Consider the following 65,781-nt stretch of genomic DNA (forward strand, 5'->3'; position numbering starts at 1 on the left):
ACACTGGCCATCTGGGGGAGCTGAGTTTGTCCTAACAACCTGGACAGGTAGCACCAGGACTTCCCCACACACCTTGCTTCCTCCTGATGAGCCAGGAATGGTGTTGATGGGCAAAAGAAAATAAGAACATAAGAATGGCCATACTGGGTCAGACCAAAGGTCCATCCAGCCCAGTATCCTGTCTGCTGACAGTGGCCAATGGCAGATGCTCCAGAGGGAGTGAACCTAACAGGTAATGATCTAGTGATCTCTCTCCTGCCATCCATCTCCACCCTCTGACAAACAGAGGCTAGGGACACCATTCCTTACCCATCCTGGCCAATAGCCATTAATGGACTTAACCTCCATGAATTTATCCAGTTCTCTTTTAAACTCTGTTATAGTCCTAGCCTTCACAACCTCCTCAGGCAAGGAGTTCCACAGGTTGACTGTGTGCTGAGTGAAGAACTTCCTTTTATTTGTTTTAAACCTGCTGCCCATTCATTTCATTTGGTGGCCCCTAGTTCCTATGTTATGGGAACAAGTAAATAACTTTTCCTGGCCATTATCTTTGAAAACTCGTGGCGAACGGGGGAAGTCCCGGATGACTGGAAAAAGGCTAATGTAGTGCCAATCTTTAAAAAAGGGAAGAAGGAGGATCCTGGGAACTACAGGCCAGTCAGCCTCACCTCAGTCCCTGGAAAAATCATGGAGCAGGTCCTCAAAGAATCAATCCTGAAGCACTTGCATGAGAGGAAAGTGATCAGGAACAGCCAGCATGGATTCACCAAGGGAAGGTCATGCCTGACTAATCTAATCGCCTTTTATGATGAGATTACTGGTTCTGTGGATGAAGGGAAAGCAGTGGATGTATTGTTTCTTGACTTTAGCAAAGCTTTTGACACAGTCTCCCACAGTATTCTTGTCAGCAAGTTAAGGAAGTATGGGCTGGATGAATGCACTATAAGGTGGGTAGAAAGCTGGCTAGATTGTCGGGCTCAACGGGTAGTGATCAATGGCTCCATGTCTAGTTGGCAGCCGGTGTCAAGTGGAGTGCCCCAGGGGTCGGTCCTGGGGCCGGTTTTGTTCAATATCTTCATAAATGATCTGGAGGATGGTGTGGATTGCACTCTCAGCAAATTTGTGGATGATACTAAACTGGGAGGAGTGTAGATACGCTGGAGGGGAGGGATAGGATACAGAAGGACCTAGACAAATTGGAGGATTGGGCCAAAAGAAATCTGATGAGGTTCAATAAGGATAAGTGCAGGACCCTGCACTTAGGACGGAAGAATCCAATGCACCGCTACAGACTAGGGGCCGAATGGCTAGGCAGCAGTTCTGCGGAAAAGGACCTAGGGGTGACAGTGGATGAGAAGGTGGATATGAGTCAGCAGTGTGCCCTTGTTGCCAAGAAGGCCAATGGCATTTTGGGATGTATAAGTAGGGGCATAGCGAGCAGATCGAGGGACGTGATCGTTCCCCTCTATTCGACATTGGTGAGGCCTCATCTGGAGTACTGTGTCCAGTTTTGGGCCCCACACTACAAGAAGGATGTGGATAAATTGGAGAGAGTCCAGCGAAGGGCAACAAAAATGATTAGGGGTCTAGAACACATGACTTATGAGGAGAGGCTGAGGGAGCTGGGATTGTTTAGTCTGCAGAAGAGAAGAATGAGGGGGGATTTGATAGCTGCTTTCAACTACCTGAAAGGGGGTTCCAAAGAGGATGGCTCTAGACTGTTCTCAATGGTAGCAGATGACAGAACGAGGAGTAATGGTCTCAAGTTGCAGTGGGGGAGGTTTAGATTGGATATTAGGAAAAACTTTTTCACTATGAGGGTGGTGAAACACTGGAATGCGTTACCTAGGGAGGTGGTAGAATCTCCTTCCTTAGAGGTTTTTAAGGTCAGGCTTGACAAAGCCCTGGCTGGGATGATTTAACTGGGAATTGGTCCTGCTTCGAGCAGGGGGTTGGACTAGATGACCTTCTGGGGTCCCTTCCAACCCTGATATTCTATGATTCTATGATTCTCTGATTCCTTATTCGCTTTCTCCACACCACTCATGATTTTATATACCGCTATCATATCCCCCCTTAGTCTCCTCTTTTCCAAGCTGAAAAGTCCTAGCCTCTTTAATCTCTCCTCATATGGGACCCATTCCAAACCCCTAATCATTTTAATTGCCCTTCTCTGAACCTTTTCTAATGCCAGTATATCTTTTTTGAGATAAGGAGTCCATATCTGTACGCAGTATTCAAGATGTGGGCGTACCATGGATTTATATAAGGACAATAAGATATTCTCCGTCTTATTCTCTATCCCTTTTTTAATTATTCCAAACATCCTGTTTGTTTTTTTGACTGCCGCCACACAATGCGTGGATGTCTTTAGAGAACTATCCACGATGAGCCCAAGGTCTCTTTCCTGATTAGTTGTAGCTAAATTAGCCCCCATCATATTGTATGTATAATTGGGGTTATTTTTTCCAATGTGCATTAATTTACATTTATCCACATTAAATTTCATTTGCCATTTTATTGCCCAATCACTTAGTTTTGTGAGATCTTTCTGAAGTTCTTTACAGTCTGCTTTGGTCTTAACTATCTTGAGCAGTTTAGTATCATCTGCAAACTTTGCCACCTCACTGTTTACCCCTTTCTCCAGATCATTTATGAATAAGTTGAACAGGATTAGTCCTCGGACTGACCCTTGGGGAACACCACTAGTTACCCCTCTCCATTCTGAAAATTTACCATTTATTCCTACCCTTTGTTCCCTGTCTTTTAAGCTGTTCTCAATCCATGAAAGGTTCTTCCCTCTTATCCCATGACACTTAATTTACGTAAGAGCCTTTGGTGAGGGACAGCAGCATCTACCCTGGCTTGAGTAGTGCAAGTCCTGTCCACCCTGAACTTACAAATCTAGCAGCTGACAGTCACTAGACTTTTCCCCATTGTCTTTAGTGAAGTCTTGTTAAATCTCATTGTATGTCTGGGCAGTCAGTTCACTGGGATCCCCAAGCCTCAACATCCCTTGGGCAAACGTAGACCAAAAAGAGCATTGGGTTTTCACATGGATTCTATGGGGTATCCTGCCCACAATCATCCAACTCAGGCCTAGTCTACATCTAAAACTTAGGTCAACCTAGCTATGAGAGACGTAGTTAAGCCAGCCTCAGCCCTGCTATAGACATGGCTAGGACAATGGAAGAATTTTTCTGTTGAGCTAGGTACCACCTCTCAAGGGGGTGGATTTCTAAAAGCAATGGAAAAAAACCCTTCGGTGGCTGTAGCAAGAGTCCACAGCAGGTAACTGCAGTGCTTGTAGTGTAGACATAGCCTCAGCAAATTGGCTAATGTGCGAAAATAGGATTCTAGGTCACCACAGAACTGTATCATGTTTGTGGGGGTGGAGGGGCAGAAGGAGAGGCCCCAAGATAGGACAGATTCTTCTGCTGGGCTAAGAGTATAGTTGGATAGATTAACAATATTGCTGGGTGGGTTGAGGGAACCATTGCTGTGGCCCCTTGTGGCATGGAGTAGTTTAGAAAGTTTAGCGTCCTTTTTCTTTTGTAGAGAAGCAAAGTATGTGTTGTAAATGGCTTGTCTAGTTTTAGTAAACTCCAGCCACGAGGAAGTTTGTGTGGAAGGTTGTTTTTTTATGAGAGTATCCATTTTTGAGAGCTCATTCTTAATCTTTCCCTGTTTGCTGTAGAGAATGTTGATCAGGTGGTTCCGCAGTTTCTTTGAGAGCGTGTGGCACAAGCTGTCAGCATATTCTGTGTGATATGTAGATTGTAATGGATTTTTTACCTTCAGTCCTTTTGGTACGATGTCCATCTGTTTGCATTTGGAAAGGAAGATGATGTCTGTCTGTATCTGTACAAGTTTTTTCATGCAGTTGATAGATCTCCACTCCATACGGCTAAATGCAGTGTCTTGCGTAATGACAGGTTTCAGAGTAACAGCCGTGTTAGTCTGTATTCGCAAAAAGAAAAGGAGTACTTGTGGCACCTTAGAGACTAACCAATTTACCTGAGCATAAGCATAAGCTTTCAGCCACACTATCAGAGGCTCGTTCACCTGCACATCCACCAATATGATATATGCCATCATGTGCCAGCAGTGCCCCTCTGCCATGTACATTGGTCAAACTGGACAGACTCTACATAAAAGAATAAATAGACACAAATCAGATGTCAAGAATTATAACATTCATAAACCAGTCGGAGAACACTTCAATCTCTCTGGTCACGCGATTACAGACATGAAAGTTGCGATATTACAACAAAAAAACTTCAAAACCAGACTCCAGCAAGAGACTGTTGAATTGGAATTCATTTGCAAATTGGATACAATTATCTTACACTTGAATAGAGACTGGGAGTGGCTAAGTCATTATGCAAAGTAACCTATTTCCCCTTGTTTTTTCCTACCCCCTCCCCCCCGACGTTCTTGTTAAACCCTGGATTTGTGCTGGAAATGTCACACCTTGATTATTATACACATTGTAAGGAGAGTGATCACTTTAGATAAGCTATTACCAACAGGAGAGTGGGTTTGTGTGTGGGGGAGGAGGGGAGAAAACCTAGATTTGTGCTGGAAATCGCCCAATTATTGTGCTGGAAATCGCCCAATTGATTATCATACACATTGTAAGGAGAGTGATCACTTTAGATAAGCTATTACCAGCAGGAGAGTGGGGTGGGGGGAGGTATTTTTTATGCTTTGTGTATATAAAAAGATCTTCTACACTTTCCACAGTATGCATCCGATGAAGTGAGCTGTAGCTCACAAAAGCTTATGCTCAAGTAAATTGGTTAGTCTCTAAGGTGCCACAAGTACTCCTTTTCTTTTAGAGTGAAAATGCTGGCTCCTGAGACAAGTCCTTAGTAAGAACATTATAAGGAACTAGATGGTTTTTAAAGTTAATTTGATTTCAAACAGTACATGTGGGAGGAGGTTCTGGCCTCTGAAATTCCCAAATCCTGTATTATGGGCTCAGCCTTTGGCCTGTGGGCAGGGCTGGCTCCAGGCACCAGCGTTCCAAGCAGGTGCTTGGGGCGGCAGTTAGCAAGGGGCGGCAGTGTTTCCGTGGCAGCAGTTCAGTGGCAGCTTCTCTGTTTCGCCAGCCGCAGCAGCAAATCAGCAGCAGCTTCTCCCCTTTGCCATCCGTGGCGGCAGTTTTTTCACTGCTTGGGGCGGCAAAAACTGTAGAGCCGGCCCTGCCTGTGGGCTTGGGCTGTGACTTTGGCCTTCATGGATTTTCAGGCTGTGGGTAACAATGTACTGCAAGAAGGCTGAGCTCTGAGTAGCCAGCTGCAACCTCCTTAGTTGGCAACCTCTAAACTTCCAGGGTTTAGAGATTTCAAGGCCAGAAGGGGCCATTGGGATCATCTAGTCTGACCCCCTCTATAACACAGGCCATAGAACTTCCCACAAAATAATTCCCAGAGCAGAGCTTTTAGAAAAATATCTGATCTTGATTTAAAAATTGTCAGGGATGGAGAATCCACCACGACCCTGGTAAATTGTTCCAATGTTTAATTACTCTCACTGTTAAAAATGTATGTCTTATTTCCAGCCTGAATTTGTCTAGCTTCAACTTCCAGCCATTGGATCATGTTAGACCTTTCTCTGCCAGAATGAAGAGCCCATTATTAAATATTTGTTCCCCATGTAGGTACTTATAGACTGTAATCAAATCACCCCTTAACCTTCTCTTTGTTAAGCTAAATAGATTGAGTTCCTTGAGTCTATCATTACTGGGCAGGTTTTCTAATCTTTTAATCAGTCTCGTGGCTCTTCTCTGAACCCTCTCCAATTTATCAACATCTTTGTATGGTGGACACCAGAACTGGACCCAGGATTCCAGCAGTGGTCACACCAGTGCCAAATACAAAAGTAAAATAACCTCTCTACTCCTACCTGAGACTCCCCTGTTTATGCATCTAACGATTTCTCTGGCCCTTTTGGCCACAGCATCGCACCAGGAGCTCATATTCAGCTGATTATCCACATGACCCCCAACCCCACCCCAGTCCTTTTCAGAGTCATGGCTTCCCCGAATAGAATTCCCCACGCTGTCAGTATGGACGACATTCTTTGCTCCTACACGTATACATTTACACTGAGCCATATTAAAATGCATAGTGTTTGTTTGCAGCCAACCTACCAAGTGAGCTGCAGGTACCATCCATCCCCAGCTCACCCCTACTTCTGAAGATCCAGCACCCCTTTACCACAAATACTAAAATGCCCCCATTTAGTTGAATGGGGGGGGGGAAATCCTGCTACTGGGCAGCAACCCCCATTCCATCATGGAGGACAACGCAGCCGCACCACACTACTTTCTTTTGTCTCCAGTACACATGGTCAGTGAGAAATCCCCTCAGCCCAGCACTACTGTTGTACCAGCCCATGTGCCTGGGTCACAGATTCCTTTTAAAAAGAACAGGAGGACTTGTGGCACCTTAGAGACTAACAAATGTATTGCTCAAATAAAGGTGTTAGTCTGTAAAGTGCCACAAGTCTTCCTGTTCTTTTTGCGGATACAGACTAACACGGCTGCTACTCCAAAACCTGTCAAAAGATTCCTTTTAGTGGCTGAGTTCCGGCAATGCTCAGCCTCCAGTTTATTTGTGTAAACAGCTGCTGCCATCTAGCGCACAAGAACATGTACAGCAGTGTCTCCTCATAACCAGAGTTATCACAGCCCGTGCATTGCACACGTATGCTGTTGGGTTTGTTCCTGTGGCCAGATGACAGGATCAGGTGGAAGTTGGGGTGGGGCTTGGGGTGCATCCTGGAGCTTGTGATGAGCAAACTGCCACCCCGCTAGTCTGAGAATCAGCCTTCCCAAATGTGACCCTGAGCCAGCTCTTCCCAGCCCAAGGGCGGTTTTTTGTCCTTATCCCATCATGTGTCGGTGTGTCACAACACAGTTCATCATGTCTGTCTTGCTGAGAGCTCGGCAGCCATTGTTACTCTGACCTTCCCTTTAGCAGGGTTTTGAGTGAGGTCATTTACCATTTTTTAGATAATCTGTGTACTGATTTGATTCTGTAGACCAGGGGTAGGCAACCTATGGCACGCATGCCAAAGGCAGCATGTGAGCTGATTTTCAGTGGCACTCACACTGCCCAGGTCCTGGTCACTGGTCCTGGGGGCTCCGCTGCTGGCCTGGGGTCCCAGCCACCGCCCCCTGCCAGTCGGGGTTCCATCCGCCGGCCCCGCTTAGCCTGCTGCCAGCCCCGGGTCCTGGCCACCAGTCCAGGGGACTCTGCTGCTGGCCTGGGGTCCCAGCCACCCGCCCGGGGCTCTGCAGCTGCCTCCAGCTGTGGCCCACTGACCCCATCCTGAGGCAGTGAGGGGTGCAGACAGGGGCAAGAGGAGGCACAGCTCAGCACCCCCATCTTAAAAATGGTTCCAGCGCCACTGTGCTGCGATATTTTAAGTCCTGATTTGCTGCTTACATCACTATCGTGTCATGTGGAACAGCACATTGCATTTGACACTGAGATTAGAATGTACATGCAAGAACTGGAATCAGAATTTTCTGACAGATGTCAAGATTTCCAGCAATTTGGCCCAATGCTTTCTTTTCTAATTAAACCTCAAAAGTTCAACAAAAGCAACTTTCTTTCAGTGGATGGGTGTTGAAGATTTCTAAATGCCTCTCATTCACTTAAAAAGCTCAGAATTTTGAGCATCAAAGTTTGGAGATCTGCGGAGTGCACTTGAAGCTACCAAGAGAGATCATGGGGCCTCTATTCTGACCTGCTGGACGTCACTGCCAATGAAATTTAACTGTTTGAAGAAAATTGCGTTTGCAATGCTTTCAGCATTTGGATCCACATACCTGTGTGAACAGGTATTTTCACACATGAAATCTGTCCTCTGTCCCTCTCGCAGCCGGTTAATAACTGATCACTCAGAAGCCCGTGTGCAGCTTAAAGTATCCAAATACGTGCCAGACATTGGAAAACTCAGCAAGCAAAAGCAAGGGCAAGGATCACACTAAACTGATAAATTCTGCATTTTAATTTAATTTTAAATGAAGCTTCTGAAACATTTTAAAAACTTTATTTACTTGACATACAACAGTTTAGTTATATATTATAGACTTATAGAAAGAGACCTTCTAAAAACGTTAAAATGTATTACTGGCACGTGAAACCTTAAATTAGAATGCAGTGATTAAAGTGCATCTGGAGAGAGCGGCATGTAGTTTGGGGACCAGGTAGTGGCAGAGGAGAATTTATTGCATGAACTGACATTCTGTCCAGAAGCCTGAGCAGAAACCAGAAACAGTCCTCATGCCCCAGTGCATTCCAGAACCCCCTGGACGGATCCCAAACTTTGCTGCAGGCCAGAAATCCCCAAACACAGCCTGGGACCTCCCTGAGTCCAGAAACACCCCTGCACAGTCCAGGTTATCACTGTGCAGTCCAAGCGCACATGCTGGTCACATTCCAGACTCCCTGTGTTGTGCCCACACAAGGACCATGCTGCCCCTTCATTCCTTGTTCTTTAGGCAAAGTGATTTCTGCACATCAGTGGGGAAACTCTCAGTGTTATCCAAGTGCAAGAAGAACCCTTAAAAATCCAACCTGGGGAGCTTGTTCTCCAGTCCAAATGGGGTTAGTTTGTTTAAATGAGGCTGGGGTTTTTTCATAGATTTTAAGGCCAGAACAGACCACTGTGATCGTTTAGTTGGACCACCTGTATAATACAGGCCATAGAACTTACCTGAGTTAATTCCTCTTTAAACTAGTGCAGATCTTTTAGGAAAACCTCCAATCTCGATTTTAAAATTGCCAGTGATGGAGAATCCACCATGACCCTTGGTATATTGTTCCAGTGGTTAATTACCCTCACTGTTAAAAACTGGTACCTTATTTAGAGTCTGAATTTGTCTAGATTCAACTTCCAACCACTAGATCTTGTTATATCTTTGCATGCTCAATTGAAGAGGCCTCTATTATCACATTTCTCTTCCCCGTGTAGGCATTTATAGATTGTGATCAAGTAACCCCTTAACCGTTTCTTCGTTAAGCTACATGGATTTAGCACCTTGAGTCTGTCGCTATAAGGCAAGTTTTCCAATTGTTTAATTGTTCTCATGGCTCTCCTCTGTTTTTCAACATCCTTCTTGAATTGTGGACACCAGAAATGGACAGAGTATTTTTAATCCCAACATACAGAAACTTCTGAGAAACTCCAAACTGGAGGCAACTTTTGCAACTGAGCTCCAAGCCGTGAAAAGGATGAAGGAGTGGGGCTGGGAGAGAGGCAAGGCTGGCTCTAGGCACCAGCGAAGGAAGCAGGTGCCTGGGGTGGCCAATAGAAAGGGGCGGCAATCTGTCCGTGATTGGGGCAGCATGACCACGTCTTCAGCGGCAATTCAGCAGCGAGTCCTTCACTCCCTCTCTCCCTCTTCGGCGGCAATTCGGCAGCAGGTCCTGCTTTTTTTTTTTCTTTGCCACTTGGGGTGGCAAAAAAGCTGGAGCTGGCCCTGAAGAGAGGGGAGTGTTTGCATAGTGATGGGGAAGAAGTATTATGGGAGGTTGATGAGGGAAGTGCAACAGAAGCTTAACTGTACGGTGGCAAGGGCCTCTCCTCATCTGCAGCTTGGCACAGACAGGCCCAGCCATGGGGCTGGTCTCCTGTCCTTGATCTGGTTTCCCAGCTTTACTCTAATTGCTTATGCATTGGCAAGAGGAGCCTGGGGCAGCTGCCTGAAGTTGTGCTTTGGCTGAGAGCCCTCCCAAAGACCTACTATCAAATCAAAGCAGTTGCTTGGGTGGCAGGGATCACACGGGCACAGCTCACTGCTGGGGACTGAAAAGGGCACTTGACAAGGGCAGTCAAGCCTTCAGGCTTCTCCCAAACACTGGGATGGAAATCTCCATGTCCAACCACAGCCCAAGTAAGACACGGCAGCAGGCAGGAGTCGGAACAGGAACTCACACACAGTGACAGGGATAGATGAACCCCCATAATGGACCTGGAGATGCTTACCATGCTTCCTCAGGTTCAGCCTAACAGTCATGCAAGCCACCGTAAACTAGGTCTTGGAAAAGGGAACTTTGATTGATTTAAAGGAGGCAGGCAGTTTCAGGGTGTTTGACCACTTTCTAGTGCTAATAGCTAATAGCCCTAGTAATCACTGACTCTGAACCCTGGGCCCCAGTCTGGCAGATCTACCAAGGCGTGTGTCCAAGCGGTCCTCTTCTGGGAATGATCCTCCATGCTAATGTATTAGACAGCTCTATGCTGGAGCCCCCGGGATTATGTGTTGGAGACATGAGGGTGTGAGATGACTCTACTCTGCAAGCCAGGTGTGGGGCGAATTAGGAGAAAAAATGCACCACTTTCCTGAAAAGCCTCCCCTGACTCACAGCAGGCCCTAACTCACCTTAAATGGAATGTCCTGCTCAGCTTGGCTGAGCATTTGTTCAAGGTATCCTCATCTCAGCTACTCTCCCCTGACCCTGTTTGCACTGCAGTAGCATTGGGTAACAGCAGAGCCCATAAAATATCTGCTAACTTTACTGTTTTTCTGTCAGGACTATATATATGCTGCCTGGGCCAGCAGGGATGCAAAAGAGTCCATTGGCCAAACCCAAGCTGAATTTGGTTGCTTAGGAATTTCAATTACTTGCTCAAAGGACTCCCAGAACAGCCTATGCATATGTGCGTGCTGACCAGAATCAAACATAACGAGCATTAAACATAGAGTAGGTCAGACACCAGCCAGGACTAAAATTACACCAGATGGCTCATGCCACCAGGCTCCGGTATTATTGGCTATTGTCCCAAAGCCAGAAATCCACACTGCTCTGACTGTAGGGCATATTCCTGCTGCTCCCTCCCCAGCTCTTGAGCCACGAGATCCAGCAGGTCCTTCCTGGATACCCAGAACGCTTTTACAGAAATCCTTTTTTAACATTCCCTTGGAAGCGCCAAACATCCCCATTTCCCCAAGATCCAGCAGAACAGAGTCTACCATCCAAGGGGCAGGGGATAAATGACACGAGGTCTCATGGACGCTGTGACCGGAATAGCCAGGGTGAGATCACAAGAGAACAGCAACACCTTGCTCCAGACTCCTGTCCAATGTCTGTAAAGGGTACATGGCAGACTATTGCACAGGCTCTGCTCCAACAAGGGCTCTCAGTCCTCATGCTGGAGGTCTTAAGTTGATGGCTGGCTAGGGCCAGGTAGGAATTCCCCTTCCCCTTCCCCCTCATTGGCCCTGGGCTTTTACAGCTGTTTCCAAAGCATGACATCCCTGCTGAAGGCAGCGAAGGAGGCTAGACTGGGTCATTGGTCTGGTCTGAATTGGCTAGTTATGGTCCTCTATGTCCATTGAGGCAGACTAGTGAAAAACTGGCCAGGCACAAGTATCTGGAGCTCCAGCCCTAGGTACTATTCATTCATACATAAAAACAGGATCACAAACCAAACAAGGACTCTTCCTAAACAGTTTGCAGGCTGCAGAGTCAATGGTGTGCTAATGGGAGGTGGAGGAAAGGGGGGTCCTGGAAGGGGACCCAGGATAGGGGGAACAGTGCTGGGGAGCAGCATGTGCAGTTTGTTGGCAATATTGTTTAACTCTGTTTCAGAATTCAAGTTTCAGAGAGGTAGCCATGTTAGTCTGTATCAGCAAGAAGAGAAACACTGATGTTTTTTCTCAGAGTTCACTATACCAGGGAGGCAAATTTTTAAACAGCTTAGATAAACAATTGGGTATGGCAAATGTAGGCCTAATTTCCATGCACAGTCACTGTAATTATTTATATCTGTAAATTAGGCAAGCAATTTCATCTCTCATGTGTTTAACAAACTGGTTCAGGATTTAGAAAGCAATGACTGGGTCCCAACTGTCCCTCCATCAACCCAGTGTGGTCACTTCCCCCATCCAATCCAATCCCCCCTACAGGGTGGGACACACGTATGCAAGGAAGGAGGAGCCCTGGTGGTTGGAAAGACCCACAGCAGGCTCCAGAAATGATGGGTCAAACCCCAAGTGCTTTGGGAAAGGTTCTGTTGAATCCAGAGCCTCCTTCCTGGTGAATGTTATCTCCTGGGGCATTGGAGCAGCCTGGGTATACCCAGGCACCCTCCTTCTCTAACCACCTGCATGTGGCTGTAATGGGAGGGCATATAGAGTTAATGCTGTTGGCACTACCCAGTGCCCCACCCCAACCCCGCAGGTTAGCCTAGCCTGATCCCCTCCCTGTGTTGCTCAATGTGGTTATCTTGCCAGATGTGCAGGAGATCATGAAGCCATTCAGCGGTCCTTTTTTCAGCTGCTATTGCCCCAAAGTGACCCAGTGCAGAGGGAAAAGAACTAACTCTGCCCTAGCAATGCTGGATTTACCTCGTTGGCACCAAGTCCGCCCACATCTCAGATTCTTGGACAATTGAGATACCTCACTGCACCTGCAAGGCTGCTCTGGGGCCCCATGTTGCATAAGGCAGCCTCTGACCAGCCTCCAGGAGATGTCTGGGTGCATTTAAAGCCCTCCTGAGTTGTACGTCTCTTGCCCTGGACTCAGGGAGCCATAGCTGTCAGGACCATCAGTCTCTCTAGCTGCTCTTTGCTCAATAACCACAGAGAGCAGCAGTGAGCAAACATTGGTGGTAGCAGGCCGGCTGGGGCTCTGTGCACAGAGGATCCCAGCCCAGCCAGCCTCAGCCTACTTGCTTTCATTCACACTGGTACTTTCCTAGGACCTGGGGGCGCCTCATTTCTGTCTGCCTGGCAGCAATGGGCTGCCTGGACTAGGAGCCCTCACTAACAGCCATGAGTATACTCCAACTATCCCATTAACCCCAAAGCAGGCCTGTGTTCCTGGACAGAGAAAATCACCTCTCACTTTGTATCCATCCCTACTGCCCTCTGATGGCTGCTGAGCTGAAGAAACCCCATGGGGCAGCCGGAACAGGCTAGTGAGTCCACTCGGTGTCAATTGGCTACTGTTTGCTGCCAAATTCCTCCGTTTACCAGACTGTTCAATGCCACTGAAATTGGCTGAAGTTCTCTCTCTGTCATGTCACATACCCTGCCTTAGCCACCTCAATTATACCCTCAGCTTAGGTCAAGTGAGCTTGTAGGAGATTTCCTGCACAAGCAGACAGCATGTGGGATGAAACAACCACAGAGAAGTGAATCAGGACTTGCTTGTAATGGTAGGCCCTGCTCCTTTAAGGGCTGGAGGCCTGGAGCCAACCAACCCCATCCAATTAGCTCCCAGCCATACCATTAGTAGAACAAGCTGCCCATGGATGAGCTGGTTCCCCTATAAAGAGCAGCAGGAAGGGGGAAGACTATAGGGACTGCTGGGAGTGAGGCAGCTCCAGCAGGGACCCTGAGTCTTTGGGGAGAGGGCTTCAGGCAGACTCCTAGCAAGGCAGACTGGGTGTATGGGGATTTTGAGAACTTAATTTTGTGATTGATTGTGTTATTTTAATAAATACAGCACCAAAGAGTGGTGTGGCTGAGCCACAAAAGAGTTTGTTTGGGCAATTTGATTTTTGGGGCACTGAGCTAAAGAAGAGGGAAATTGAGGCAGGGAGCCTGCAGAGCCACCTCAAGCCATAAATAGGCACTCAGGAGGTGGCTGGTCCATTTACATTGCTACATAACTGTGCCCTAAAGGTATGATTAGCCAGTGAGAGTCTCCTGTGATGATGTAACGCTTCTGGCTTGCGTTTCATTGGTGGAGTGTGTTGTCACGCTAGCCCTTTGTTCTATTTGCAGCACTGAGGCAAGTAGGTCTAGACCTCTCCAAAACTAAATTTAGGGGGAGGAACCACTAAGCCCAGGCTACAATTGATTAGTGGGACAACAAATGAAAAAACAGGAAAGAGAATGAGGTTAAGGGTTGAAAATGAGGGATCCAGAGGGGGGACAGTAATCAGAGAACCCCCGACAGTGCCCAATGCTCCTCAAAGGCATCTGGGGAGTCAATGGACACTGCCCAGAGGAACTCTGCCTGGAGACATGAGGGGATAAGGGACCAGAAATAGGCTCCACGCTCACAGAACACCATCCTCACCAGCACCCCAGCTTCCTCCTCCTTGACAAGGTGGTCTTGTGACTTTGTGGGGCCATGGATGGGGTGTGCATAAAGGAGGAGGTGAAGGAAGAAGTGGATCCAGAACCTCCATAGGAGGAGCTAGAAGAGGGGCTGCAGTCTGACACACTTACATAGAGGTGGGCCAGGGTCTCCCTCTCACCACAAAAGGAACCGCTGTCAGGGGAGTTTGTGAGCTGCTCCAGGTATGTGGCTATGCTCACGGCCCCATAGAAGAGCGGCCAACTAATTTTCCCCATGGGCCATAGAACCAAAGTGGAGTACAGGCTGGCCCCCCCAGGGTTCCTCACCCTGCTTAGGCGGCAACAGGTCTCACCACTTGGTGTTGGGGCAGATGTAAGAAAGTGTATGGCGTGAAGCGTGAGCCTGTACAGATGTTCTCTGTGTGCGGTTCAGAGGCAGACCAGCTGGGTATTGTAGCATGTTGGGGGCAGCTGGGGAGGCTCACAGGACAGGGGCCCAATAATAAGTTCCAGAGGGACAGCCGGGTGCATAGTGGGCAGGGAGCACCCTCCTGCAGGACCTGCTTGAGGCAATTAAGAGAAGCAGGAGGCAAGGCTGCCCTCATCTCCTGAAGCACCTGCCTGGGGACGTGCAGCTCCGTGCACTGGCTGGGCGCCATGGTGTCCACCCAGTCCTGATCATAATCTAGGAAGTCTCTGAGTCTGGTAATACCAGCCAGGCACTATCCTCCACGTGCTAAGGTGAGGATTGTGTAGCAGGGGTTCTGCTAGGAGGTGCTCTGCCTCACGGCCACTGCAGACCTGGTCATTCATGCTAGTCTGTTGTGTGGTTGGAGTTCTGGACTAGAACGAATGCTCCGTCTTCCCCACTTGTGGTGGAATATGTCGCTCTCTCAATAAAAGTCTCCATTTTCCTAACTGGGCTTGGACTTAACACACTTGCTCCAAAAACAGTCAGCGATCATAGCCCTGATCCTGCACTATTAAAATCAACCGCAGCTTTCCCTGCATCAAGCTCCAAATGCACAACATCCAGAAAAGCAGTATGATTACTAACCCTGTTGGTGTCCAAGCTGACACCTAGCAAAGACTTTATGGTGGTTCCCTTTTGAGGGGACTGCCTTTCCAAATCTGCTCTTTTCCCACCTCCACCTTGACTTGCTGTGTGAGCTTGTGAGAGTCACTTCCGCTCTTCGTGCTTCCGTGTCCCCATCTGTAAAATGAGGATAATGACACTGACCCATCTTTGTTACATGTTTTGGGATCTGTGGCTGATAAATGGGACTGAGTATTGATTGCGGCAAGTGCCCAGATACGAGGGTGATGACATTGTTACTAAACCCTTAGGGAGAAATGGAATCTAATTTGGTGCTATTAAAATACAGATGGCCATAAACATCCAGTACTTAGCCCATTTTCCCACTCTGGAGTCTGGATAAGGGGCAGCCAGCCAGCCCTTCATTAGATTTCATGAAGCCAAGTGGTATTTGCAATTTTTAATAGTGAGAACAAAGACCAGGGTAAATTAAAACTATAAAAAAAGCCACCAACACATTCCAGTGGCTTAAAATAAAATACTAGAACCCCTTCAATCCTCCGTCCCTGCTTCTCTGATTGCCTCTCTGGTAGTGCTGCTCACGCAAAGGTTTGAATGTTAGGGAAACTTCCCTAACTGTGGTGTCATATCCATGAGCTTGTGACCTCACCAGATGAATCAGCCAGGAGGAAGCATGGTGGAAGAAAGGGAAGTATCTGGGGGTTTTTACACACAAAACATCCTCATGGTCAACTGCAATAAGGAAGGAAAGCCAGAGGGGCAGGGAAGCCGAGTGTTCTTAACACTGCACAGCCTGCAGGAAGCTGGGTTCAATTTCAAAAACACAGGGCTTGTCTACACTTATAGCTTCGTGAAGACACTACCTACAACATTGGGAGAGCTTCTCTCCTCAGCATAGGTAGTCCACCTCCCCGAGAGGTGGTAGCTATGTCGACCAGAGAAGCCCTCCCATCAACACAGCACTGTTTACACTCGGAATTTGGTCAGTATAACCACATTGCGCTGGGGAGTGGATTTTCCACACCCATGAGCGACATAATTATACCAACATAAGTTTTGTAATGTACACCAGGGCAAAGTCTGAACAAACAAAACTCTTCTCCTCTCCAGAGGAACTAACACCACTTTAAAGCAAAAGCTGTACACTACACATATACACTGGCTCACGTGAACACACACACAGAGCCTTGTGTAAATTGTATCTGATCCAAACCACTTAAGAAGTTAAAATAAGCCACGTTAGAAAGTGCACAGTCCAGCTGGATGAACATGAAGTGGTGAGACCTATGAAACAACTGCCTCAGAATAGTGTTAGCCAAGGTAAACAAGACAGGGTTTGGGCTAACTGGTCCCCACCCCAAATCCTTGCTCCCACGGGAGGTGGGATTATAAACCCAACAGTTGAGGGAATAAATTAGCCTTGATTGCGTCTTGTTTAACTTGACCAATTAAACAGCGAACCCTTCTGTAATGTGGCTTCCTTGCCACATGACCTGGTTCGGACAGAGTTATTTATTCCGCTTCCAAGACAAATGCCTGAGTCCCATTTTGGGGTTTATTCCAGGTTTTGAAGAGGTGCTTTGAGATAACAGCTTCCTGGTGAATTTGCCCTATTGTGTCATCATGGAGAACAGAAAAAGTCTTTGTAGCAGTTCAACAGGGTGGGGGAAGGAGGAGTTCTGATTCCAGCCATAGAAAAGGTGGTAGCAGCCTCTACTATTGTTAAAGAAATATTGAGAGATCTCAGGATTCAAAAAGGCTGAGTCTGTCCAACAGGAGGACACGCATATATTTGTCTGTTGTGCGAGTGTCCTGGGGCAGGAGAACACAGCTATGTTATATGTGTTGTTAAACAATCACAATTCATTCTCTAGCACCTGCCATCCAAGGATTTCAAAGCACTTTACAAGCATCTGTACATTAACCCTCACAAGAGCCCTGTGAGGCAGGCATTATTCCCATTTACCAGATTAGGAGACTGAGGCATAGAGCCCCAAAGAGACAGTAGATCATCACAGAACTGCCCCAGGAATAGAACCCAGGACTCCTGATTGCTAGCTGTCTTGTGCTAGCCCATACACTACACTCCTTCTCAATGATCAGAACAGAACCCAGGAGTCTTGACTCCTATCCCTGTCCCCCCTCCCATCCCTAATACACACACACACACACCTCACAGAGCCAAGAAGAGAACCCAAGAGTCCTGACTCCCCACCCTCCCTACTTTAACTAACTCCTTCCCCTCCCCCATCTGTGATTAGAGAGAAGAAAGGGAACATCTGAAATCACCAGGATGCACACAGACAAGTGCAGTATGGGCTTGATTTTCAGAGAAGCTGAATGTCGCCAATTCCCGTGGTGTTTTGGGTGCCTAGCTGGGGCCTTGTCACTCCGCGAATCAGCGTGAGTCTGTGGCATTTAGCAATTCTGGGCACTTCAGGGCATGGCTGACAGGGAAATTGATAAGAAACCCCCTAGACTCTGACATCTGGGCAGAGTTCAATCAAATGCAAATATGTGAGTTTGGCCCTGGGGGCATTAGGCCAGGAGCAGAGTACATGGCTGTAAGATCCTGGGGTACACAGTCAGCAGAGCATACCGTAGGTCAGGCTCAGCACCAAGCTCCTGTCAGTTCCTTTTCAGAGCCCATGTCCTGTTTCCTGTTGTGCATGTTTTACACATTGGCTCTTGGGGGCCTGTTCTGGTCCAGCTCTAGCCTCTGAGCCCTTCAGAAATGGGTCCCTGAGGAGGAGGGCTCCCTCCTGGCCCTGGCTAACAAGAACCCGGTGTGGATGGGAAAGGAATCAGATGCTTGGCTTGCTCGGGGGAACCAGCTCCAGGAAGAGAGGTGCTAAAGGCAGCTCCTTTTCCTAGAAATTGCCCTTTCTGGTGCTTCACTCACTGGGGATTTCTTTGTGTTGAAGTCACTGCAGCGGCACAAGCCCCAGTGAGAGAAAAGGAGAAACGGTCAGGAAACAAATGATCTTTCGGGCAGAACCAGCCCAGAAAGGGACATAGGCCAGGTTTGGCCAGGGCCAGAGACACACCAAAGGGGTTAATGGAGTCACTGGGGAGCGAGGGCTTTGGTGACAATAATTGTGAGTCGGGGTCAGTTCTCCCTGCAGAGGGGCAGCGCCAAGCACCCCCATTCAGCAGCATGCAAACTAGAACCTGCCCTGCGAGAATCCAGGGCAAACCTGGCTTTGGAGCAGGGTTAGAGGAGAGCAGGACAAACAAACAGGGCTGCTGGCACTCCCTGGCCTGAGCAGTTGGCCTTCTCCTACCATGGCTGGAGTAAGGCGGCAGCATATCCCACTGCACGAGCCCCCACTGCCCAAGGGTCTCCATAGCTTTCAGTCCTGTGTTTCCTCCCAAACATAGACAGAGACTCCCCACCTAGCTCAGAATCTGTGCCATCATTTTTGAGCCGCTCCTGTCTGGTGTGTCATGTGACTCCAGCTGATGCTGGGCCGGTTCCTATTAAACTAATTGGCAATTGTCTTCCATTTAATGCAGCTAAAACTCAAGTGTCCTGGCTCCCGCTTCTCTCACCCGCCTGGTGCCTTGTGCATGAGCAGCTCACACCTCAAGCCCTCAGAGTAGCACAAGAGCCTTCCTTCCTCTCATGCTGGATGCTAGCAGCATCTTTCAGGACACAGCAAATGACCATGCATCCGCCAGCAACACCCTAGGCCAGATGCTCCTATGAAATCATAGGGAACAAACAAGCATTCTGAACAGACAGCATCGAGCATCCCACCTTCCTTCGGGGTGCCGGTACCCAGTGCTGGCACAACAGGGAGCAGTGACGTTCCCCAGCCCTGGGGCAGGATTATGCCCCAGCCTGGAGCTGTAGGTGTTACAGATACCACATGTGCCATTGTCCCCAGAGAGCTTTAAGGGCCTCCATATTCAGTGAGGGGTAAGTGGAGAGGTTGTGAATTCCAATCATGTCAACAGCCACCATGCAAAATGCTAATGACTTCATATGGATGTAAATCAGGAATGACACTGCAAAGTTGGTGGAGTTACACTGGGGTAAAACGGGTCTAAGTCAGAAACAAGATAAAAATCTTAAACCAAATGGGATCATCAGCTTTCTTGTTTAAAGGAGACCTGCTCTGTTGTCTGAGACGCCCGGATGGACAGACCAACTGGTGGGAAAACACGCCAAGGGGCCCATTTGCACTTCACCCAGTGCAGCAGTGAGTGCAGAATACAGAATGATGCTGGCAGCCAGAGAATGCTCCAGGGGAGAAACAAAGCGCTGCGGGATGGCAGAGGGTGATGCACTCATTTTTATAAATGCACCTTCGGTGTTAGGGCTAGGCCCTGGGGCCTGCAGAGCAGATCTGCAGAACAGGTCAGGTTTCCGAATGGCAGCTCCCACAGATGAACTTGAGGCCATTTTCAAAGGTGCATGAAATCAGGCACCGAACTCTTTTATATACATTTTCAAAGGTGCCTATACATCAGGCACCGAACTCTTTTGAAAGCCTGGCCCAAAACACTACTCCTGGCACAGGCCTAAGGAGTGAGTCAGAACATTACATCATAGAGGCCCCCGCTGTCCTTGGCCAAACTTTCTCCTGCTGCTGCACGGGCTGCCGGTGGCTGCTCCCTCCCACCCAGGGGTGAGGCATGTCTCTAGTTAGGTCAGCTGGGAGGAAAGGAAAGCTCCTTGTGTCCTTCCTGCTTTCTGGAGCTAATGCTCCTGCACACAGAGGCAAGTGCCCTGCCCAGGACTGCAGCCCCTGGCTCCCAAAGGGAGATTAGCCTGGGTGGTATGTGGCAGGGAGAAGAGGTTAGATCTATTAGGTGTCAGGTTATTTTCCAAGGGTAGCATGTGGGAGCCAGTCGGGAGCAGAATCAGAAATGTAATCAGCTGACCTTGGAGAGAAAATCCTGATCTGGTTGCAGCTGGACCCCACAGCCTACACCTTCCTTGTCCCTCACAACCACAGCTCCTACAGTCATCATTCTCAATGGACAGTCCCTAGTGCTCTTTACTGCACCCCCCTGAGCTCACCTCTTCCCTTAGCTCCCTGGGAACTGACTAGCTAGTACATAGACCACCCTTTGCACAGGGCTGCCAGGAGCTACCTGCCTGAATGGTAGTGAACAGAGTGGGTTCTGTAGATATACACTGAGCTCTGTGGAGGGGAGCTGAAAGCATTCAGCAGGGAGCGGCCAGAGGCTCCCATCCGTGATACGAGCCACCCCAGGGGCAGTAGAAAAGGTGCTTGATTAAACCAGCTCCAGTTAACTGGATTAACAAAAAGAATAGACACCCAGGAGCAGGAAGGCATTTGATCTTCCTGCCTCACCTGCTGCAGAAATGGGAATTTGGCCACAGGACAAAGGCTGCAGACAGCTGGGGAGGGACTGAAGGGCGAGGAACTCATCCCAACAGGCCGATGCCAGAGCAGCTGATGCAGCTTCCAGTGCAGATGGATGCAAACTCACGCCACGTCCCAGCCCTGAAGCAGCAGTTACAGGCCCTCACTGAGCTACTTGGTTGGGAGGCTGCTGGTCAGAAGCCAAGGCCCCCACGTCTCAACTGAACACTGACAAACACATAGCTGGAACCAGTCTGGCTCACTTGTGCGGTAGTGTTGTTAAAATAGGTCTCAGTGTTATAAAAATGTGCTTAGTGTTTAGACTTTATTGAATGCTTGTAAATTGCCACTTATAGCATCTGTATCCCATCTCAGAAGGTTTCAGAGTAGCAGCTGTGTTAGTCTGTATTCGCAAAAAGAAAAGGAGTACTTGAGACACCTTAGAGACTAACCAATTTATTTGAGCATAGCTGTAGCGCACGAAAGCTTATGCTCAAATAAATTGGTTAGTCTCTAAGGTGCCACAAGTATCTTCTGAGATGGCAAAAAGAAAAGGAGTAACATTTAAGTGTTTGCATTGTAAACCTCTGTAACTGTAAATCAGCAGGCAAGAGAGAAGCATTAACTACTGTGAAATACTAATCTCCAACAGAAGGGGTTATCTCCTGCCTGACAAAGAAGGGCCATCAACACCAGACAAACTATTGTGGAACATAAGATGACAAAAGACTTTGTTGATTGCTCCTCCCAACCTACCCTCACCCCCAGTTGGGGACATACAAGTGAATTCCTCCCGGCAGCTGAGCTGGCAGCTCACAGAAGAGGAAAGGGAATAAAAATCCCTGACAAGGAGACACAGGGCTATGCTGCTCGGACTCTCGAGGCAAGATTTCCTAAGCATAAGCAAGAGATCTCTGGTGTTTAGCCTGGTTAGCCCTAGGGGACATATAGAGCTTGCTTATTATAGATGCTTCCATTACCTTTCGAATGTGAGACTGTAACTCTTTTGCATGTGCATGTTTACCTGCTTTAACCTTGTAATTAACTCTATTTCATTCATAAATCTTTAGCTAGTTTATTATAGGATTGGTTACAAGTGTTGGCTTTGGTGTGAGAGCTAAACTGCAATTGCCCTAGGGTAACTGAGTGCTCCTTTTGGGAATATTGGGACCTTTTAATAGTGTTGTGATGTTTGGTGTAAGGGACCTTCTATCACAAAGGCAAGCTTGCCAAGGTGACAAGATAGAAGAGTTCCCTCTGACTCCATGGTCAGGCTGTTATAGTGCCCAAGGAGTTCACACTTGATAGGTGAAATCTAAACGTGGAACTCACCGCCCATTTGGGGTTTGTGCCCTGCCTCTTTAACAGTCTGCCCTGAGGCTGGTACTCACGCTCTTGAGCCACTGCAGGGCAGCTGGACTGATATGGCCATGTTTTTCTGGGTCCTTTTGCACCAGCAGCTTCCTGTGCAGAGTGGGCTGGTACTAGGGTGGCCAACGCTGTATTTCAAAAATAAGGAACCATTTTCTTAGCACCCCGCCATCCCTCCTCCCAATATTGTATTATTATCATCATCATTAATAATAATAATAAATAAGCAGTGCTCTCCTACATTCGCCAGGGATATTTCTTGCTGCTTTTTGCAGCACTCAGGAACTCCCGATCTTGTTGTAGGGAGCTCAAAAGTAAGGGACGTCCCTTGTAATAAGGGACTGTTGGCAACCCGAGGTGGTATCTGGCTGGAACTGAGGCAGGCTGCATCTCCTGCTGTTAGCTCAGCCAGAAGTAGGGCTCACCCAACAGCAGGCTGCAGTGCAGCACCTGTCCAATAGAGGGTGCACATACACACACAGTGCAGAATGCGAAAGTCAGACCCATATCCAATAAAAGGGGTTGAAAGGAACAGGTAATAAATACAGCTAATCCCTTAAGTGACCACTCCAGGGACTGACAAAAGGGTGCAGCCGAATTGTAGCCAAGGGGCCAAGTGGTGTAAATAAGTGTTATAGTTTCTGACTTTGACACAACTCCCTACAGTGTCTTACACCAGCTGAGGATCTCGTCCCCTCTCTAGGGACTCTCTGGGGCACTCTGAAGATGATAGGCAGCCTTATAAAGGTGATGGGGGGAGAGAGGGAGTGCCCCGGGTGTGGGTTTTCTGCATGCCCTGACGTTTCCCTGCAACACAATATTCAGGGTCAAAGAAGTGATTTTTTCCCCCTTGATTAGCTATAAAAGTGCTGCTCTTGCCCAAGGGGTTCCATTCACCACTCACTATAACCTATGGATACAACTAACCCTGCAGCAGTAGCCCATGCAGCAGCCATCCACTCGCCCCACACTCAGCCATCCACCCTGCACTCCATCACACCCCCGATCCCTGGCAGGAATTCCTTGGCCCCCCCATTCCAGCTCTGCCAGAAGGAAGCCAGCACTCGGCAGTGGGTTTAAAAGGCCCTTTGTTATCCTGTGTAATTTTACCTGAGTGATAGAATAGAAATGTGCTGAAAACTCACTGCAGACTTTCAAAAGGAGTAACACAGTTCAAACAAACAGTGAGCCCATTGTTCCCAGCAGCGCCAGGCTGTTGGGGGCTCATGCTCCCCACTCCCCATTTCATATGTTAGCCTGGGATAATCAGTCAGTGATAAAACGGGCCTTTCACTTAGCTAAAGTCAATATTGGGCAGCGAGCACCTTGAAAGTTTCTCCTTCATCCAGCAGCATTTACGCTCCTGGGAGCCAGACCCACTGGGGAATGGCTAGCCCAGCAAGGTGGAATGTAACAGCGGGTTATAACCTGTGGGAAGATGGAGATTGAACCAAGTTTGGGAATGAGGAAGAATTTTGGCCCTAAGGCTCGTGAACTGGGCTCTTAGCTCAGCCACTGCCCATAAACAGCCTATGGGGAATATCCACCATGGTCATTGATTATGCACAGTGCTCAGATACAAACAATCCTGCCCATGATGAGCTCCCCATCCCATGCCTGACGCTCCTGCCACACCACTGAACAGCCCTGTGCACACAGATGGGGAGGGAGCAGGGAGATGATTGGTTCATTCCCTGTGGATCTGGGTCTAAACATTCGATCCTAAGAGACTTTTTGACGCTGGCCTCGATTTTCCGGAGAGAAAATCTCCCACTTGGGTAGCAAAGCATGTGGCCAGGTTTTCAGGAGGTGTCTATGGTGGGCGCTGAGCTCTGTTGGAACTCTGGCCCCATGAAGATTTGAACTCGTGTTCATAAATATCTAGCCTGTCCGTCTCAACCCCATTGATCTGTAGGCGGGAGAGATCCAAATAGCATGGAACACAGCACCAGCCAACTAATGGTGAGGCTACTATAGCATATTTAGCTATATATAATCAAACCAATAGGCCAGCCTAGGGCTATGTCAATCCCAAAGAACCCAGCTCAAGGCGAATCATAGTCATATAGGCTCTTCTGCTAGGTCACGTGCAGAGGAATTGGACCCTGCTGTGTTTTTCAGAGGGAATGACTTCCTCTGTCACTCTGCCATGTGTTTCAGTGACGGTAAACACTGGGCAAATGGCTCCCAGAGCCCAGGATCAATGGCAGACCTGGGACTTTCTGCAAACTATACGGCCGGTTGGTTCCTAGGTATGAACTGGTGTTTGCCAGCATGAATATCTGGCCATGCAGCCTTTTGCTCACTGCTGGCCTCTCTCTGGTTCATTTACTGCTGCTGACCAAACCCATCCCCCAAATGTAGTGAGTCTTAACACATACTCTAATGAGGGGTGTGGGGGGCATTAAAGCAATTCCCTGAGCAAACCTGGCTGTGTCTCTGCAGGAGGTCTTCGCCTCCAAATGGAGCCAGTCACCACTGTGTAAATGCAGCAGATTCTGCTGCATTGTAAAGTAAAATCAGCCCCTCCAGCTAGCATGTCCCTCTGCAAAGCACTTTGTAAACACACATCCCTGAGGCAGGGAACCTCCCAGAGATCTAGCCACTGGTGCTCTGTTTTCACACCGTGCTCCCCCTGTGGTGTCTGATACAAGGAGCAGCAGTCTTGCATTTCTCAGTGAGGAAATGACACGGTGCTGGGGGAAGATTTAAGACAGAGCAGGATTAGGCCTCAGTGCCCTGGGAGCCCAGTTCATGCAAAACAATTGCTTTTCCCTGTTGCCGGGCTGGATTTCTGGATTTCCCCAGCTTCTGAGAACTGCTAGGTTTTCCCGAAGCCTCGCAAGAGCCAGAATCTCTTTGGTGCAGAGGCAGCACATGTTGAGCCCCACAAATCCACAGATGTCCGCAGACCAATTTTGCAGATTGCGGATCGGATGCAGATACAAATTCTGTATCCGTGCAGGGTTCAAAGCACATGGACAAATCTCGCCTGACCCTCTTTTCTTTCTTTCTTAGCTCTTTGGCACCTCAATCAAAGTATAACCACGAAGCAGTCATTGCAAGCTAGTATTTATGAGACTGCCACATTTCTGAGCAGGAACTCCGTTCCCTCCTCCGTCTAGTTCCCTCCGCTGCTGTCTAGACCCAAAACCTCAGCGAGGTTTGCAGGGTAAACATTTCAAGCAGCTTTCAAAGAGCGCTGATCAGTGACAGGAGCATCAGAGAGAGGGAGAGGTGCCAGAAGCAATAGTGAAAGCACGAATGAGGGGCACAGAACAATAGGGAGGGCATGGTCAAGATGAAAGGTGGAGAGAGGGAGGCATGCATGTACATACACATCTTCTCCCATGGCAGGGATCTGGGCAGACTCTTCCAATCTGCCCCAAGGACTGTGGAGATCTAGGAGCCGCCAGTACGGAATTCCACTCACTATCAGGCAGGAGGAACGCCCCTTGGAAACTGGAAATATGGGAAGGAGGTGGGACCTGTGTTCTGGGCAGCCTACAGTCAAAATCCTCCCCACAGTGCTCCAAAATTTTATTTCCTTTCCATGGACTGACCAGCTGTAATGACACCCTATTTCAGAAGAGTACATCCACAGGAAGGCTGAGTTTTGGGAAGTACCAGGAGCAATCTGCCCATCAGTAGCCACAAGGCAGCTCTCTGAAGGTCCCCATCAGGTTTTGGCCCCAGAGTCACATCAGTTAAAAACTGTGGTCTACTGAGGACCGTGGTGGAATTGCAAGCTATCACTTTAAGAGTGGAGGGTATTCTGGCAGGCTAGGAGTCTCAGTATGGAAGTATGTTAGTGGCAGCCAGCCAGCCTACAATAAGATGGAGTGAGTTGTGTGTCTCTGTTTTAGGGAGCAGCCTGTTTTTTCTCTCTCTGTTTTGGGGTTTGTGAGTGTTCTGAATTCTAAGTATTGTTATATTGCAACCTCCCAGCCAGTGTATTTAAGTTTTAATCCAGTTTCTTTGTATGTATGCCATGAAACATAACTAGAACAAGCTTGTGTCCAGTCAAATCAAGGCTAGAACCAAGGGTGATGATGTCACGTCAGCTGAGGCAGGATAGGGAGAAGGGCAGGGGAGCTGCTGCAGCACACTGTGGCTGTGGGTTTTGTTAACATCAGTATCCACACTGACCAGGACTCTGGACTCTGGCTGGCCCATTGCCAGGCATCTTTGCTGCTGAGCACTGGAACAGGCTGCCCGGAGGGCTCAGAGAAGCTGCTACAGAAAGGACCGGAAAAGACTTGGTTCAGGATTCTTCAGTTCAGGCTCCTCTTCCCACAGGGGAAGGCGAGTAGCTGCTGCCAGGGGTTGGGTTTAGGGGAGTTTGCCAGGACAAAGGTGGCTCAGTTACCACCAATATTTAGGTAGCACCAGGGTGGCACAGGGCACTTAATGAAATGGACCAGACTGTGTTGTGTTAATACAGAGTCCTTACCCCAGAGATCCCTCTGTTGACCTTGGGCCCAAAGAGGCAGTCGTGATAGAACAGGATGAGGCTTTCTTAGACTGCTTTAAAAATCTGCTCTGGTCCATAAAACACCCTCCCACCCCCGCCCCCAGGCTCACCATACACAGCCCTGGATCCTGTCACTGTTTAGTGTAGCCCCGACATACCCCTGCTGCTGTGTTTACCTGTTAGGGTGCAGGTCTGTGCTCCTGTCGCATCCGATTGATTAAGTTGTGTACAAGGGAGCTCTGTAAGAAGGGCTGGCGGCAGGCCGGCTGACTGCTGCAGGGAGTGTAGAAGGGCCTGAGAGAGAGGGGAAGAGGAAAAGCAAATGCCTGTCCTTGAGTGGACAGAGATGGGCCCTGCTGGCTCAGCTGGACGAAGGGGCAGGAGGCTAGAGAGACCAGTCCTATTTGTGTGGGGACGGGTCCCTCCCAATTTGGCAGAAGGTGAAAAGGGGCCAGCTTGAGAGTGCCGTAGGCTAAAAAGCCCAGTTTAATCAACAGAGCAGGGACAACACAGAGAATGGCAGACCAGCCTCTGCCAGATTGCTCAGCCCCGCCTGCCAAGGGCAAGGCCCATTCAATCCTTCCCCCAGCAGAACCCGCCAGCAATGGGTCCACTTGGTTCCGGTTGTGGTGGTAAGTTGTTTTTGAGACGTGTCCACCTGGAACTGGACTGAGACCCACCAGCTCATCCCACATATGGAGACTAATTGTCACTGAGCCAATCTCCTGAGCAAAGGGGCTTTCTGGGTCCCTCTGGACAAGAGAGACGCTCTCATTGATTTAAACAGAGGTTCTCATGCCCTCTCCAAAGGCGGTACTCAGTCCTTCTGGATCAGACAAAGGCCTACAGTGGGGTGGAGGGAGAACACCAGGATCCTCCAGAGCCAATGAACAATGGTGCCAGCAGGGATCTGGAGTCAGATTCGTGACACGTGCGATTCAGGTATCTCAACTGAAAGGTGGGCTAGATGAAAGTGAGCAAGGAAATGTTCTCCTTGTTTGAATAAGGAGCCCAGGAACTAGCTGGACCTACTAGCCTTAGTATAAGACAAGTGCTCTGGTTTCCTAGGTAAACCCTCTGGAGGCTTCCGGAGAGCCGGCTGGTGCTAAAAGAGCCACATCACCACAGGCAGAAAATCCACAGATTGGAGGCCCTACAAGGGCCTGGTGGAGGCGGAAAGGCCCAAACTAGTCCCAGGCGCCTGTTTCCAGAATCTGGGCTGCCCTTTATACGCGACTGGAGCCATCTTTGTATGTAGTGTAGTTGTAGCCATGTTGGTCCCAGGATATTAGAGAGATAAAGTGGGCGAGGTAACATCTTTTATTGGATCAATTTCTGTTGGTGAGAGAGACAAGCTTTTGAGCCACACAGAACTCTCCTTCAAGGCTGGGAAAGGTGCTCCCAGTATCACAGGAAAATGCGAGGGGGAACAGCCTTCTTTAGCAAACAAACACTTTTCTCCAGTTCACACCACTGAGCCCAGGAGAAGCCCTGCAATAAACTGCCTCCAAGAGCGTGGGATCTTCAGGGCAGGGTCTGGCTTTGTTCGTGTCTCCTACTGCACCAAGAACATCCTCAGTGCTTGTCATCAGTAACAAGCCAGAGCATGCACATAGCACAGAGCTCACAAATGGCTCCACGCTTGAGAGCAACCCTTTAATAAGAAAGCAGGGTGCAGCTCCAGTACTCAGGATTGATCTTCAGTGACAAACCAGTGTGTGTCGCCCAGGGCTCAGCAGTAACCCTACAATAACAAATTAGGGAATGTATGCACAGTCTCGGGAAGTCTATTGCTTAACAAAGTCACATTGCAGTACCACGCTCTTATAAAGAGTGAATTGTTTTTTGGAAGTTTTTTGAAACTTTTTTTATTTGATCATCATTAATATGCATGGACTTTCCATACGAGTAGTAACAAATCTTTTTCATAACCTGTACTTTTATCTGTAAAAGATACATTTGTCTGTGGTCATTCACTTCTCATTATTTGTGCACTGATTTTGGTAACCATATATTATAAAACCGACCTTCTTCCTGGTATAAGTCTGTCATCTTTGCCCATTTGAAACACTTCCCGTACTCTATTTCTTCATGTCACTAATGTCTAACTCTCCCAGTTAATATTTCAGTGCACAAAACATCAAATCATAGAAATGTAGGGCTGGAATGGACTTCAAGAGGTCCTCCGGTCCATCCCCTGTGCAGAGGCAGAAGCATGCTAACCTTCAAATGCTCTATCATTTCAAGAGCTGCTCAGCAGCAGCAGATCCTCACGGAAGGTCTTTTCAAAGTGATTTCTCGATGCACAAAGTGACTTTTATAAAATGTTGATTACTTTTTTTTTTTTCAACTCACACTCAGTCGCCCAATCAGATACAGTTTAACTTCTTTCAGGCATGGGCCTAACTGGCATCAGCCAATTAGATGCTTCCTTTGATAAGACCTCCGTAATGCCTTTTGCAAACACATGGCACCTCACAGAACTATTGTGCCACATTTGGTTCCATAGCAACGGTTGGAATGCTCCATTTTGAAAGGGACGCTGTGAGGACAAATCATGTGGTTTTAAAATGCAGTTTCCTCCCCCGAGGAAACCGCCACCAGAGGTTACTAGAACCGAGAGATTTTTGAAAATCGAATGTGGGCTTCTTTCTGCTTCTGCTGTTTGTTTTTCTTTTTGCCTTTCACTCAGCCAGGGAGGAGGAAAAAGACCAGGCCATGCCCCTTTGTGGTCTCAGATATTAGCACAACATTGGAAGGTGTGGTTGCACTCAGGGCTGGATATGTTTGAATTCAGGCAAAATACACCTCGATCAGTAGGCATCTACTTAGGTTGAATGATTCCTAAACTCCCTGGCATTGACCTCTAAGGTCAAACTGGGAGGGAACAGCCCTTTCCATTTCAATTTCTCCATCATCTCATTCACGCGTGAGACTGTAAGCTCTTCAGGGCACGGCCCTTGGAAATGCTGTAAAAGTCATAAGATCATAATTTGGGAGCGATGTAAGTGGGGAAGGAGCTGTGAGGGGGGTGGGGGCAAGGTGGTGATGGCTTGGAGCAGGTGTGGGAGGCGCAGAGGGAGTGGGAAAGGGGCCAGAGGTGACATGTGGGGTGGTCACATGCCCCATCACCCCCAAACCTTGAAATTGCGGCCCCCCACTATCACCATCAAGAATTATGGGTCGTCTCTGTACCACTGTGCTGTTGCATCTAAGTATTGAGGCTCTTTAAAATTCCATTTGCCAGCTGGTCATTGATTATTGGCACTATGTACCTGCAAAATAGTTAGACTGCCAAGTCTTGGTAACACCACGACTTCCACTGCTCTCTGCTGATGCAAGTGGAAGCCACATTATCACCAGCGGCTGGTACTCAGGGCTTTACTGAGAATATACACTAGACGGAATAACGTGCTCTGTGACATATAATGCCGCTAATCCCAAGAATGGCCCTGCCCCTAAGTGGCCATGTCTGGGACAGTCTCCAGCACCCATCCTTGTTCAGGCAAGGTGATGTGGCCTAGCATGATCTGTGCAGACAAAAGCTTGCCAAGACTGGGCATTTGCTCTGACTCCCACCATCAGAACAGCTGCACCCATGTAAACCCACAGTGTAGCCAGGCAAAGCCCCTCATTTGCATTGGCAGAGCTTACCCTGGTTTCAAAGATGGCCACCAATGGCTGCAATGAGGGCAAATCCTTTGCCTAGACAAGGCCACTGGTTCCCTTACAGCACTGCAGATTTTGATGAAGAGGTGGTAGCAGAAGCAATTAGGGGGTGTCCTGGGCTCAGCACATGAACAGCTGGGATCAAGTAAAACAGTGAGACGGGGAGGAGAGGGGAGAATCAGAGTGGCTGGGGAGGGATTGAGGTGGGTGTCTGTTTAGCAGCTGATTCTATTGCCATCCTGAGAACTGGTCACTGTCTAGAGGAATAGCCCCTTTGCCAAGGCGAGCTGATGGACTGCAGGTGTGTCCGTGTGGAAACTATTCCCTTTCCGCCTGCCCTTTTCACCCCGGGTGGAAAATCAGCACCATTGACTTGCAAAGCATGCAGAAGAGAGTGATCTGAATGTGGCGGCAGGCGTAGGCTGCACACCGAGTGCTTATCTCGCCCCATCACGCACGCTCCAGGGTCAAACGAGTGTGCCCGAGTCCACACTTGGAAAAAGCTCCCTGCTGATTTCCTTTTCACTGTGACATCATGGACACAGAACGAAACCGTTTCCAGAGCAGCTTGGGGCACTCGGTGGTTTGAGGGCCCAGGGCGCAGGGAGAGGGTTAGCCCAGCAGATGGCAGTAGACTACAAAACGAGTGGGGAGTTATTTATGTACTGGGGATTTTAAATATTATCCTTGGTTCAGGGGTTTAGCTAGGTGCATGCAGCAATTCATCGTCCACATTTTACTGACATTTCACTGGTGTTAACGTGCTTGCAACTGGAGCCGTGGCTTGTCCCTCCTTCAGGAGACTGGCCAGTCCCTCTGCCCTCTTTTCCACTCCGGATTTGTAAACTCATTACATTCCCAGCTTTTCTTCTGACTGGGTCTCTTCATCTTTCCTCCTAGGTCCCCTCTTATAAGGGAACTATAGACAGGCCCAAGCTGGAAAACCAGATCCAAATCCCAGACTTTAGGATCCAGGTCCAAACTTCATGGCTCAGGCCCAGCTTTATCAAGAACAGAAACATCACGGCTTTCAAATGTTCATCTAATGTCAGACAGGGACCTGTACAGAGATTTAAACCTCCATAATGCACTTATTTGTGTAACACTCACATGGCATGGGGGAAGGGGGTATTCTTACCAACACCCCACCCCCACTGCTGATCAACTACTGACCTAAAGCAGGAAACTAGAGCCCTTATGCCAGTGAGTCACTGCAGATGTGATTTAGACATAATAAAAGCTGCTCCCTAAATCCTATTCATCTATGTGTTTAAATATGATATTTTATCATGCAACAGTGAGTTCTGCAGGTTAATTATGGTTCTACTAACAGCACTATCTTTCTCTTGGTGTCATGGACTCTGTTTTAAATTTGGTGCAATTAATAGCCCTGTAGGGCAATGTGTCTATAAAGGTCCCAAACCTTCTCTCTTTTTGGTCCCTCTTCTTTGAATGCTCCGGTTTGTCTCTGGCTTTTTATTTTCAACGTGCGGCCCCAAACAGCGCAATGACTGACACCACCCCTGTGCCAAGTAGAGCAGAATAACTACCTGGTGTGGTGTACACATGATGCTCCTATTAATACGGCTCGATAGAGCATTTGCCCTTTTGGCAACAGCCTCCTGTTGATTCACATTCAATTCACCATCTGCAAGAAGGCAGCAGGTGTCCAGGGAGGTTCAGAGAGGTGCAACTCAGAAGGACGGGTTCCAAATGGGCAGAGGAAAGTTTTTAGACTGGACTCCAGGAAAAAAATGTTCTGACAAGAAGGGCCACATGCACCCTGGGATGACAGAGAACACCAAGAACAAAGGCATTTAATTGATGGTTGCCTCATGCCCAAAGGCAACCTGCCTGATTTCCTCCCTTGGACTCTCCTAATCCCCATCATTACAGATGACCAAGGCTCAGACTAGTCACCAGCTAACAGGGATAATGAAGCCAGCCCTGCTGTGATACTGGGGAGTGGACTGTGTGGCCTAGGGCAGGCTCCCGCTGACCCAAAGCATTCTGTGGTGAATGTTCCAGATATAAACAGGCTGGCCTAATCTCCAGTTCCACTTCCTGTTAGCCAAGCTGCCCACATTCATGTTCCTGTGCCTCTCCAAGTACCCAGTCCCTTCTTACGATCTACCCTGAATGTGTTGACATCTCTCTTATACTGGGAGGGCCCAAAATTGCATGCAAGGTTCCTGGCATGGTCTGAGCAGGACTGCTGCTGCTCATCCCAGAGCTCAGCACATTGGTTATCATTTGTATTATGGTAGCACCGAGAGGCCCCAGCAGAGCTCAAGGTCCCATTGTGCTAGGTGTTTGGTACAAACACCGTGAGAGATGGTCCTTGTCCCAAGGAGCTTACCATCCAAATAGGTAAGACAAAGCAAAGGTGAGAAGAGAAAGGGGCACAGAGAGAAGCAAGTGACTTGCTCAAGGTTACCCAGCAGGCCAGTGACACAGCCAGGTATCCTGAGTCCCAGGCCAGTGCCTTACCATATTGCTCTCTTCCCTTTAGGTGACTGTGGAGGTAGGGAGAGGATGCGTGAGCACCCACGGGGCATGGCCAAGGGGTCTTGATTCCCTTTGCTTGCTGCTTCCCTTAAAACTTCCCAGCTCTGCCTGCAATTGGAAAGCTAGACACGTGAGCCTCCCCTCCTGCCACCCACCTCAGGGATGGGCCCTCTGCTGTTTGTGTGGGAAGTGCTGACAGGAAATACATTGTTTCTCAATTCAGGAAAATACCATTCCCTCCAGCTGACTGTGGGGCTGCAGGACTGATGCAGTGCCCCCACAAGGCCCTATTCTGCTCCTCTCATGTCCCTGTGCCTCTCCCCACTGAGATGCTATGGCCAGAGTGTAGCCAAAAGTCCTGAGACTGTGGAGGCCATTCCGCTCACACTCTATCCCCAAAGCTAGGCAACTGTTGGTGTTTGGGGGAGGCAGGGGGACTCTTTTCTGCTATAGAATTACAGGCTGATAGGGAAGAGATCAGTAGCTCAGTGCTTTAGCTGGCCAGGGTGGAGGCTTGTTTCTGTGCTGGGGAGGAGAGGAGGATGTGTATCGGTTCGGCTGGTGTGACCTTAGTTTGCAAAGCCCTGGGCTGGCACTTGAGGTTAAGCACATGGGACCTGTGTTGGCAGCGGTAGCAGTCAGAGATCCCCAGCAGGAGCATTCAGCACAGGCCCTTCAGCTGCATAGCCAGTGCCATGGTGATGTCTACACTAAAGCCCTGGAAGGTTAGAGCCCCTCTGGCCCAGGGGCTGTTCAGAGGTCACATATTTAGCCTCCAGCACCTCCTTCCTCTTTGCCATCTCTGAGTCCATCTACACTTACTGCAGCATGTACAGACACTGTATGCCCAGCCAACATGGATATAAACAGCAGTGTCGATAGTGAGGCATGGCTTAGGTGAGTATATATACTCCACAGGGCTCTCTGCATGCTTAAGCAGTGCCTCCCACATCTATGCTGTTCTCTTTAGAAGTGCAGTGGCCTGCTCCCTCCCCGCTGCAAGGAGCCTGTACCCACTACAGTGAAAGGCTCCAGCAGTGGGAAAGACTCTGGCAGCAGGAAAACAACACTCTGCCATCTCCCTGCTGTAGGAGCTTTTCCCCATGGCCGAAGCTTTCTTATGCAAGGTATAGCTACACATCAAAGTGCCAAGTGTAGACACAGCCGACCCGTCCCTGCAGCGTTTAGCTATGCACGTAGTACCTAAGTGTAGACATAGCTCCTACCTTCCTTCTCTGGAGGGGAAAGCCCAGCCTGGGTTCTCTTTGGGCCCAGGGCTAACTCACTGCTCCTCTCTTGCTTGAGATCTCTGTTCCCAGGCAGCAAAGTCCTGGTAAGTCTTCTGCCTGGAGCTGAAATTCTCTCTGCTGTGATCAGCAGCACATCCCGAGAGTCTCTGCCAGGTTTTCTTTTGACCCGTAGGGGCTTTTTGTTTTCACTTGAACTTTGTTACAAAAAGTCTCCTAGCTACCCTTTGGGTCTGGTCAAGCAATCTGTCTCCTCCCTCTGTGGAATGTCCCTGCAGCTCCCTGAGGGAGCGGCTCCCTCCCAGGGCCAGAGCTCACTCCCTTAAGGTAGAATGGCAGCCAGTTTCATCTGTCTCCAAGGGATGGTACTGGCTTCCCACCCCAACCTTTCCAGATTTCATCCCAATAATACTGGCTTTTGAAAACCTGCTCAGCCCAAGAGAAGGGACTGGCAGAGTGCAGTGACTGTACTGCAGCTCATTCGCTCGTGGAAGCAGAAATTGGGAGCAAAAAGAACAGTTCTGCCGGGGGTCTCTCATAACTCTGCCAATATCCATCCACCTAGTGCTGTCTACGCAGGGACTTAGGTCTGGTTAGCTACGCTGCTGAGGAATGTGGATTTTTCACATCGATGAAGTTAAACTGACCTAATTTTCTAGCACGGATCAGGCCTCAAGTAGGGGCAGGTGTGCGTGTGTCCCACCTCCCATTAGCTTACACAGAGCCGAGCCAACCCCACATGGTCAAAAATCATGAGTGACACCCAACTCCCCCCCGCATCATGATTAGCATAAAAATGAGATTTTAAACAAATTTTTGGTGCCCCCCCCTTTTTTGGGGGGGCCTTGAAGTGGCCCATGGGCATAGCCAGTCCTGCTGCAAGCAATGCAGGCCTTGCATACACCAACACCATACCACTGGGAGTTAGGTGCCTACTTTTTATTTATTTATTTTTAAGTGGGCCTTACCCTCTCAGTTTCCCCTGCTTTAGCAGTCAAGCACAATTCACCAGCAGTGTTGCAAGGACGAAAATAGCTACAATACATGTTAATGGAAGCTCAAAAAGTACTAAGACAGTCAAAATAGAATATTGATTTACCTGAAGTTACATTGGCACAACTGGTGTGTAGACAAGCCCTTAGATGCCAAAATAGAAACATTTTTGAAAAATGGGACAACCCCTCCCCATGAGATATACAGTCATTTCACTTGTGTATATTTAGGGTCATCTGGGGAAGCACACTAACAGATTTTTCTTTTTGATTAAAAGAAGTTACCTTCAGCTCAGAATACAAGAGAGCTCATTAAGAGGATAAAAATAGTTATACTGATTCCAATTGGTGGGGCAGATGGGCATGCCTCTGAACTTTGTCCTCCTTGCAGCTTTGTTTTTATAACAGGTTTCAGAGTAACAGCCGTGTTAGTCTGTGTTTGCAAAAAGAAAAGGAGTACTTATGGCACCTTAGAGACTAACCAATTTATTTGAGCATAAGCTTTCGTGAGCTACAGCTCACTTCATCGGATGCATACTGTGGAAAGTGTAGAAGATCTTTTTATACACACAAAGCATGAAAAAATACCTCCCTCCACCCCACTCTCCCACTCACCCCAAATTCAGGTTTTGTGCTGGAAATGGCCCAACTTGATTATCATACACATTGTAAGGCGAGTGATCGCTTTAGATAAGCTATTACCAGCAGGAGAGTGGGGTGGGGGGAGGTATTTTTTCATGCTTTGTGTGTATAAAAAGATCTTCTACACTTTCCACAGTATGCATCCGATGAAATGAGCTGTAGCTCACGAAAGCTTATGCTCAAATAAATTGGTTAGTCTCTAAGGTGCCACAAGTACTCCTTTTCTTTGTTTTTATGTAAGTCAGAGCTGCCCGAAGCCATGTGACTTGGCTGGACTAGAATCTGGGAGGGTTTGGGGTTAGTAGTAGCTGAGTGAAGTGGGACTTTAAGATTTATTTTTAAGTGTACCGTATTTATACCACCTCATGTGCCAGCAGGTGAAATGACAAACTTACATCTCATAGGTCAGAGCTGTAGTATAATCAGCCTTTTTTCTAAAGTCTGTTATGCACAGAGTCCCTGTGCTGTAAACTCGGGAGGGCAGTGAATGCTGGAAATGAACAGTTGAGTCCGAAGAGTTCTGCTACTCTGCTCAACAAGATGTTGCAAATTCAACTCAGGGGCTCAGAAAGCCCTTTCCCCAGAAACTGGGGAAACTGAGCAGAGCTCAGGTTCCTGATGTGGGCAAAAGCCACCAAGCTCCCTTAAATAAAGAATGCAAAAGTTTGGTGTTTTGCAGTTTCATTTGTGGGAATATTGTGGTAGAAACTTTGGAAAGCTCAGGCAATTTCCTCAGCTCAGAAGAGGAAGTCTGGGCAGAAGAGCTTACTCAGAAAAGTAAATCCACCCACCCCTCATGACTGTAGCAAGAGGCAAATGAACACTGAGAACCTAGGAATAAATCAGCCTCAGTTCCCTCTGCAAACAGCAAGTCCCAGAGGAGTAAAGGTCAGACATGATTCAGAGAAGTTGGCTGATATATTGGCCTTATAGAAGAAGCAAATTGCTCAAGAGCCCAGTAGACAGGACATGAAACATTAGCAAACAATAAGGAATGAAGTAAACATTTCTGCTATAACCATGTAGGAGTCTGAATGTTTGAGCCCCATCCCATTTCCCTAGACATCTGCTAATTCTGCCCACTAAGCACCTGGAGCAGGTGTTCTGCTTCTAACACCAGTTACAAGGGAATAAGACTCTCACATGGGCTCTAATCCAGAGAAATACAGCACCTCGTAGAAGGCTCAGCACTTTTCATAGAGAGCAGTCTTGCTGTACCCCCTGTGCCAGGCAGTTTTGCAGCTTTCCCTTACCATATGGTCATGGAGTAGCTGTGTTTAAGCAGCCTCACACTATTAGAAAGCAGGCAATGAAGTTCTGAGAGGCTGACTAGGTGCACTGGATCCTGAAGGCAACAGTAGCTCTGAGGTTCGGGTGTATACCTGGAGTTGCACCAGTTGAATTTCTATGTGTAGACAAGCACTTAGTGTGAATCTAAAGTGAACTCATTCGGATTAAGCTAATTTAGACTAAAGTGCTCATTCTGGAATAAGAGCATCCACACATGGAGTTATTCCAGAATAGCTGCTCCTGATTAACTCCTCATGTAGACAAGCTCTAAAAGTGTGGTTTTAAACCTATTCAGTTAGCTTGTCAGTAGACTTGCATGCATTAAACCCACATAAACAGTTTTAAACCAGTGTGCATCTCCACACAACACTTTGCATGGATTTAAACTAGCTTACTCACAAATTTGAATCAGGTAAGGCCTAAGTGCCATGCGTCATTTATGTAAAAAAAACCCCAAAAGAACGTTTTTAGAAAGTACCAGTTTATTTGATAAAGTACCAGTGGGGGAAAACCCAAACAAAAAAACAAACAAACAAAAAAAAAAGCACAATTACATGAGAGAATCTCTTCCAAACATCAAAAGAAAGACAATTCATGTTTCACAGGTGGCACGGTCTGTAGACAACAGTTGCAAATGGGTTATTTCCATAACAGCAGAATTAAAAAAATATTAAGTTTCCACATATTAATTCATTCCAGAGCTAGGCCCTGGGACGGGCTGGTCTTTGAATTGAAAGGTACCCATTTAAAAAAAAAAAAGGAGGGGGGAGGGAGAGACAGGATTCCTGCTAGAGACTTCATTGCAGGGGTTCCTAAGCTACAGGATCAAGCCTCAGCATGGAGTCCACAGAGAGGAGACCCCTTGCCCACAGCTATAGAACACAGAAGAGATCCTCTTCCTTACACCAGTCTAGAATCAGGAGTAACTGCACTGATTTCAGTTAAGTTATAACAGGTGCATAACTACAAATGGAAAGAGAATCAGGTCTAAAGTCTATGAAAAGATTCTCCAGGGCCTTCAGAACCAGTATGATTTTTATGAGCTACACTGTATGCAGTTGCCCCCACTCTCCACACACAAAAAGCCACCCCACAGTCAGCTATTCTGTAATCTTCATTGTATCTGGAAAGGTAGAGACTCAGATCTAGCAAGTAAGACTGATGCAACAGGACCAAGATAAGTGGGTGTTTTATATACCAATTCTGGAACTAGCCAAAGACTGCCAGAAAACCCTGTAGGACAGGAATGCATCTTCTATTCACTCAATGAATGTTTTGTGGAACTGGACCAATTCTGACAGAGGTAGGATCTGCTTAAATGATGCATTAAAACCCCTTAAAAAAAAGTTAATAGCAAGTGGCTTGAGGAAGTCAGTGTTCCCATAGAGCCACCCTTAGCAAGAAACATGATCAAACAATATTCTAAATACTGAAAGCCATCCTACTGAAGGCAAAAGGGACTAAAGGAGACTAGTTCAAAATCTCTTAAATAGCTTAGCCTATAAACTGAACAACAATTTTGCAAGAGAAAAGGTAAAGGTTACTTCCTTTGAACAGTGAGCTTCCAACTTTTGTTTGCAGCTCTACTGCAAATTAGAAGTGTCACTTTGAAATAAGGGGACGGGATCTCAGCTCCACCTCCTGAACATGAAGGAGCAAGGCTGGCATTTTCAACACAGCAACTGTTTCTAATTCATGGAAGTTAATCTGATGGCTGCTGCATTCAGGGGGCACACAGAGCGTTAGTGACCTGGCTAGTTCAGCAACCATTAGCCTGACCCCCAGCTGTGATGAACAAAACAAGGAAAATATTACTGCATTCAACATAAACAAGACATTGCACAAAGAGCAGCATATAAACAGACCAATACGCCCTTCCCTTACACACAGTAAGGCTGCACAAGCCCCAAAACCTCTAGCCTTTGTATTCTTAATATTTGTACACTTTGCTGGAAAATATATATATATATATATAAAATATATAGCTCTATAGGACTGATTACAATATATTACAGGATAAAAATTCCCATCTTTCCCTATAATATACTTTAATCATGTTTTAAGAATCCAATTTTGTATACAGAGTAATTCTAGCAGAAGTTATTGCCTTCAGTTTATAATTAAAAATTCACAGAATAAAGCTTAAATAGTTTTCACAATCATAAGAGATTCATTATATTAGTGTTTTATATATAAAAATGAAAAAATAACCAAAAAACCAAAACATGAGAAGGAACCATAAATAATCCTATAAAAATCAAATCAAAAAATTATGGAAAATCCCCATAAATATATCAATTGCATACAGTAGCTGCTATATAGAAAGGGAAACCTGTAACATACTGTAGCCAATCCTGCTTCAGTTCAGAATATGAATTGTATAAAACACAATATATACATCTAGAGAAATGCCCAGCTAAAGGAAACAAAGGATTTAAAAATTAAAAAAAAAAAAGTCTTAGGAATTTTTTAAAAAGTATGTTTTTTTTTATTTCAGTACTATTTCTACAAACATAACACATTAGGCTATTTTTCCTACTTAAAAAATTATAAAATCCTACATTAAAAGGTAATTCTCCAACTTGTAAGAGGCTAGGTGCAGGGAAAGGTTAGTCTCAGAGTCAAGCAAGCCAAGAGGCTTTCCTGATTTTGCAGATTGTGACCTACCAAGGGCCAAAAAGGAAGAGGAAACTTCTCCCTAAGAGCCATTTAGGCCACATAGTTATTTCTCCCATGGGCCCTTTATGGCATATGGGCATCCTGAGCCAAGGGCACAGCTACTCCCTGATAAGGCAATGGTACACTGTAGTGTAAGAGATTCATAGATAATTCTCTATAAAATGCTTTATATGATTGGCCTGCTGCAGGACAGGCACAATACTACAGGGGAAACAGAATAAAAAACCTTCTACAAAACAAGGCAAATTGGAGAGTTGCACACCAGATGCAAACACACATATATACACCCTCCCCTAAACCAAAAATAAGGAATTTGACAATCATTTGCATGCCCCCTCCCCCCAATATAGCCATGACAATGTTCTCCTCCCAGACGCTTTACATTTGTTGTGCCCTTGTTAGTTTAGCAGGATGGAAGGGTTGCACAGAAAGATTTTTTTTTTTTTAAATCGCTTTGAAATTAGATCCAAGAGAGCATTTGTTGGGAGCATCTTAGCTTAGGTCCAAATGCTTTAACAATCAGTTTTTGTCCCTAGAGGGGCACAAGGTGCTGGTGGCTTTAAGCGTAGAATTCATTTGTAGGCGCTTTCTTGTAGATTGGTTTTTTGCCAAGATCATAACTGCCCTCATCCTTTTTCTTCATGCGATAGACCAACAGGAGGATCAGGAAGACAGCAAACAGCAGCCCAACTGCCCCACCTGCAATAAGAGCTGGAAGAGAATATGGAATGAATATAGCATTTAGGAGGAAACGGCTACCCTCACCAGTCATAAACCTATGAAATCTATCCCAGAGTTCCAGCATTTCAGGGCTTTCTACTGGCAGCTTCCATGTTGCTGAAAGTGACATTTTCAGTCCAAACAGCATCTGGAGACCAGAACTCACTTTCCACGCAGTTTATCCATAATTAAAAAAAACAGCATTTAATAAAAAAGTTTCTTTTGATTAACACAGGAAAGAAGCTTCCCTAATACTCTGTGCCTCCCAGCTTACCTGAACAAAGCCAGTTGGCTCAGTTTCAAGTGACCTGTGGGTTGTGTGTTTTTGGTCACCGTTCTTGCCCTCTAAAGTATGGGAACAATCATACGACCCCATTTTTGGCATCCCCATTTCCCCTTCCTCCCACATTTACAGCGTGGCTGATGAGTCACTAGACTTTGGGGACAGTGAAGTTACCTGCAAGGACTTCTGTTCTTTCAAAGAGGCTGCCGTTGGCTGTGCTGGCCATGGAAATCTTGTTGGACGGATCCATTTTCTCAGCGGGCAAGACTTTACGTGGAGTTATTTCATTGTCTACCACCAGGTTTTCATCCACATCCTTTGTCCCCTTACCAGTATCTTCAGGGATATAGTTGTCACTCGAGAACTGAATAAAGCAGAGACAAACCACACCCTGTCATGAGCAGCTACAAAACACTTCAAAACAGGAGAGACAGGACAGACACCATTTAATGGCAGGACAGTTGAGGTCATTCAAGAGTTCGGTGCATCGTGAGCACCTTATTCCAATGGACTGGATATGGAAGCCAGCTATGGGGGTGTGGGGAGTGGGTTAAGGCAACAAGAGCCTTCACAGGCAGGCAGGCCGGGCCGGCCCGGCCAGATACCACACAGAGAAGGGCTGTTGTGCTAGGTTTTTCTGAGAGTGCTCAAACACCACCTACCATAGGACTCTCTTCAGTGGTTGAAGCAATGTCATCTTCAGCATCTAGATAACATGCAAACATACAATACAGAATTAGTTTCCCTTTGCTTTCAGAGTGTTTTCCCAAAGCCCAGGCACACTCTATAGCAGCACTAGCTGCTATTGTCTAACTAGGGCTCTGCTTTGATTAAAGTGCCCTCTTATCTGTAAGTACTTTCACCAGTTAAATATAGTTTTGATTACACAAAGCCACATGATGCAAGCTCCAGATTACCTCATTCAGAGAAGAAATCTTCAGCTCCATCAAGTGGCTCTTGCTGCAGGGTACCAGGATTTGCTCAGAAAGCTAATATGCTCTTGTGTGCTATGCTGGCTTCAGGAGAGCACTCTTTTGAACACCCATCCCTAGAGGATAATTTGCTACGATACTAACCACCAGATCTGCCTGAACATGCCACATACTAATTTCAGAGCTTGTTCTTTACCTTTTGAGAACACAATGTGAACATAAAAAGGGAACAAGGAGCTGTTTAAACTAGTTTATGCTGGGAGTTTTGAAAGCCAAAAAGAGTTCTCTGAAAACACTGAATTAACTAGCTTTCATTACTACACTGGTTTTAGGGACAAAGCTGGAAGATTCAGAAATGTTGGGGCTGGAGGAAGATGAGATTTAACAAAACTAGTTAAACTTTACAGCCCCATGGTATTAGGGTGTGGGGGGGTAATGACTTGAGTAATGCATTGTCTACCCATTGAAGATAGCATGTAATCTCATTACAGGGGTGACCTACTTGGATGCCCCTATAGAGAGGGAAGACCGAATGAGTCCCACATCATGGCATGGTGCCCTATTGCTGTTCCTATCAGTGTACTGCATCCAAGCAAGCCTCCACATAGGAGGTATTTGATTAGGCTGCTCTACTGATTCTTCTGAATGACTTGCTGAGCTTAGCTTTACAGACTTTGTAGCCCATTGCAAGTTCCATTAAAGAGCCTGTGAGACTCAGGGGACTATGTAGCTTTTCCAGGTCACAGCTATGAAGATGTAATAGTCAGAGGAAGACTCCAATTTAAAGGCTATTTCTTTCTTGCCTACATACCATCATCTCCAGAACCAGAAAACCAGTCACTCTCTCTGTTCAAGTCAGGCCTGGGGTCACTGATATCTTCATCATCTGGCAAGGCTCCAGAAGAGAAATAGTCCTCTCCATACTTCTCTGGGTCCATGGTCTCAGTTTCTCTCACCTGAGAAGGGAAAACCAGCATTAGACATTAGGCAGCGCAGCCAGCACAGTAATATTTCACCATCTAACTGGTGAAGTTCAATTCAGCCCACCTAAAAGCACCATCTTTACCTTCTTGAAAACAGCTGAATTCCCCTAGTATTTGAGAGCAGGAACCAAGATCAGCCTGAGTGGGGATTTCCAGAAGGACTGTGGGTTCAGAAGGTTCCCATGAAGTGACTAGGGTCTGAATTTACTGAAAATAGCTTTCTGGGCAAGAGCTCATGGCAGAACTCCTTGAGGTAGAAGGGAGGAATAAAGTTCAGTGTGATAGGCAGGAGAGTAGTAGTGGGACTTATGCCTAAAGAATCTTTTCCAAGCCTGTGTCAAGAGCTAGATTGAGGTTTCAGTGCTACAGTGAGAACCCAAACCCAGTATGTTTAATAGCATCATTATTTCATTTACAATTCAGATACTTTATCATACAAAAGGTTAAAACTGAGATTTGTTTGCTCCCCCCCCCCACATCTGTATATTCTGGGGAACAATACAAGGAGATCAAAAGCATTATAAACAGTAACTCATTTGTATCAAGTGTCCCCTCAACAACACACACAATTCAAAAAGCAAATACCTCGGCAGTTCCCTTCTCAAAATAAAACCAGGATACTGGGATCTGACAAACAGTCAGACGTGCATTAGCATGGCAGCAGTAGCCCAGATAAGCCAGTCTGCAGGGGCATATAAAGGAGCCAAGCCAAAGAATTGGATGTTAAACTGCCTGACAATGGTTTAAATCAGACCGCATTTTTGCTTGGGCCTCTAAAGAGTAGGGGGTGAAGGCAGAAGATTTAGACCAAGATTATATAAGTTCCCATAACTATTCTGTATAACTTTAGTGACCCTTTAGGGCCAGTCCAGGCGAGGATTCCGTAACTCTGAGATCATGGACCGTCCACACTTCCAAACTGGCAGAATCCAGTGTTTGCTGTGGAATTCCAGCAGCAATTCACAATTCCACAGCCATTAAGTCATTTGCTTGTTAAGGAATTTAACCCTTTCCTTACAATTGGAAGTACAATGCAAACTGAATGGGCAGCTGCTGCCGCCGCCACCACCACCAGTTTCACTTGCCTTGTTTGGCTAACGATTCCCATTGCTATCCCCAGTTCTGCTCTGCTAGCGATCGAAATGCTGGGAGCACTAGTGTGGCTGGTGGTGCCTAGCCACCTGTTACAAGCATGGAGATGCAGGGTTAACTGGAGAGGGGGGAAGTGGAGACTTGGGGGGTAAGGAGGGGAACACAAAATATTGGTTCTCCACCAAAGCAGCTCACCCTCCCTTCCCCCAGATGGAATGCCATCTTATCTGGTAGCTCCTGGAACCATTTAATCGGTGTTAAGCGCTCCCAGTGGTTCAAGGGGGTGGGGGGTGTTCAGAAAGCAGCCTGTCTGCTGCCTTGCCCCAGGCATGGTCCCACTGCAATAGAAGACCTGTGGCATTGCCACAGCTAGCCCTGCTCAACTTGTGGGGCACAGGCTGCAGACCAAAAAACTGCAGTACAGATATATCCATAAAAACTTTATTACAGTGCCAGATACAAGTGGTCTTTTCCCCTCACACCAACAATCCACTTCCACAGCCGTAGATATTGCAGTTGCCCCAGCCACCAGGCTCTACAATCAGGCTATGAGAAGCTTCTCCTCATCCTGAATTCGAGGGGCTAGAACAGTGACGCAATAGCTTTTCTGGCAGCTCTGGTTCATTCTACCCCTTCAGAGTCAAAAGGGACCAGAAAACACTCAACTGAGCATCCTGAAAAACCAAGAAGAGCCTGATTCTGCCAGACTCCTCACCTCCCATTATGCCCCAACTAAGACAGCTAGAAATACAGCCTGGAACAAATATTCCCAGCATCACTGGTCATTTATAGGACAACTTTTATACATTTATAGCGCCAACCTTAATTAGAAAGGAGGCATCTGAAGCTAGCCAAGACACCAGGGCTCCCTGAAATGGTACTGCAGCATAAGCCACAGCTGGAATGAGGAGGCTGCTGCTCCCATCCCAGACTGCGGATGTTTTATTAAGATACAGAAAGGGTTTGATTTCCATTTGCTACCAGGCCACTGTTCAGCAAGTCAAGGTGTGTCCCCCAGACAGTAGCTTTCATGTAGAGCAATGGCAACAGGTTGAGGAGGTTTTCGCTTGAAGAGCAGACAAATATTGACAGGTGTCAGTACTACATTACATCTTTGTGCCAGCTCACCCAGACTGTACACTCATGACTGGTGAATCACAACCATCAGGCAGACACAAAGCAAATGCCTAACAAGGGAGGCTCAACAGAGGAAACTAGGCTGGATCAGTGAGTCTGAAGGGACTGAGTAACCTGCCTTATTCGATCAAACCAAGGATGAGTAAGAATGGTAGACATTTGCTATTACTGGATACTTTGGAATACACCAGGTTCAGATATCACAGGGGGCTTATTCATCAAAATACACACTGTCTGTGTGTATGAGTGAGGGAGGTCCAATACTAACGAAGTTACTGACTCACAGCAGTAGATACGATTATATGGAGTTTTCCATGCCATTGCTCGTTTGGCCCTGGGCCCAGGAGAAAGTAAGTGGGAAGTTCACTCTCCATCTACAGTAACTTTCTGGAAAACATCCAGACAGCTACTGGGGGAGGTGAGCAGCAGCAGAGGGACCTACACTTCTACACACTTACCCTCAGAATATTAATTGTGTATCCTTAGGGGCTGGGAGTTGAGACTATTTGAGGTACTGGGGTGCTGTTGGGCATCTCACTTCCTTCCTGTATGGGTAAATGTGGTGACATTCATTCCATGTTTCTCCCTACACAAACTCAAAACACACCCACGTAACAAGCAGGCACCTCCCTGGAGCTAGGTGTAAATCCCACCTTGCAGAGCATTCTGAATAGGAAGAGTTAACAGTGAAGCATCTGTGCTCTGTGCCGGGTGGATCTGGAACAGTGACATTCCTCACATACACACCTGCAAAGGGCACACAGGAGCAGTTCAGAGACTCCAATGGGGTTTGTGGGCTCAGGGAGAGGCTTAGTGCAATGTTACAGTTTCTTTTAATATTGTCTACTAGGGACATTGCATTTCTAAAGCAGGAGGAAAGTCTCCCCGCTTCCCCATATATATTCTACAGGCTTCCCTAGGAGGCAGTTTCCGGGTATGAAGACTCCCTCCCAAATGGGAATTTGCAGTCCATGGGGTGCAGAGTCAATAACACAGTGGTTTTCAACCTGTGGCCCATGTGACATCCTCAGGGCCATATAGGTAGTATTGGATGCAGCACACAACACTGTTGGTAAATAAGTTGAGAACCACTTCCCCTTTTCAAAAATATCTGGCACTTGCCGAATGTCCTCCACAGCCGCATTCAGCCTAACACTTTTGGCAGTCACCAGCTGGAGGCTGGCATCGGATCGAAACTGCTTGTGGCCAGTTGTTCTGCCACCTGCTATTATTGTGCTGGAACTGCCTCAGGGCTGAGTCCAGCCACTCTTATGATGGGAGAAAGACTAAATGACTGTGCAGCCTCACCTACTTCTGGCAGCTGAAGTCAAGCCTTCCTGCTAATATGCTTTAGCAAACAGAATCCTTTGACTACAGAAGGATGTCGCTTCTGCTAAAGTCCAGCTCCAGGATTTCTTCTGGATGTTAAGCAGCTTTTACCCACAGTGACGTGAATGCCAAGTAAGATTAACAAACATCATTGGGGGGAGGGGGAACAGAAGGGAGGAGAAAGAGGGCAGGAGCTTTCCCTGCTTAGCAGGAGCAAAAAGAGAGGCTTACTTCTTAGCTGCCAGCCAGAGTGTGTGCAGGTATGCATACTCTGCCTTTATCGTCACATGCTGCTTCAGTAGGATCCACGCAGGGGAAGTGAATGTTTAGGCATTACAGGGATTAGCACACTAGACATGCCAAGATGCAGAGGTAGCAGCCTCCTGTGTATGGATCATTCATGTAGAAGAAGCCTATGGCTCCAGGCAGAGGAGCTGGCAGGGCTGCGATACCTGATCCCCTCTCCGGCTGAGGAGTCTGATTTCAGAGTGGCTTTGGCTCTATTTCAGAAACCCAGATCAGCACTAGCTGCTTCTCACAGTGAAATCTGCTCACACTGCAGCACACAAAATTCCTATCTAACATGTGACTTTCCACAGCCACTGACTAGTTCTGAGAAGGAAAAACAGTAAACTCTAACCAAGCCTGCCTCCTCCAGCCCACACACCACTGCCATAGCTTATGTGCCCTTTCACAGCAGCCGAAAACAAGTAACATTCTCTAGGGCAAGGGCATGAAATGCACATGATCAACTTTTAGTGCTGGCCATTGTCTCTGATCAAACACACCAATGTTTGAATTCACTCCACGCTTCTTTGAAGCCTGGTAGAAAGTGAGTTGGACAGGGGTTGCACATGCCGATTCCCAGGCATCTGAAGTGCAGGAGCTCTTTACAGGGTTTCCAACAAGCCAGATAATGGAGCCCTATAATTTGCTTCAGAGTCTCTGCTTCCCAGCACTGTGTACACAAGCCCAGGAGTAAACAGGAGTGAGGTGAAAGTCAAAAGAACATGGACAAAAGAATATGGACCTGAGCCAAATTTGAGAGGGCAGGAAGTGACAAGAGAGGCAAATCAGCACTTAGTTAACTATATGCACTCTGCAAAGACAGAGGTATGGGGAGTTGGTCTGACAGCTCCTTTGCAGATGTTTACTGATAGTAAAAATTCTATTCTTAATTTCAACACCAGGAGATCAAGAACTGATTTTCATCAGAGAGACTCAACAGAATGTGTGTCTCACCTGCACATCCATTCATATGACCACTGGAAAGTGATTCAAACCCAGACAAGTCCTGCTGCAAGTTTCCCCCTCCGCACAGTGAATTTGAGAACGGTCACTTAGGATCAGACTAGGGATCCATCTAGTCCAGTATCCTGTCTGACAGAGGAAGATGTGAGAAGTTCCATACTGGAACAGTCATGGACTAGCCTGCCCAAATGGGAAGTTTCTTCCAAATCTTGTCAGCAGTTGATTTGTGCTCTGAAGTAGTCATCCTGCTCAGTACAGTCAGTTCTTCACAATATAGATATCTAATTCTTTTGAATTCTACTTTGATCTTTGTGTCTCTCTTCTAGCAAGAAGTTCCACACAGTAATGGTGCATTGAGTGAAAATATTTCCTAGTTTTGAATTTGCCAGCTTTCAGTTTCATTGAATGTCCTTTTGTTCTTGTGTTATGAGACATGGGGTAAGTTAGAAATTCCTGATCTACCTTCTCTATGTACCATTCTATATGGAGAATCATCTTGTCCCCTCACTAAACTCAGTAGTCCTGATCTTTTCAGTCTCTTAATGCGGCACTGTTCCTCTAGTCATTTCCATTGCTATCCCTGAACACACACTGGTGTTCTGAGGTTTGAACACTGTACTCCAAGTGAGGGTATACCATTGATTTAAAATAATGGTATTGAATCTTTTCAGTATTCTTCTCCAGCCAATTCCTTGCTTCGTGTAGTTCTGCTGCACACTGAGCAGAATTTTTCCATTGAGCTGTCCACAGCAAGGCTTAGGGCTTTTAAGCCGTAACCACTCAAGGAAAAACTACTCACCCACAGCTTAGTTGTAGGGAGGATTGTTGGATCCCCAGTTACCCAGACAGGCTGGAATGGTTTCGAGAATATGCTAAAGCTCATCCAGCCAGTGAGTATTTGGGACTTCCTCCAAGATGCAGCTCATAGCCTAGAGACCTTCAGCAGTTTGTGCACTTGTGGATTTAGGGAGTAGCACAGAGTCATTGTGGGCTATTATATTAGTGGAGTATTCATGAAAGAGACAAGAGCCCTTACAACATAGCCAACCTAAAATTCAATCACTTAGTATGCATCCGATGAAGTGAGCTGTAGCTCACGAAAGCTTATGCTCAAATAAATTGGTTAGTCTCTAAGGTGCCACAAGTACTCCTTTCCTTTTTGCGAATACAGACTAACACGGCTGTTACTCTGAAACCTATCATTTAGTGTGTTTGTTGTTGCTTTAGTTGGGCACTTGGAAAGGAGTGGCATGTGTTTATCTTGACACCAGAGCATACTCCCATCCTCCCCAGGCATACACATAATGTCACATGCAGCAGAAGTCATATTACTAAAATGCACATCTAGATTTCAAGTTAAAGGATTCTCAGAATGGGGCTTACACAATACTGAAGTCAGCCCTAGAGTCTGTACTCTAAGAATCTGTGTTTAAAAGAAGCATGCCTATACGAAAGCCACCACAACTGACACTAATTAGCCCTCTTGCTGGATGTCTCAGCAGAGAGGCCAAGGACCAACTACTAGACCATGGAAAGTGAACTGTGTCAGCACCAGATGTAACCCCTCCAGGGCAGGGACGTGAGGCATACTGGTAGAGTACATACATGTTGCTTCACTGCTTATGCTTGTGATGTGACTGACTGAAAGCTCCATGGCTGTCCTGACATTAGCACTGAATTCACTTAAATACTTCATTTCTGTCCCTTTGCCCTTAGTTCCAGGCCACCAAAGAGTTGTCATTCTTGTATCAGGAGATCCCAGAAACTAAGCCATTGTTGAAGCAATCTTGGCCAAAATGGATTTGTCCTACCATGGTACATGGCTGGGATCCAGCTTGTCAAACTAAGTGTAAACCACTGGAAATCTGATGCTATAACGGAAGCGCTGAGGCCAGCAAGCTGCAGACCATGTGCTAGGAGAGCTGTGAAAATAAGGTAGGCAAAAGAGCAAAAACTGTGATCTTAGAAACAAAGGAGCTAAGCCTGGGACAGGAGGGAATTTCCACCCACTGCCCTTTGTTCTATCTGATTTATTTACATGAGACTCCTGTCTATTCCTAGCTGTTGGAAGGGATTTTAAATAAATCTGTTCTTAAAAAAACAACAACAACGAGGAGTCCTTGTGGCACCTTAGAGACTAACAAATTTATTTGGGCATAAGCTTTGTTAGTGTCTAAGGTGCTACAAGGACTCCTCGTTGTTTTTGCTGATACAGGATAACATGGCTACCACTCTAACTTTGTTGTAGACAGTTACTTTAACACGCACTCAAGAAGAGTCTTCCAGAGAACTCAGTGATCTTCAGATACCGAGCCTCAGATCATTTTAGCATATTTTACAATATCCACCAGACAGCTCTCTACTATAGATGCTTTGGAGTCACATCAGACTCAAAACACCTCCAAAACAAGAGCCACTTGTTCCCTTCCAGCTTCTCTAACACGGACGCACTGTAGCGCCATGGGGTATGCCACCATCCATCTGCCCCTTTAAAGCAGAGACAATATTCTCCTCTCCCATGAAGAGCTCTGTTAGAAGGAAATCACTGCTTCAGAAGCAAGAGTTTCCAGAGACTTCTGTCTTATGTGACTGCTTACTACTGTGGAAAAAAGTTGGATAGTACCAAGCCAGTCACATATGACTGAACTCTACCTGTGAGGGGTCCTGCATGCTGAGGTAGTAGTTATCCCCATGTTAACAAGCATTTCTGTATGTGGTGAGCACAAAGGCCTGGTCTACACCTAAAATGTAGATTGACATAGTTATGTCGTTCAGGGGTGTGAAAAATGATGGAAAATGGTGGAAAAAACACTTCTATCTCTGTAGAAAGGATCTGCAGTACAGCATTGCTGCTGTGCCACTGTAGCGCCCAGAGAGTAGACAAGCCCAAATCTCACCAGCAGAAAATGGGTTGCTTCTTTTCCTAACTCCAAAACTCCTCCTCTTTAGATGCATAAACTCCTTAGCACAGACACTGAAGAAATCTCTTCTATGCCTGGGAGCAGAGCAAATAACCTTATTTTAATCCAGGTCACACCTTATATCAGCATTCCTCTGCATAACAAGTACTGTAACAAATCCACATTAGCTGGCTCACTGTGCCCTCTGATCATCTTTGGTGACTGCTTGCTAGTCAGCTTGCTCCAAATTATTGACAGGATAGATGGCCCCTTCTGGCTTTAGTGCCAAGGAAGAGAGTTTAATCAAGGCTTCCCTGCATGTGCATGCACTTAAATAGGCTGGGGCCTACTGAGCCAATTGTGCTAGGCGCTTTCAGAGACAAAGTGCTACTGTGCATTTCCTCAATATACTTTAAAGTATCAAGTGATTGGTCATATTGATGAGCAGCAACAGCTCTCACTAGGCAAAACTACCTTTACACCCAAACTATCACATAACTACTTGGCTAGGGTGTCCGCAGGTCAACATAAATTGCCAAAATAAACCCAAAACTTTAGGTTAGATCCTGAAGCCTGTGCTGAGTAGGAAGTAGCAAGAGAGAACAGCAGGCCAGGATTTCTGCAGACAGTTATCGTCCAGCTGTCTGGGTGGCAGTGAGACTGGAGCAAGAAGAACAAGTCTGTTGGCAAGCATATTCTAGTTGTCTGAGACTGGGAGAGTCACTTTCAAATTACAGTGCAGTCCTTCTGCATTTCCACCTCGGGTTCCTTACCAAGAACCTTAGCAGGTAGATAGCGGTAAGAGTAGAATCACTTGTCATTCCTCCTGTACATTCCTATTGTGATGTTTTAAATACTGTGGCAATGAGGGGCTTCCACCTACCCCCGCCATCAGACAACCCTGCAGTGAAAGGATAATCTCATAGCAATAGATTATAATGTATTAAGCAGAGAAGTCAATTTGCCATCACCAGTTCAGCAAGAGGGCTTTACTGTAGCCAGAACCCAAGGAGAGTGAGTTCCAATATGTAATCCAGAGCAAGCTCTAGGTAACATTGTATTCCGAGTTTCATGCTCTCTGGAATCAGTTAGCTTTTGACCCATGTGCATTTGCCTAACAGAGCCCACACTTATTTAAGACTAGGTGTGTGTGTCACTTAAAAACAAACAAAAACAAAACAAAAAAAAAACCCTGAAGAAGATGCAAAGAGGAAGACAAAGAATTGACTGGGAGGAATTTCTTGTTTAAATAATCTGATAATTAGCAAACAGAGCCATAAAAGAGGTTGTACAGTTCCCATGACAGACGGTCACATGCAGGGATCTATTTACAGCAAGTGGACTCATTAACTAGCATCATAACCTTTTCTGATGAACCAGCTATAGGTGTTTGGAATCGTAAGTATCTATTGGTTACAAAGTCTAATTTCAGCATCTTCACCACAGGGATCTACTCATGTTTTAAAGAGCGATTCAGTTAAGCAGCTCAAGGCAGGATAAATAAAGCCAGCCACTGACAGCCATAGTGTCCAAATTCAGAGTACGGGTGGGAAGAGTCCATTATGCCTGTTCTCCCAGGGAGGTGAAGGCACAATGGGTTCTCAACAGGAGTAGATCCTCTTATCATGGGATTTTCATTCAAACATCAAAGTTTGGTATACAAAAGACCAGAGTCAAAGAATGCAATGTAATATACCTGTTTTCCAAAATTTAGTCTTCTCCTTCCCTCACCCGAGGGAGGCATATGGAGATCCTTCCTAGAGCATAACTCAATCCTCCAAGTTATTTTGCAGAATTGCTATGGTGGTTTTTTTGTTGTGGTGGTTTTGGGTTTGTTTTTTTTTTACATGTGTATTACATTACTAGCTTGTGTGTCTTGCACCTTTAAATTCCTTTGTAACAGTGTTAGCAAGATCAGACTTCAAAGAGAATAAGGCACACAGCAGAAGTTTTGGTGCCTTTCCTAGCTGGCCCAATACAGAGCTAAAATGGCCTGACAAGCAACTAATCTAGGCTTCCTTGTACAGTTGAGATCCTGATACTGCATCTTGAAAATGTTTCAATTCCCCACAATCTATGCAAGTTTAATCATATCAAGAGACTAGAGATTTAGGTTTGATTTACACTTAGCTATGTTAGTTTAGGAAGGTTTTGCTCGTATAGATGTGATTTAAAAAATAAAATGTGTAATTAAACCAGAAAAGCCTTTAAGCGTAGCTCAGAAAGGCTCCACTAAGGTCTTGTCCATGCCCAGGAAGCTAATGCCCACGTCTTAACTATTTCCAGATACTCACACCTTCCCAGAATCATGCAAGTCACCTACTAAAGTTAAACATGCTTACAGCACCCCAGCATTCTAGGGCTTGGTTTTTCTCCCCCTCCTCCGACAAAGGAATACTTCAGCTTCACACACACACACACACACACAGACACACACACCCTCCTTAACCCCCCATCATCTGGGTGCCAGGGTGTCTTTCTAAATGCATGCTAGTAATCTAGAAGACCATAACGTTCTGTTATTCACCCCTTCTCTGGCTTCTGAAATCCATAGACCCCACAGCACTATCAAGGCATTTAGTTACCAGCATGCAATGACAAGGCCCATTAACAGTAGTAATGTTTATATGACAGTGTTTCTGATGCTTGACCTTTGTTTAGTTAGAATTAGTGCCAAGACAGAGTGTATAAACAGCCTCCTGTATAAGAGGCTTCAGAGCATGAGAGAGAATATTCTGGATCCAGTGTGCATTTCTATTTGCAATAAATATTTCTTTTCTTGGAAAAAATCCTCTCATAAATTAATTCTAGTAAATGAAGTCTCCTCCACCTACCACCACAAATAGAAACACAGTCTTTTTAAAAGGGCTCAGAAATAAAATTGGAATCCTTACCACCTTAAGAAAAGGTACCTGCTCTAACAAGACTGGGGACTTCTAATCACAGTGCCAGGAGGGCTTGCTGTACTGACCAAATTCCTAATTCCATAAGGTCAGACAGGGAGAAGAAATCCCATTTAGGAGTTGCAGTTTAGCCTTATCAAATTTGAACAATGGTCCATCATGCGAGATATGGTTTGAGCATTGGCCTGCTAAACCCAGGGTTGTGAGTTCAATCCTTGTGGGGGCCATTTAGGGATCGGGGCAAAAATTGGGGATTGATCCTGCTTTGAGCAGGGGGTTGGACTAGATGACCTCCTGAGGTTCCTTCCAACCCTGATATTCTATGATTCCTCCCACCACACTACATCAGGTCACTGGTCCAATAATTCAGTCTCTGGTCATCAGAAGTAGCTAGACCCTGATGTTCTAGACTGAAAAAAAGAACTCATAATAATTCTGTCCAGCTGCGATCGCCTTAGATACAAGGGGTCTTCACTGTGCCAAAAAGAAAAAAAAAAAAAAGTGGGATGGGGGGGGTATTTAATTAAAGAATTGCTACCTCTCTAGAAAATTGCAGAACTGCAGCATCAAGGAAAGTTTGAGTCACTGATTCTCAGAAGAGAAACAAAACTATTATACAAGTGCTGACAAGAGGTTTACAGAACCACAGTAAACTTCTGTCTTAGAAAAAGTAATTTTCAGACTCCAGCAAGCTTCTGTTTTAGAAATGTGACTTCCACAAGTCCAAATCAGAATGTAATCTCTATATTACTATTAGTAAGAAGATCTTGGAGAAGTTCTGAGCAGAGGCAGTTATGGCTTTAATGATTCACAAAAAGAAAAGGAGGACTTGTGGCACCTTAGAGACTAACAAATTTATTTAAGCATAAGCTTTTGTGATGCATCTGATGAAGTGAGCTGTAGCTCACGAAAGCTTATGCTCAAATAAATTTGTTAGTCTCTAAGGTGCCACACGTACTCCTTTTCTTTTTGCGAATACAGACTAACCCGGCTGCTACTCTGAAACCTTTAATGATTCAGCAACTCATCTGTATGACGAAAAGGCACTGGATTCTAAATGTGTAACTTAAGCTATGTATCTAACAAGAAGTGAAAATTCTCACCCACTCAGTCCTAACTGGAAATGGGAGTCTGAAGTATTTAATCCAATAAAAAGCCAAGGCAGCTGCATTCAAGTACAATCTTTTATGGCCCAGCAATGCAATAACTTACCACATCTTGTGTTAAATATTTAGCACACTGCCCCCATCCCATTCACTAACAATGAACTCAGCCCTGCCTCACCACAACAGCTCTATTCTAGTGCAAATCATTTCACGCCTTAATCTAAAGGGCCTGCATTCCACCAGGTTTCAGCAAGCAGCCATTCGCTCACTGATAGAAACAGTTTAGAAGTCAGATATACTCACAGCTGGCCTACACAATTTTTGACTGCTTTAACTATATTGTAGTTAGGGAAGTGTACAACCCTCTATTGTTTGACACAGTTATAGCAGTAGAAGGGTGATGACAGAAATAAGGTGTACCATATAGTTTATTTCTGTCAGCACCTGTACACTGGTATAACTGTTTCAACCTAGGGGATTCTACTTCACTAACTACAATCCATTGCTAAACCAACATGGTTAAAGTGGTACCCAAAAGGAATAAAAATCTTTTTCAGATCAGCCAGGAAAGCAAGCCTCCTGTAGGGACAGGATAAAGCTAACATGAAGTCACATACATCTCTGCACTGCTGTGGTGAAGAAATTTTCCAGTTTGGGGGAGTCCATTATATGCAGGGTTATGCACCAGAGAATTGCCCAGCAATCAGTTACTACACAAAAATGTAATTCTACTCATCTAGGTGTGAAAACAGGGGCTACCTTGACAATAGGGGTCACTTATTTTACAGATACTAGCACCCACTATACCACACTATTCCCAGAGATGCAGTTCCAGCCCAAATCACACCAGGCATTTAGTAAGCACCATGTACAGAGCAAAACAAAGATTCTCCCATTTGAGGACAAACTTTTTTTTTTTTAAAGCAATAGAGAGAATAGTGAGGATTCAGAGTCAGCCAAGTGGATTCTAGCAGCAAGCAAGATTTCAGTAGCGTATTTAGCAGCAACAAGAGTTTGAAGTGTGGTAAAAACAGACTGTGGGAATTCTGCAGAAGTTTGCACTGTGATGGCAGACAGACTCTCCTCCCCATTGTTAGGCTAGAAGTCAAGTTAATAGAGCTCAGCCTTACAATTGAGACATAGGGCAAAACAAGGCACTAGACACTATGCAGGAACAGCAGGATAAGAGAGCAGAGTCATATCCTGAAATGGATTCAAGTCATGCACATTGGAAGGGCCTTGTCCTCTCTCCCCACCCAAAAACCAGAAAGAAGAGTCCATGGTATCCTAGCCATAAACAACAGTTTTCACAGCTGCTGGACTGGAGGTGGATTTCAGCAGACAAATAGTCCGCACATCTTTGCCAAGCCATTGCCAGCCACCTCAAGGGCCTGGTGCACTAGCAGTAATGTGGCAGAGGTAGAATGAGGTAGAGCATTAGGATAACAAACATGTTTAACTCCTTGTCTTCTTATACATCGTGGGTTTGGGAGTCTCTAATATTAGAATTCTCTCGAAAAAGTGAAGAGTTCAGCCCTGGGCTGCCTCCACCTGTTCAGAACGCAAGAGTTCTCTTGATCTCTTCTCAAATAGGGGACTCAGAAAGGTGACTTATGCAAGGGATTTGTTCCCCAGCTTCCATTGTGGAGACTACTTCATGAGAGAAGTTCCTCTCAGGGACTCGTCTTGCCAATCCTTAGTTTCCAGAGGATTTCAGTCTCTGGGACACAAGGAAGGGCTCTGGGGATTCCTGCTTAAAAGCTACCTATGAAGATCTTGTTCTGAGTATTCAGAGTACTGAACTGAGGGGACTATACAGATATCACTCCCACCCTATTGGGTGTAACCAATTTGCATATTAGAAACATTTCTGTGAAGTGCTAAAAACTAAAAGAAACTAACTTTTTTTCATTTGCAGACCGCCTAACAAATTTCAAATGGAGGTGCAGACCTCTTTGGAAATTCAACCTGTGGTCCAAGGACCCCTACCATAGAAGTCTTAGACTAAAAACTGACTGAACAGAATTCAACTGTAAATGCTGCACATGCTCTGCATGGCATTTGCTGCACTGTGAAAAGGGCACTAAACTGTGGGCATCTATGGTAACGACAACACTTCTGATGGACCACAGGTTGAAAATCACTAATCTATTCCCTCCAATACAGCTGCTAGTTTGAGCAGATGCATTAAAAAGCATTTGATTTAGTGACAAGAGCCATCATCTCCTCTTTTTCCTTCAAAACTCTGTTCCAGGTACATTAGTCTTTGTAATACAGTCTGCTGCTCTATGTTGGACAGGTATTGCTCTGGCCAAGTTAAAAATCACACCCTGGCTGAACACATCCACACACTCCATGAGCCTCCCCAAGTCAGAAGGTGAAGCAGATGGAAAATAAAGTTATACATACAGATAGCAATATCTTGATTTGATTGAGAGGGACAGGTGAGAAACTGGGCAAAGAGCAGAAAGAACAGGCCTCGGGGAATGATGGTAGCAGGACAAGCCAAACCGGTTTAAACATTAATAATGCAGCACTACTTTCCAAATACCATCATGAACAACAAAACATCAACTCAGCCAGTCAGATGCCCAGTGAGTTCTAGGAAGTGTTGACACTTTTTTGAAGCGTTAATAATAAAACAGACAGGTGTTGCAGCAGAAAAGCAGGGCCTGCCTACCTACCTGCTTCACTCAGACCCCTTCTCTCCTCTCACATCTCCCATTTAAAAGAGCTTGATTAGAGATACTCTGGATGTCATAAGTTCAGGACTAGTCTATGAAATGATGCTATGATCTGGCATGCCAACCTCTAAAAGGCAGAAGCACAGCACCTCAAAGATTGATTCTACATACCTAAAACCAATGGAGCTCATAGGAACGGTCTCACATTTAAATATTACATCACGTTAACATGATCCAGTCTGTTACCTAACTAACAGAGCATAGGAATTATGCCATGGAGCTTTCAGGAATATTTTTAGTCCTTTTACATGTGGTAAGGCTGCCTCAGTCAGAGAAAACCTGGCTGCAGTGAGAGCCACATGGGGCATCACATGCCACTTGAAAGAAGTAGAGCTTGCTCCAAAGAATTTCTGGCTCTTGCATTGTAAAGGCTCTGTCGGACCATCACCATACAGGATCACGTAGCCCTCAAGGCCCTGCCCTTACACAAACACAAAATAGACTCCATGTCCTGTGGAGTTCCAACAATATGTCTGCACCCTCTCCATATCTTGGGTGTACAAAAATTACAAGCCACATGCTGTGTAATCCAGCATATTGTACCAACACTACAAAAAGGGACCCATTCCTCCCACACTAACCTAGATGCTGCATCACCAGAGACCACTCCTCAGTGGGGGTTAGGCCCATTACCAGCACTTCTACTAAAGTAAACTTGGTGGCGTAAATCAATTCAATATTGCAACACTAGAATACAGCCACACTAATTAAGCATAGGGCAATAAGTTGCATTGAGTGTACTGTAAACTCAGCAGGAGGGGTTATAGATACAGCTATGCAGAAATGTTGTCTTTGGAGGCATCTGAACTCTTTAGGACACAGCCTACCAAACCCACAACCCATTATATTCCCCAAGCACACTAGGTTGCAATGTTAATTTCATACCAGATGTGGTCAGAGAGCATCCAAAAGCTGTACTGACCCAAGACGTCTTTGCCCAGACACTTCATGCATTTTGGCCTGAGAGCTTTCTTGCTAAACCACTAGCATCTTGGAATGGAACTTCAGGACAGAAACTGAACAAAAAGTAGTAAGTGGTGACCTACCTACAGAGCCTCAGGGTGCAAGTGAAACAATGTGGATGATTAAACCTAGTTTGGGGATACTCTAATCTCTTGCAATTGCCCCAGTCCCAATGCAATCCCTACTAACCAGTACCAAAGCAGGAGTCAGAGCTGGATGCCTTCTGATTTGAGCATAGACACTTGTTAAAATTAAAAGTTAAAAGCCAGAAACCCCTCTGAGTTACATACATGCCTGGTGTTTGTACAGGGTCCAGGATCATTTTGAAAGGTAGAGAGGGTCTAATGCCCATAAAAATGAGAGGTACCAGTAGAACTTCATTTAGAGATGCTTGTAAAACTTCGGAATTACATTTTCCAGCACTCACTGTATCTGAGCACCATACAAATTTAAAAAATCCCTCAGCATCATCATATTTTGAATTCCTTTCCATCCTCCTCAGACTTTTGATCTCCATACACCTTTGCTCCCCAATCCTAATCTATATCCTTGTTATGCAAATTGTACTCCCCCTCTTTCTTAAACTCTACAATTGCACCTCAAGCCTAACCTGCAGCATCCCTGTTAGCCCACTCCTGAGCCTCTTTGAGAAACTACTGGGGTACAGACAAGCAAGAAGAGCAGGGCCCATCCAAGGGCACAGCAGTCACAGAGGCAGAATCAGAAGGGGAGAGCAAAGGCGTAAAGGAGCACAAAAGAAAGAGCATATATTGTGGTAGACTAATTGTAGAGTGAGAGGAAGGCTGTAAGGCATGGGTAAGGCAAATGCTGATAAAATAGAACCCGCAGGGCAAACGGGTGGGTAGGTTGGTAGGTAAGAAAGTCGGGCCAACATCAGAAGAGGTATCACCTGATGGGAGGAGAAAAGAGGAAGATTTGTGAATAATCAGAAGGAGGTGGCACAGAGAAGGGAGAGGAAAGGAGTCTCTGACCCAGAAGAGGAAAAGAATGTGATAAGGATTGAGAAGAGAACAAGGAACTTGGTGTAGAGACAGGCAAGTGGTGAGCAAGACAGGAGTTTAGCCGGGGTGGGGTGGGGGGGAAGAGTCAGTTAGACAGGAAAATTATATTTGGAAGCATAGCAGTGCACAGGCAGGCGGCAGATCCATTTGAATGGCAAGCCAAGTAAGCATTAGTCAGTTAAAAGATAGGTTTCAGAGTAACAGCCGTGTTAGTCTGTATTCGCAAAAAGAAAAGGAGTACTTGTGGCACCTTAGAGACTAACCAATTTATCTGAGCATGAGCTTTCGTGAGATACATCTCACTTCATCGGATGCATCCGATGAAGTGAGCTGAGCTGTAGCTCACGAAAGCTCATGCTCAGATAAATTGGTTAGTCTCTAAGGTGCCACAAGTACTCCTTTTCTTTTTAGTTAAAAGATAGAAATCCATCATCAATACATAAATAATGGTGAGTAGTTCAGTATCCATCAAGCCACACAGTCCTATCACCAGCATATTTTCAGATGGAAACCAGCTACTCTTCTCCCTCATCCCACTCCATTCAATACACAAGCTGTCAAAACTAGAGATAGTTTAAAACCACAAGACAGGGACAGCCTTAGATAGCTCTGCCCCTTTCACCTACCCAAAGTTTATGGAAGTTGGAAAAATCGTGGCCATATTTACTTCAAAGCCTGCTACCAAGTAGCATATTCCCTCCCTGGATAATAGATATAAATTGCTTCAGGAGCAGGCACAAAATCATCTGGAAAAAAAGGCCGTTCTGGTCTCCCTCAGAAAAACCTGTTTCCCTCCTGATGGGAAAAGCCAGGTTTCTGCCACTAGCACATATAATATTAAGTCAGGTAAGGACAAGGTCACACAGAATATTAGGGGGAGCTAAACCTGGAGTCCTGGCTCCACAGCTAAAAATTCAGAAAGATGGGGGGGACGGTGACAGTAGAGAGAGGAATCGGGTGACCAGATGTCCCGATTTTATAGGGACAGTTCCGATTTTGGGTCTCTCTTATACAGGCTCCTATTATGCCCCACCAGATTTTTCCCACTTGCTGTCTGGTCACCCTGGGGAGGAATGGGGTGTTTGAGCTCTGGTACAAGTCTGCATCACACGTCTCTTCTCCTCCAAGGCTGGTTATAATCCATTACTCCCCCTGAGGAGGAGTTAGATCGAGTTCGAGATCATGAGGCGAGGATGGAATTGGAGCAATGCCGCTCTTACCCCAGCTGGAGTATGGGTGCGGGAGGCCTCTGGTGAGGGAAACTCAGCCGCTTACCTGGGTTTCCCCTCAGCAGCCCAGTATTCTCAGCCCGGGGAAATCGGGGGTTGGCACAAGGTAAAGGAAAACCGCAGCTGCGGGGCGTGCCGTAGGAGGGGGATTTCAACAGGTCCCTGTGACAGGAGGCAATTGCCGCAGAGCCGGGCTTTGGGGCAGCCTTACTCATGCCCCAGCTATGAGGGCTGGGCACTATCTGCGCCATGTGCTGATGCTGGAGCCCGGGGGCGGCCGCAGGAGCAGGGGGGCAGGCACGAAGCAACGTCCGGCCAAGGGCTGTCGCTGTCCACCCCCGGGACGGGGCGGCCCTTTGCCCTACAGACCCACCCGTCAGCAAGGGACGGAGACAGGCAGAGACTCCGAGGAGAGCTGTCCCGCGTGCGGCCGCTCCCCAGCCCTTCCCTGGCGCCGGGCACCACCTGGGACACAGCGAGTCTCAGGAGGCCGAGCCGGCCCCGGCGCCCTGCAAAGAGCGGAGTCCGGACCCGGACCCGAGCCCGCCCCCTGCCCTCAAGCGGGCCCGAGCGCTGCCCCCCGCACTCGGGGCCCCGCGACGCCCCCCGGCGGAGGCAGGGAGCCAGGACACCCCGCGGCGCGGGCGGGCACTCACCGACTCGGCAGCGCTGGCGGCCACCAGGAGAAGCAGAGCGGCGCAGAGCGCCCCGGGGTGCCTCGCTGACAGGAGCTGCATGGTGCTCGGGTGTGATAGTGGCGGTACGATGATCAAGCGGCTAGCACAAGCCCCCCGGCCGCGCATTTTATAAGCGGCCCGGCCCCGCCTCAGCTGGCCCGGCCCTGGGGAGGCGGAGCCGCAGGCCCAAAGCGGGAGGGGAATGCCCGGAGCTGCTGGGAGTCCGGGACGTGCCGCTCTCCTAGTCCTGTCAGCAAGGCAGGGGCATTCCTGGGCTCTGAGTAAACCGGCAGCCCCCTCTCCACCACCATTCTCCTCACAGCCCCGTCCCCTTCTGCTCCCATACAATCCCCTTCCCAATCTCTGGGGCGTGACGCCACCCTGTCCCCCCCTCCACCTAACAGCCCCCTCCCCCATCTCCTGGGGCCGGACACCACCCTGTCATCCCCCCCTCCACCTAACAGCCCCCTTCCCAACCTCCTGGGGCCCAGCACCATCCTGTCCCCCTCCTAACAACTCCCTCCCCAAGCTCCTGAGGCCTGACACCACTCTGTTCTCCCCCCTCCACCTAACTGCACCCTCCCCAGCCTTCTAGGGTGTGACATCACCCTGTTCCCCCTTCCCAGCTCCTTCCCTGGTCCCCTGTATTCCAACCCCTCACCACTCCCTACATTTTACCACCACTTTACAGCCCCCTTACATCCCCTTCCCAAATGCCCCCATGTGCAACTCTAACACTTCACCTTCACCCTTGAAGGCCCTGCCAACCTTACACCCTGCTTCCTGAACTCCCCTCACATTCCCACCATCCCCCTTACACCCCCAACCCAGTCCTATACCACCTTCCCATACACCCCCACCCTTTTACACCAATAAGAACTTTATGAACACATAGGAAGAGAGGGAAATGGTAAGTCAAATTTTGGGCCATGTTACCTTGACTGTCTCTTAAAAATCAAGGTATGAGAGAAACCAGCATATGAAAATACCATTCTAAATATGATTTTTATAAAAATCATATTTAGAATGGTATTTTCATATGCTGGTTTCTCTCATACCTTGATTTTTAAGAGACTATAGGCTTTTTTTTTTAAATCCTCCTCTTGTCCTCCCCTCCAGATTTGCCATTTCTGCCCATCTTCTCTGGGTCTCTCCTGTGGATTATAAATTCTTCTAGGTAACGCCTGGCTGTACTTCTGGGTGTTATACAATGTTTATCCTATTATTGGCTATTAACAAATAATAAATTATTGCAAAAGGGACCAATGGGAATTACTGTTAACAAAAGTGCACCATGAAATTAACAAAGACTGGTCACTTTATTTTATTTTAAAATTTATTTTTTTCCAGAAAACTAAAGAAGGTTGTATTTTAAGGGTACCAAAAATATTCTACTGGACATTCTACTGAAACAAGCAGGGCACATGTTTTATGACAGGAACGAGGCCCTGATCCTGTAATCTGATTCATGCACTTGGACCCCTATGCCTGTGAGGAGCCCTGTTGATTTCAATAAGACACCACTCCAGTATAAGGGTCTGCCACAAGGATGTAATTACAGGATTCAGGCCAATATCTAAATCCAGAACAACATTACAATCAACACAGACCATGATGACAATGTTCTTTCCAACATTTAAGACTAAGCTGTGAAGGCTGGTGATGTTTCCAGGGCAAGTTTTCATAATCAGGCAATCTTTATGCAAAATAACTTCCAGGAAAATCTATTTTGCACCTGAATACTGACTGCAACTACAACCAGCTTTTTAACACTGTGCTTAGATACTATGGTGCCTAGATACAATATCTTTGATAAACATGGAAATAATCTGTTACTCATGTATGATAGGAGCAAACAGATATTTTAATTTTTTTTCTGGAAGCTTCACAGTCAGGCATTTAAAATCCATATCTGTTTTTGATTAATGCAATAGAATTTTAAGGAATATTTCCAGCCTTCATGTCAGATATTTAAAAACAACAAAAGTGTTTCAATGTTGTTAATATCTGGGACAGGCAGCAATCCCGATCCTTCTATGAATCTCATGCAAGTGTATGGCTCTGCTTTCATGGAGCTCATTGCAAGATTGGGGTTTTAGGTAGCTTTTGTTTTTAATATTTTAAGTTGCAACAAATGTTACCATAAATAAGTGGAATCCATAAAAGAACATTAATAGGTAATGTAGGTCCAAAAGGTAGGTTTTGTAACTTTTACATGAATACAAATGTTTGTTACATTTGATGAAAAAATGAAAATAGTTTTCTGTTTCCAAAAACAGCAGTGGCAGTTTTAAATGTAAACTGGGACATTACATCACTGTGTTCCTGAATGAGACCCTGAAAGCAAAACTGCTTGGTCTGTTTTCTGTATCTAAGCAGAGGCAAGTGCACAGACCAAATAGCCATCACAGATGGTAAAAAGAAAGACTTAAATATTTCAATTTTAATCAACTCAAGGTATTCATAACACAAGTAAGGGAATTTGTTTATGCTTTTTAACCTGACAAGGTCCCTTTACACAAGAACCTTAGCTCTTTGTAACCAAACTGATAAAATCTTTGGCTTAGGCTCAGTCATAAATATAGTGGGAAATGAGACTTGCCTGTAATGTGTTTTCCAACATTTAGAGTAAATTTGCATAAATCCAGTAATGACAGACTTCCTGAGCACATTTTGTAGATTATCTTTCCTCTTTTTGAAATGTAAGTTTTCTCTCTACTGTCACAAAAAGAAACTGCATGGTAGGAAATACAACCCTAAAAATTTAACACTGTGCTGTGAATTCATTTTGCCCTTCAAATGTCCCCTTTCAAGATGTTTATATTTTACTCTCACTAGAACAATGCAAGAGAAATCTTATGTACATGACACTCACTGAGAGTGACAGGATAAAATGGCATAGAGAGAATTAGTAACTGAAATTTTCTCTGCTGAAATCCACTACCATCAGGTAGCATAAAAAGTCACATCTCAATGTTGTGATTTGATCAGACTTTTGAATTATGACATTTTTAGGTATACATCAGCCCTTGTAAAATATAAGATTACAGCTTTCAAGGAAACTGCACAAAAGTCAGCTTGGCTCAGCCTCTGATGTTTCAGTCCCATTACTTAATAATAATGCCCTGTTCATTAAATCTTAAAATCAAACCATAACTGGGTAAAAAAAAAAAAAAATCTTGAAAAGTTAATTAACTTGTAATTGTGAATCTGTGACAAAAACATCCAGGAGGAGGAACTATGATTCCGGATAGATTTTAGTTCTAAAACCACATTTTTCTTTTGTCATATATAAAGCACAGACTTTGTTATCTTCAGGAGGCCATGCATAAAGCCAACAAAGACTAACTTCTAGTCAAATCCATCATAGTTCCTACTGGACTGGCCAGGGAAAGACAACTTCCATCCAAGACTTGCTTAGCACAATTTCTAGGGTCTGATTTTTAAAAGAGCACAGGCCTGGATTTTGAAGTAGTCAGAACCCATTACTGAGTATTTTCAAAAAACCTCACACCTAACATGCATCCAGCATGCTGAGCTCTTTTGAAAATCTGACCACTTGCTTTGGTGCCTAAATGGGAGCTGAGCTCTTCTTAAAATCTGGCCTCAGTTGTGGATACTGAGCTTTTTGAAAATCTACCCTTTACTTTCTCCCTGCCAAGATCACCTTAGTGGTCTATTACTTCCTGCTTGTCCAGGGGGTGGTGAATCCCAGCAGTGACCAGTTCAGCAAGTGATTTGGTCCACCTTGATTATCATACACATTGTAAGGAGAGTGATCACTTTAGATAAGCTATTACCAGCAGGAGAGTGGGATGGGAGGAGGTATTGTTTCATGGTCTCTGTGTATATAATGTCTTCTGCAGTTTCCACAGTATGCATCCGATGAAGTGAGCTGTAGCTCACGAAAACTTATGCTCAAATAAATTGGTTAGTCTCTAAGGTGCCACAAGTACTCCTTTTCTTTTTGCGAATACAGACTAACACGGCTGTTACTCTGAAACATGGTTTTATGTCACAAGTTGAGTCAGAGAGCTGGTTGCTAAGAGTTCTAGCTGGGTTTTCTATAGTGAATTGATGGGAGATTATTATTATACAAGCATTTCTAAAGTCACCACTATCATAGTATTTGAGTGCTTCATTTTGTACTTAAAAACTGCATAATTAAAGGGAAAGTCAGTCTGTAAAGACTGAAAACGAAACTAGGAAGTGGAAGTTAAAGTCTAGCCATTGGCTTTCAGTTCCCACACTACTGCAGAGCCAGAAACTGAAAACTAATGTGTACAAAGTACTAAATGAGGCAGTGCTGTGGCTTGCAATTCTCTGTGATATGCAGGCAGCAGAGAAACTATGTGACCCTCCATGTCAGAATCTGGGACTTTCCCAGTCATTTTGTAAGGTCTAGAAATTACATCAGAATCAAGCTATATCGAGGGCACTGAGCCAGGTTTTTGAAAATGGTGCAGTCATAAAGAGCTTCCTCTTCCTTGCACAAGCCCTTCTGAGGGAGGAGGGAAGCAGCTGGCTTCTGAGGGCGGAAACTTGTCACTACAATGATGCAAGCTCAGCTCTTGACGTTACCCAGAATGGTGAAGGAAAGGCAACCATCAAGACTATACAAGGAACTTCCCAGCTGGGTCAATGGGAAAAACCAAGCGTCACGGGAGAATCTGCCAGAGAGAATGAAACTTAATTTCTTATTACCAGGAACATTCCCCCCGCTCTCAAAGACCTTCTCACACCACAGAGACCTGGCCTTCTTCATCCTCCTCCATCTCACATGGACCTAGAATTCCTTTGTTACCTCCTACATGCTGCAAAGACCTGGGATTCTTCCCCTCCCCTGTCCCACAGAGAACCTGAGGTGTCTCCACCATCTCACTGTTGGGCATTAGCTAATGAACTAACTACTCATGGTCCACAGGAAATGAACAAATAGTGACGGGTAGGATAATTGAACTATTGAATTATTTTTATGTACAGCATCCAGGTTTCCTTTTGGCCTGACAGCTCAATACATTATTTAAATAAATATCACATTATTCAGGAAGAGGATAAATAAAAAACCCTGGAAAAACTAGATCACTCACCTGACCAGAGAAAAACAAACTTAACTGGGGAATTTCCCATCGGGAGTAAATCACCTTCCCTAGGAAAATCCAGTATTCCATACTGCCTTGAATGCTTGG

The 65,781-nt window shown here is 46.2% G+C and overlaps 1 protein-coding gene across 1 annotated transcript; it reads right to left on the minus strand.

Moving 5' to 3' along the window:
• Window positions 1-37,075: 37,075 nt before the first annotated feature.
• SDC4 (syndecan 4) lies at window positions 37,076-60,718 on the minus strand. The gene is made up of 5 exons (XM_077832374.1): window positions 60,572-60,718; window positions 42,068-42,212; window positions 40,987-41,030; window positions 40,499-40,688; window positions 37,076-40,032 (listed from the first exon to the last, which is right to left on the minus strand). The coding sequence occupies exons 1-5, from the start codon at window positions 60,716-60,718 to the stop codon at window positions 39,881-39,883; spliced, it is 678 nt and encodes a 225-aa protein (XP_077688500.1). The 3' UTR covers window positions 37,076-39,880.
• Between the last annotated feature and the right edge of the window lie 5,063 nt (window positions 60,719-65,781).

The sequence above is a fragment of the Eretmochelys imbricata genome, chromosome 13, assembly GCF_965152235.1.
Source record: "Eretmochelys imbricata isolate rEreImb1 chromosome 13, rEreImb1.hap1, whole genome shotgun sequence".
Lineage (NCBI taxonomy): Eukaryota > Metazoa > Chordata > Testudines > Cheloniidae > Eretmochelys > Eretmochelys imbricata.

Excerpts from the sequence above, each read along its gene's own strand:
- SDC4 (XM_077832374.1), bottom strand. The coding sequence starts at position 60,718 with ATGCGCGGCCGGGGGGCTTGTGCTAGCCGCTTGATCATCGTACCGCCA. Across the intron at positions 41,031-42,067 it reads TTCTGGTTCTGGAGATGATG|ATGCTGAAGATGACATTGCT; the intron begins GTATGTAGGCAA and ends CATGTTATCTAG. Across the intron at positions 40,033-40,498 it reads AAGAACAGAAGTCCTTGCAG|CTCTTATTGCAGGTGGGGCA; the intron begins GTAACTTCACTG and ends ATTCTCTTCCAG.